This window comes from Acinonyx jubatus, chromosome A1, assembly GCF_027475565.1.
Source record: "Acinonyx jubatus isolate Ajub_Pintada_27869175 chromosome A1, VMU_Ajub_asm_v1.0, whole genome shotgun sequence".
In the NCBI taxonomy this organism is placed as follows: domain Eukaryota; kingdom Metazoa; phylum Chordata; class Mammalia; order Carnivora; family Felidae; genus Acinonyx; species Acinonyx jubatus.
Window position 1 is genome coordinate 76,857,361 of NC_069380.1, and position 72,089 is coordinate 76,929,449.

The 72,089-nt window shown below is 40.7% G+C and overlaps 1 long non-coding RNA gene across 1 annotated transcript; it reads left to right on the forward strand.

Annotated features, from left to right (window-relative positions):
- The first annotated feature begins 28,530 nt into the window (after window positions 1-28,530).
- LOC128316140 (uncharacterized) lies at window positions 28,531-41,532 on the forward strand. Its single transcript, XR_008299758.1, has 3 exons — window positions 28,531-28,658; window positions 40,133-40,420; window positions 41,458-41,532. It is a non-coding gene; the product is annotated as an uncharacterized LOC128316140 (long non-coding RNA).
- Window positions 41,533-72,089: the final 30,557 nt, after the last annotated feature.

The following is a 72,089-nucleotide window of genomic DNA, read 5'->3' on the forward strand; positions in this document are numbered from 1 at the left end:
AGAATTTTGCAACTCAACACCAGAAGACAAACAACCCCATTAAAAAATGAGAAAAAAGCTTCCATAGACATTTCTCCAAAGAATGTATGCACATGTCCAACAAACACATGAAAATATTCTCAGTAGGATGGAAATAGTCAGAAAATGTGAAAAATAACAAGTATTGGCAAAGATGTGAAGAGATTGGAAGCCGCATACATTGCTGATAGGAATGTAAAGCAGTAAACCTACTATGGAAATGTTTGGTGGTTCCTCAGAATATTAAACAGTAACCATATAACCCAGCAATCTTACTCTTAGGTATATACCCAAGAGAATTCAAAACAAGCATAAAAACTTATACACGAATGTTCATAACAGCATGATTCATAATATCTAAAAAAGTGAGAACAACTCATACGTTCATAATGTGATGAGTAGATACACAAAAAGTGTAACCATACAACAAAATATTTGAACATAAAAATGAAATACTGATACATGCTTCAACATGGATGAGTCTTAAAAACAATATCCCCAGGGAAAGAAGCCAGGCACATATTGTGTGTCTCCACTATTATGAAATTTCTGTAATAGGGAAGTCCACACAGACAGAAAACAGATATCGTAGTTGCCAAGGGCTAAGGGCAGGGCAGGAAATGGGGTGTGGCTGCTTAATGAGTAAATGGTCTTTTTGCATAGTGATGGAAATATCATGAAATTAGATAGTGTTGATAGTTGCACAACATTTTTAGTGTCCTGAAGGCCATTCAGTTGTACACTTCAAAATGGCTTGAGTGGCAAATTCTATGTTATATGAATTTTATCTCCAATTTGAAAAAAAAAGTTCACAGTGCAATGGAAATACTCAATATAGGTCCTGACAGATTATATTAATGATTTCTCAATCAATTAAATACTGATTTGAGGTTATTTCTTATATCATCTAAAGCTTTATTTCCTTCCACTTACCACAATTATTTTTGGAACATTAATGTAAACATAATATACATTAGTATTAATATGTGTAATTGCCTTGTCTTCTTTTGCCTACTTGAATAATCACTCAAATGTTAGCAGATAACTTCAGTGATGAATAAATTTTTTGTAACCTCAGTTGGTCATGTTTTTTACTGAAATCTCTTTGGCAGACATATTTTTTAAAAGAATAAATATTTTTTAAAAGACATATTTTTTAAAAGAATAAATAATGTGGCAAGAAGTCTACATCCTGAAATCTGTACCTTGTTTTCTGTACTGTTGACAAGGGCAAAATATTTAAGTGAATGGGTACATCTTAACTATTTAGGTGACACTGTGGAGAGACCCTGGAAAATCACTCAGCAATAAATGTGTGGAGGAAAAATAATATGAGAAGAAGACTCATTGATTTTTCAAGGAGATTACCAATGATGTAACCAGGATGTGCTAGAAGAAGCAAAATAAGAAGTAGCAGGCATCCTGGCTTCTGGGTTCCCTAAGGATGTGGAGGTTAGAGGAAACCAGTCATTCAAGAGTTATTTTATTTCTTTGTTTCATTTTTAATCATATCTAGAAAGAAATGTTTGATTTTGCAGTGGGAAAGTGTATTGAAGGACATTTTTGGGGGGAAGCGAATTCAAGAAAAAAAAATGGTGGCTAGTTGAGTTGCTTCCTCGTTTCCTGTTCATCCCTTAGATCTGGTAACAGCTACCACAGAAGAAAGAAAAGCAGACTAAAACCCAAAATGAAAGATTTGTACATTCTGTTCTTCATGTAAAGTGTATTTGTAAAACCTTAGAAATAATTTGTTTTTATGTATTTTTTTTTTTCATAATCAGGGCAACATCACTAAAACACAATCATGATGTCTCTTACAGTTGACAGTCACAGGCTGGCTGTATTTCACCCTCCGTGCTGTCTCACTGATCAGTCGTATGCCGACATGAACACTGCCACGAATATTGTTCTGCCTGTACTTAGTCTCCTTAAAATAATGTTCACCACCTAATCAAAGCCCTAGGTGAAAAAATATATCCTCTGGGAAAGAGTAGTTTGAAAATTTAGAGAGAAAAGAATCTATTTGATACAAGGCAACATACCAATAAGATGAAATACAAACAAAAAACATTACCCTATTTCTCTTTCCATTGCTTAGGTAAATTTTAGAGTGCTGGCAGATCTCTTTTCATAGTACATTAGCAGGTTAAGCATATCAGAGTAAAGATAACCAGGTATGTTCTTCTCTTTAACGCACAATTATCTGTGAAAAAAAAATACGCACTTAATGCACCTTGGGTTGAAGGACTTCTTCCCCTATATCCAGACTTTTATCTGTGTTTGAAAATGAGACAAATAAGGCAGATTTTCTAAAACAATGTCTTACTATGAATGAACACTCTTCTCTTTTTAGCTCCTTGAAATCTATTATTTCTGTTATGTAACATTTATCTAAAAATGGAAGAGATGATGTCGAGAAAAACCAGCTAATAGTGCAGCTTTGTAACATTTAGAGGGTTAATACCAACCCAGATCCTAAGCCTGTTTTAGAATATGTGAAACTAGATTTTGCACCTGGTCATCAGTTCCACAGTACCACACTGGAACAAAAAAGAGGTACCACCGCTTAACATTGTCAAATGTGATTCAGAAATACTAATTATTAGAAACACCCTTCATTGATCCTGACCGTAAATATAATATGCATTGCAAACAGGTCCTAACTGCACCTAATGCTGCTCATGTAAGAAAAGCAAAAACATTCATTTTGTAGCTAATATTAAAGCAGCTGACATCAAAATAAATCTAAAGGATAATTTAAACAAGACAGATTGGATTTGATTAGTGAATTGAAGCAAATCAATCCTTACGTACACATGTGGATGGCTAGGTTATAACTTCTAAGATATTCCCCTGATAAGGGATATTTCTCTCTTTCTCCAATGGTTGGCTATTTACTGGCAAGTGAACTCAGAGGGCCAGATGGCCAAAGCCATACGAGATCATTAGACAGTTCCTGTTAAGATTTTGGACGACAATTAACAGGAGCCCAGCAGGAGTCCCCCACTGTTGACCCCTAAAGGGTGGCTAACCAGCAGCATATGTGTTTATTTATACCAGCAGGCCCTTTTAATTAACAGCTCTGAGGTGTGTACTTTGTGGAATTTACTACAGTGTATTAGGAAACAGTCCTGACAAGACCCAGTTATAAAGCACAAGTCATATTAAAATTGAAGGCAGAAGATGACAGAACGTCAAGAGGTCTAGTCACAGTACAGATGGATCAAATATTTATAGGATCCCCCAAAAAAGTCCTCTAGCTAGTTCCAAGGGTTGCCAAGAGTTGGTCCTGTCTTCACTCCCCTACCCCAATCTGGACAGGTTTACTGATACTCACAATGTTGTTTGCAAATACTGAGTCCATAATATTCTCTTCCCTGCATCTTGCAACTAAACCTGTTATCAACCTCGATGCAGATATCATTGCAGGTATTAGATGGGCCTCATGATCTATGCAAAACATACTCTAGGCTGTAGGGCACTGAGGATTTGACAGGAATATTGCTTCTTTAGCCAAAACGCACTTATAATTAATGCCTTTTCAATGATTGGGGAAGGTGTACATATTCAAAACCAAGAGACTACAATTTTTTCTTTTTTTGTTTTAACCTATTTATTCTTTAAGCACATGAGATGTTATGGTTGAAGACTGATAAAGAAATAGAAACACCATCTTCAACATCAAATTTGCTCCTGTGTGAGTCACTGGATTATGATTATGTCATAAACAGTGTGGCCCTCTGTCAAGAACTCCATCAATCTTGATCAAATGAATTTGTGAGAAGTGTTGGACTTAACCTCAAGGTCTCCAAAGGTAAAAGTAACCAGAAATATTAATGATACAAACACACTAACATAAGCCAATGTTGGGATTATTCATTTTATTTTGGAATGTTTGCTTAATTCCATCCTCAGTAAAATAATTTTTATTATAAAAGTACCTCTGAAAATCATATTGATATCTTTGTATAACTATCTTTGCTCTTTGAATATGCATTTCATTCCCACATTTTTCTTTTTTCTTTTTTTTTTATTTTTTAACATTTATTCATTTTTGAGAGACAGAGCATGAGTGGGGAAGGGCAGAGAGAGGGAGACACAGAATCTGAAGCAGGCTCCAGGCTCCGAGCTGTCAGCACAGAGCCCGACACAGGGCTTGGACCCACAAACCCCGAGATCATGACCTGAGCTGAAGTCAGCTGCCTAACCGACTGAGCCACCCAGGTGCCCCACAAAAGTACCTTTTAAGCAAACTTTATCCACTGGATTGAAGTACTGTTTGTGAAATGGGTGGTAATTCCTCTTGATTCCTGCTTAAATTTGGGGCTCAGTTTACACTTTTCCCTTTTGTTCCCTTACTAACGAATGTGCTAACACAAAGGACGCACCCAGGTCTAAGAAAGAGGACAGCAGTCACATCTGCCTCCATTGTTAGAGTAGGCTTTTCTAGTCTTCAATTACAACTCACCCATTTTTCCTATGTGAAGCTAGCAGAATTTTGTGGGTGCTATAATGTATGGGACAGGTTGTCTATGACAACCTTCATTTTTGTCTTGGTTACAGAATGAATGGTACATTATCATCAGCCCTTGCGTTGATTTTTATCTGAGTACCTAGGCTTCAGTGATTGCCAATATGGCTATTAATCACAGGCTCACTCAAGCTAATATGATACTGCTGTTTTGCTGATGACTGCTCTTTGAGTTTTAGCATTTCTTATACTTAAAAGCCTTGCAAAAAATGAAGAAAGTAATGCTAAAACACATCATTTTCTACTAGAATTTTGTTGAACAAAAATGTACTGTGTATATATATATATATATATATACACATATATATATGTGCAAAATATAAAGTAGAAAACCGAACCAATTATTTAGATAACAAAGGCAAAGCAATGCTGTAGCCACATAATTGAAATACTACGACAGTTGACCTGCGAACAACTCTAGGGTTGGGGCTGCCGAATTGAATAGGCAATTCTATGAACTGAGGCTTGCCTGTACCACTATGAAGGTGGTTTCCTGTCCTTGACTTATTCTTTATGTAGCACCCCAAAGTCACTTCACTGGTTTTTAAAATTGATACCTGATAGTACAATTTCAAGAACAGACACCATCTCACTATCATCACTAACATTGGTACAGCGAATTTCTTTCAAAGATGGAGGAAGTGAATTCCAAGAACCCAGGATGAAAGTGTTTTCCTAATATCTGTCTTTGCACAGTTGGAAATCAGAGTGTAACTTTTGACTCCCCCAAAACTTAACTACTGTTAACCTACCATCTACCAGAAGCTTTGCCAATAACATGCATAAATAGTTGATAAACATATATTATGTGTGTCATATGTATTATATGCTGTATTTTTACAATAAAGTAAGCTGGAAGAAAGAAAATGTTATTAAGAAAAGCATAAGGAAGAGAACATACAAAAACAGTACTAAACTGCATTTATCGAAAAAATCCACGTGTCAGTGGACTCACACAGATCAAACCCAAGTTGTCCAAGGGTCAGCTCTATTTTAAACTATTCAAAACTAGTAAAACATTAATTTGCATTTTATTAACATTCTATAGAATATTTCATGGTTTTCTTCATAACATGATGTTTGAATCTTGCCCACACTAAATTTCCTAGAGACATCAGCAAACCTGGATTTATTTTATAAGGGACTTTGCTCAGAAGGAATCAAAAACAATATGTTATTATTGAAAATACACACCAAATTATTCTAGTTTGTAAACATGCATGTTACTTTTGTTAAATCTTAGTGAGGTCCAGCTATGTTTCAAAATCAGGGAAAAAAATGGGGCTCCTGGGTGGCTCAGTCAGTTAAGCATCCAACTTCTGCTCAGGTCATGATCTCACAGTCTGTGGGTTCAAGCTCCACGTCAGGCTCTGTGCTGATAGCTCAGAGCCTGGAGCCTGCTTCGGATTCTGTCTCCCTCTCTCTCTGCCCCTATCCTGCTCATGCTCTGTCTCTTTCTGTCTCTCAGAAATAAATGTTAAAAAAATTTGTTAAATCAGGAAAAAATAAAAAGATAATTTTCTATAATTAACTAGTGATCAAGTTAGAAGCTTTAATTAATATTTGAAAATATTCAATTTGGAATTTAAGACGTCACTGCTGTAGTAGAAAGCATTTTAGAAATGTTATGTATGACTGTAAATTCAGTTACGGGTTAAATTGTGTCCCCCACCCCCAAAAATCTTTGCAGTCCAAAATTCCACTACCTCAGAATGTGACCTTGTTTGGAAACAGGGTCTTATAAATATAATTAATTACATTATAACTGTACTGGAGTAGAGTGGGTCTCCCTAATCTAATATGACTGTGTCCTTATAAGAAGCCAGCCATGTGAAGAAATGAATCTATAGGCAAAGGAGTGTCAAAGATGGCTTGCAGACCACCAGAAGGGATAAGAATGCATTCTCCCCTACAGGTTTCAAAGGCAGCATGGACCTGTGGACCTTGATTTTAGACCTCCCACTGCTGGAGATGTTAAACAATACATTTCTGTTGTGCCAGGCCACTCAGTTTATGATACTTTGTCATACCAGTCCTAGGAAACTAATACAAGGTCTTTCACAAATGATTGGTAAACACCAAATTGAAGACCCTCTCTGATACGGTAAAGGAGGTAAATTGAGAGAAATAACAATGTGTCTAAGTATTTCACCCAATCTCAGCAACCGATCACTGATGATTTAACACTTCTTGTTCATACCTTTTTTTTTTTATTTTTTTAAATGTTTATTTTTGAGAGAGAGAGAGAGAGAGACAGAGCACAAGTAGGGGAGGGGCAGAGAGGGAGGGAGACACAGAATCCGAAGCAGGCTCCAGGCTCTGAGCTGTCAGCACAGAGCCTGATGCAGGGCTCAAACCCACAAACCACAAGATCATGACCTGAGCCGAAGCTGGACACTTAACTGACTGAGCCTCCCAGGTCCCTTCATGCCTTCTTATGTAAAGTCAAGTCACATGGATACATCCATATAAATGCCTTTGTGGTTCATATTGAAAGGCCAAACTACAGCCTTTCTCCAGTAGGTCTTTTGAAAATTAAGTGCTCTTAATTAAAGCCTGTTTAGGTGCTCAGCGAGTCTCTCCGTTTTAGAACAGAAGCACCTAACTATTGACAGTGAAAAGAGCAAAAGTGAAAACAAAGGGAGGAATGCAGTGACCTGAGCCGCCAAAGGCAGGAGGACTCCTGGGCTAGGTTGCAGAATGAATGCAATTATTCCATGAACAAGGGCATTCCAGAGGGAGAAAATGTGGGCCAGGTCGAGAGGCCTCAATGCTCACTTGGCGCTTCAGTCACGTTCCCTGCACTCGTCGAGATTAGAGTCAGGCTCCAGGCTGACTTCGGGCTTTCATCCCTTGTAGCATCAAACGGTGGCTTTGTCAGGGAATGTAAAATAGCAACGCATTGATTAACTCGGTGTTTCTGCAAAAAATAATGGAAAGGAATTACAAACTGCAGGGCACTTGGCTAGTCGGTAGGAGTAGAGCAGACCCCTCTTGGAGATCAGCGAAAGGTTCGCTTGCCTTTAACCTCCCTCCCCTGGGTCTCCACCATAAGCATCCCGCCCCAGGGTGCCACACGGTTAATCAGTCGACTCACTTTCCTGCTGACAAGAGTGCAAGCAAGAGTTTTCTCTCTCTCAGCCCTGAGGCGGCCACGGTTACTCGGGTGATGTGCGTGCGCGCGCGCGCGCGCGCGCGCGCGTGTGTGTGTGTGTGTGTGTGTGTGTGTGTGTGTGTGTGTGTTAGTGAAAGGGTTGTGGAGGACTTAGAACTGCAGATTCCTCCAGAAGGAGTGAAAGATGGAGTGGGTCAGGAGATGAAAAAAGATAGAAAAAGAAAGCATCGTCTCGTATGAGGCTGGGAGAAAATACGTTTTTACTTCCTCAGAAATACATGCTCCCTGGTACAGGTTTCATTCATTTGTAAGAAGCTTTCGCTAGCCTTCGTGCAATTCTACAGCCACTAAACCGTCATTAGCAGATGACAGCAGCCTGCTCTCACAAGTGCGTTTAATATAGCATAATTTATGGATTTCAGTTTCAAAATAAGCACCATTTAGCCTGTCTGGCACCTCTTCCTCCTTCGTCTTCTCCATCACCAAGTGTCAACTGTGAGCAGAGTGGCCTCCAGCAACGAGACGTCTGCACAGCCTTTCTTCCCTTCTGGCTCAGGGTACCCGCTGGGGGTACACCACTCCCAGAGCTGCCTGGGAAGCAAATCCAGTGCGGGCTGAGTCCCACAGGACGGCTTTGCCACGTCCTCAGAGAAGGACTGCTTACCACCTTGCACTACTATCTGCTGAGAATTAAGCAAATGGAGCAAAATGATGATTCTGAGTTAGAAGTTTGCACGAATGATCTCGGCTGTTTGCACCCACAATAAGGCGCGCATTTTCATCCCTCGATGAGAGGAAACGCTTCAGCAGAGGAGGTCACTTAGAGCAGAAATGATACGCTGCAGGGCCAACTTTCCTCGGATACTGTTGTCTTTCTGCGGCACTGGCTGCCTAGTTTGCTGGGCCCAGTGCAAAATAAAAAGGTGGGACCCCTTGAATATCAAGATGACAGCAGCAGGCCATTATACCAAGTGTGGGCCCTTACTAACCGCGTTTATATTTATTTAATCACTACCGCACCTAGTATTTCCACTCCCCAGTGAGCCCTTCTCTTTTTTACCTTTGGATGGACAGACTCTTCTCCCCATCATTCACAGTCTTTCTTGAAAGTGAGAAAATAAACGTTAAGTACAGTTTTAATTGATTCGCTATTGACAAATTATCAGATTGTTCCAAGGCAGTCAGGATATCTAAAAGGAATTCACAATTCTGTGCTTCAAAAGAGGACATAAACGACTTGAAAACTGATCATTATTTTTAGGCATCATTTGACATATACTAATAATAATGTAAACAGTAATCCAGGTGCCCTTATGTGGCATAATTCTTAACGTTATTTTTCACCGACTTAACCATTCTGATGTCAGTACTGCTGAGTAGAGAAATGATCTCCCCAATTATTAGAAATCTCAAAAACAAGGGATGTGAAATTTCACAGACCAGATGTGTTCCAATAGGTCGGTCCCCTTTGTGCTAATTGATGTGCAGATATGGGCTGCTTTACTATTTCCTGCTAGAAGCCCAATCACATAATTTGTTCCATTCAGAACTTATTGACTTTGATTTCTTCATTGAGACAGAACAATTAATATCCAAATTGATTAATCTGACATGCATATATTACTTTTCTTAGCAGCTTCATTGATAACAAATCCATCAAAAATCAGTTATAAAATGCTTCCATCCCACAAATAACATTCCTCATACCCATTCATAGTAAACTCCATTCCAGCCCTCAGCCCCAAGCCACCACTAATCTATTTTCTGTCTCTTTAAATTTCTTCTGCACATTTCACATAAATAGAATCATACAATATGCATTATCTTGTATATGGCTTCTTTTACTTAGCATAATGTTTTGAGAGTCATCCATGGTACAGAGTGTCAGTAGTTTGTTTTCTGAAGAAGACTAATCCATTGTATAAATGTACCGCATTTGTCTATTCATTCCCAGTTGATGAACATTTAGGTTATTTCCAGTTTGGGGTATTAGAAATAATGCTGCTGTGAACGTTCACATGTAAGTCTTAATGTGGACTTAGTTTTATTTTCTCTTGGCTAAATAGCTAGCAGTGGAGATACTGGCTCATACAGTAGTTTTATGTTTATCTTCTTGAGAAATTGCTGAAAGATTTTCCAAAGTGTCCCATTTGACATTCCCACAAGAAGTGCATGAGGGTGTTCATTTCTCCGCATCCCTGCCAACACTTGTTTGGGGCTGTCATTTAATACAGCCATTTTTGTAAGTGTGCAACTGTATCTCATTGTGGTTTTAATTTGCCTCTCCCTAATAATAAATGATTTTGAACATCTTTTTCATGTGCTTACTAGCCATTCATATACCTTATTCTGTATGCCTGTTCATATCTCTTCATCTATTTCTTTTATCAGTTTGTTTGTCTTATTGAGTTGTAATTGTGCCTGGTAAATTGTGGCTCTAAGTCCTTTATCAGATAAGTGTTCTATTCACTCTGAATCTATTGCTTATCTTCTCATTTTCTTAATAGTGATTTTATTTAATGACTTTATTTCTTTCAGAGAAGTTTTATGTTTACAGCAAAATTAAGAAGAAGGTGGAAAGATATCCCACATACACCCTGCCCCTACACATGCACAACCTCCACATTATCAATATCCCGCACCAGGTAGTACATTTGTTACAATGGATAAACCTGCCTGAACACATCATAATCACCCAGCCCAGAATTTACAGCAGGGTTCACTTTTGGTGGTGTGCATTTTATGGCTTGTATAATGGCATGTGTCTACCATTATAATATCATATGGAGTGTTTTTACTGTCCTAAGAATCTTTTGTGTTCTCCGTACTCATCCCTCCCTTTCCCCTCACCAGGCTGGCAACCACTGGCGTTTTTACTGGTCCCATAGTTTTGCCTTTTCCAGAATGGTCTATGGTTGGAATCACATGGTATGTGGCCTTTTCAGCCTCACTTCTTTCACTTAGGAATATACGTTTGAGATTCCTCCACATCTTTTCATGGCTTGATAGCTCATTTGTTTTTAGGGCTAAGTAGTATTCCCTTGTGTGGATATACCACTGTTGATCAGTTCACCTACTGAAGGACATCTTGGTTGTTTCCAAATTTGAATCCAATTTGAATCCAATTGGTTGAATCCAATTCTGAATAAAGCTGCTATGATCATTCATGTGCAAGTTTTTGTCTGGACATAAGTTTCCAAATCCTTTGGGTATAAATACCAAGGAGTGTGAGTCCAAGATCATATGTTTAGTTTTGTAAGAAACCACCAGACGTCACCCAAAGTAGCTGCACCATTTCTCATTCCCACCAGCAGGAAGTGAGGATTTCCGTTGCTGGGCATCCTTTCCAGCATTTGATATTGTCACTGTTAGGAATTGTGGCCATTCTAGTGGATGTGTATTAATGGTGATTTTTGGTGAAGTTCAGTGGATCTTTTTTTGTTCTTTAATGGACTGTATTTTTAGTGCCACATCTGAGAAATATTTGCCTAACCCAAGGTCTCAGGGATTTTCTCCTACGATTTCTCCTGCAAGTTTCATTGTTTTAGTTATTTCCTTTAGGTCTATGATCCATTTTGAGTTAATTTTGTGGGTGCCATGAGGTATAGGTCTAAGTTCATCTTTTTGCTTATGGTTATCCAATTGTCCCAGCATTATTTGTTGAATAGAGTGTCCTTTTCTCAATTAATATTCTTGCCACCTTTGTCACGAATAGAACGATAAATACAATTATTTTTTCGGCACTCTTAATTCTGTCTCATTTGCCCACTTGTCTATCTTTACTTTCTTGGTAAATGGAGCTTTCTACCAAGTTCTGGAATTGGTAAGTGAAAAGGCCCCCAAGTTTACCTTTTCCCAGAGTGTTTTGTCTATTATATGTGTTTTGCATCTCCATATAATTTTTTTTATTTGCTTGTCTATTTCCATTTTTAAAATGCTGCATCTTTGATAGTGAGTAAATTGAAAGTACAGATCAAATTCGGGGAGAATTACCATCTTAACAATATGGAGGCTCTCAACCCATGAGTGTGCAGTGTATCTCTGTTTGTTTATACTTTCTTTAATTTCTCTTAGCAAAGTTTTGTAATTTTTTGGTTTATAAGTCTTCGCTTCTTTTCCTTAAACTTACTATAAGTATTGTTAATGCTGTTTTGAATGGATCTTTATTCTCAATTTCATTTTTAGATTGGTCTTCACTTGTAAGCACATATTTATTTTCATAATATCTGAGACAAGCTGAGCAAAAGGTCCTGACTGCATTTACTAGAGGAGAGGAGAGAAAAAAACTCAAAAAAAATCCCAGGTTCATCTCCACATGAATGCATGTGCCATACATGTATGTTTTTCAAATAAAAATCCTGTATTTCTTTTTTCTTACCTTTTTGAACAATAAATACTCATTGTGGAAAATATGGCTATAAGACAAGAGTCACTGGAGGCTGCAGTCACGGGGAGCTGAGTCACATCTGCCTCAACCTGAGCTCTCTGGTCCCATGTCTCCGTACACCTACACAGCCGAGATTGTGGCACCCACTGATTCCCAGGCTCCTTTTTTGCCGTTCTTTGTGCAGAGTATTTTCTTAACTAGCTGAAGAGTTCGGTGGTGAAGCACCAGGCACAGAAGTGAGACACAGTTGCTTATACTCTAAGTACCCCCATGTCCTCCCTTGTAAATGGGGGTGACAGAACCCTTGCTCATTTCCTCCTTAGATTTCCCCCACTTCCCTCTCTTTCTTCCTTCCTTCCTTCCCCTTGGGTTCCACCTCCTTCCTACGTCCGTGTCAGGCTCTCTGAAGTAACTGCCCATGGACAGGACATCATCTCAGAACCTCATGCAGCGTCCTCATCCCGCCTCTGATTTGGGGACAGCATTCCAGGGACCAGTGCTCCCTCCACAGAGTCCCTCTCTAAACCCCCCAAAGCGCCTCCCGGTTTCCCCTCTCTTGACCCCATATTAGGCCCTGGGTGCAGTTTGGGGCCGCCTACCCTTAGAGTGCTGGGTAAGTGCACAGTTCCCCAACCTCAGTGACTCCAGCATCCCGCCTCCCCCTGTGTTTTCCTCTCAGCCTCCACTTTTCCACGCGTGTGCAATGTTGTGTTGCAGCTGTGGTCTCTTTCGCTCACTGATAGGCAGATACGGGCTCCTCTACTGTTGCACCGGGCTGAAGGGCCAGGCACAGTCATGCTTCCATGGATTGTAAAACTTCCACGAAGACACAAAGCCGTGCAGGGAAAGCTGGCCTCATGGATCATGGGTTGTCTACAGTTTTGCTGCCCCCCCCCTCCCCGTACTAATTGTCATTCACCTAGGACAGCCCTGTTCCCACAGGCCACCAAGGCAGAGAAGGACCCCTGCTTCCTTCCCCACCCCAAAACTCTCTCATGCCGCGAAGCCCTGCTAAGGGCATTGGACTTCCCCAGCCCCTATGAAGTTCTGAAAAGTGACAGCAGGGTACTTCCAAAAGCACCTGTATTTGTGATACCTGGAATTCAGCACTATTACTGGGATCATCGTAAGCACTTCCCTTTTCCTGTGGCTCTTGAGTTTTCAGACATAACCGAACCTGTACAATGATGGAGATTCTACTGTGGTTAAAACAATCAGATGATTAAAGCATAGTAGTGTGACCCTTAATACACACACAAAAATAAGTCAGTTTGACTTATTTTTCTTTGTGTTTTATCAAGGCGGCGCTGTGTGTCAGCACTAAATTAAAGTCAGAAATCCTAACACTTTGCCAGGTACTAATTACATGCCCTCGAGGAAGGCGCTTTATTTCAGGGTGGGGGAGGGGAGGGCTCCAATTTCCCTAACTGTACAAAGAAGGAAGAGGTTGTTTTACTCGACCTCTATGGTCCCACCAGGGCAGTAATCTACAGCTACAAGAAATGTGCGTGCTTGTGCAAGCTTTGTACAAACCTAAGCTGAAATTGTCTCCCTTCTGAAAAAAAAAAAATTATTTTGTTTCTTTAGTCCACGTGGAGTTCTGTAACCATGGATAAAGATAATATTATCACAGTATTTTGTGATTGTTACACATTCAAAAGAGTTTATACAATGCAATGGTAAAAGTTAACTCAAAAACTAAACTGATACAAAATCTTAAAATAGATCATTTGTACTGGAGAAACCCGGGGTACTTGTGGTAATGCTGGGGCTTGACCAGTGTGGAATATTGGTCCTTGATTTTGTGTTTGGAGAGCGGATTTAAGGATTTGTGCCATAATTTCTCCATCTAGAATAATTGCTAGTTATTTCTCAAAGCTCTATATGTTTCGTGATTTAAACGATGTTCGAACTCAAATGACAATAACTCATCAAGGACAAAATGTCATAACACCACTTAAAGTAAAAATAAGGGCTTAGTTCACTCAGAAAGCTAAAAATTGTTCAATGAAAGGGTTGAAAATAAATGGTCTTCGGTGACATAAAGCTTGACTCTCAGTCCCCTGAGACTGAACAGTGGACATTTATGCCATAGTTCTGCATAATAAATAGAAAACAGAACTTAGTGAGAAAAAAAAATCCTTGCTCACTGGGAATAAACCACCATATTCCTGATGCTTGTCACGGCCAGCCATTTTTGACGACCTAATTTGGCCATTTTGGAGTGGCTCTCATTCTGCAGCTCATGAATTAAGAGCTGTTATTAAGCGTTTCCCTTAAAACCCTCACACCCACCTTTTACATTTGCTGGCTTTAACTGTTGATTTGCCTGGCAGTAATTCAAAGAGGGCAGCATCGGTGTTGTGACACTACTTAGTTCTCTAGAACAGCTCTGTGGTCATTTTTAAAGAGATCACGAGTACCGGAACCTAATTCCATAAGGTCTGAAAACAACTTCGTGATGGGTGGTAAACACAACACCAGTGGGAAGAGTAGAAACATCTTCTAAGTCCATGTAGCATTAACAGCAGGCTGTTGAATGTTCTTTCCCACATGCAAGTGGTTCCATCAACAATATGTTGCCAACCGAGGAGGAGGATATACCCAGCAAAACCAGAGGTAGGTATGGCAGGGTAATGCCTGGAACTTGAGTCTAGAATGTTTAGGACTGCTGTCAACCCTCCCCCACTCCTACCTTCTACCCCCACATAATGCAACAAAGCAAGACTTTTTGAAAGCATGACTTAAGAGAACTGCCTTATTTCAAGTTTCTATGAACTTAAGATATCGTTTCCAGGTCCCTTCTGGCTCCACATCCCTGGTTTTATGAAAGAGTTGTGTTGGGTTGCCATTGCTGGCCAATGGATGTCTGATGCTTGCAGTCACAGGGCCCTGCAGTCAGGAGAGCCCTGTGCTTCGTGCAATACTCTGTTGTATCATTTTAACGTTTCTGGTGGTTTTTGAGCAAAGGGCCCACACTGGGTCTTACAAATGTTGTAGCCAATCCTGGCATATTTGAATCAAAAGTTTTATTTGTTTTTTACTTTTTTTTGTATCAGAAGTTTTAGATCAAATTCTATGTGTGATCTGGAAAAGTAACACTAAGCTTCCTTATGAATATAATAGATGAGTATGAGTCTATTCAACCAAAGGATTTCAATGCAGCATGGCTTTAAAGAGGTGGGCAGCACTACTAAGATTATATAAGAGAACAAAAGCGGCTAACTTCTTTGAAGAAAAATAACTATAAATAATAAAAATGAAAAGGGGCACCTGGGGGGCTCAGTCGGTTAAGCATTCGACTTCAGCTCAGGTCATGATCTCACGGTTTGTGGGTTCAAGCCCCACATCAGGCTTTGTGCTGACGGCTCAGAGCCTGGAGCCTGCTTCGAATTCTGTGCCTCCCTCCCTCTCTGTCCCTCCCCCGCTTGCACCTGATCTCTCTCTGTCTCTCAAAAATAAATAAACATTAAAAAAAAATAAAAAACAAATGAAAAGATGAGTCCAAAAAGCTACTTTCAGACCAATCCCTTTATAAATAGGAAACAAAAATCCTAACTGTTAGCACATAGAATCCAGCAAAAGCTTTAAAAGAATAACAGAACGTGACTAAATTTGGGTGAATCCAAAACATACAAGTTTTCTTTTTTTCTTTTTTCTTTTTTTTTAGAATTAAGAAATGTATTAATTCATGCATCATGTTTGCAGATCTAAAGTGAAAAATAAAAGATCTCCATTAGTCCTGGAAGAACATTTTAAGATCCAAAATCTGTTCTTGATAAAAATGCACATTGATAAAGCTGAAAATGTGTATTGATAATATCGAGGTAGACTGACATGTTTTTAGTACAATGTAAACAAAAGCAACAGCACTGGCTTTAGTTGTGAGCACTACAGGCCCCAGAAGAAGGCTCACTGTATACTATTTAATGCTGTCCATACCCGGGGAACCCAATGCTTTATATTTAAGTAAAATAGTGACATTTTCTCCTATTTATTTCATTAAAATTGGGCTCTTTATATTTCCTATCATTCCTAGAATCATCTTAGAAAATCATATATTTCCACTAAAGTATTTCACCCGGATTAAAACATAGATCAGTAACAGTTTTAAGAATGTCATCCTAGGGAAACCTGGCTGCCTCAGTCAGTAAAGCAGGCGACTCTTGATTGCGGGGTTGTGAGTTCGAGCCCCATGTCGGGTGCAGAGATGACTTAAACATAAAACCTTTTTAAAAAAAAAAAAAGTTATTCTATTCTGATTCTTTTTTTTTTTTTTTTTGCACATAGTAAACTTAATCTGCAGCAAATAAGGAAATCATGGGAAATAATGTCCAAAGCCGTGACTTTTATGATTCTTTTAAATTATTTCCTCTTGCTATCTTTTTTTTTAATGTTTATTTATTTTTTTGAGATAGAGAGAGACAGAGCATGAACGGGGCAGGGTCAGAGAGAGAGGGAGACACAGAATCTGAAGCAGGCTCCAGGCTCTGAGCTGTCAGCACAGAGCCCGACGCAGGGCTCCAACTCACGGACCGTGAGATCAAGACCTGAGCCGAAGTCGGATGCTCAACCGACTGAGCCACCCAGGCGTCCCTTGCTATCTTTTTTTTACTTCATTCTTTTCCAAAATTTTCAAAATTCAAAATTTTGACTCTCTTCTTTTACATTAGACAGAAATTTATATATTTTGCATATTAACTTTTTTAAGTCAGCTTTTGGGTTTATTTACTACTCTCTTCAATCTCTATTTTCTATCTCATTAGATTTTTGCCTTCATGCATTCATGTATTAAGATCTCCTTTGTTTTCCTGTATTGCTCATTCTCTAATCAACATAGCAAATCAACATTGGTCCTTTAACTCTGCCTTTGATGTGAAAAATACCATTTTCTTTCTACTACTTGGCAAGGACCCACTGAAGTCACCCTAATGTAGTCTGCAAATATTTTCACTACAGAACATCTCACTACTCTGTTGTATTGATGAAGTCACGCTAATTGAACCTGATGAGCAGGTGGTGGCAAAACACTAAAATGCCTTTACCAGCAGGAACGTGTGGCACAGGGTGTGGGATACACCCCCTGAAAATTCAGAAGCCCATCGCTCTGAATGTGACAAGGATCTGGAATGTGTGCCTACCCTTCTGAAGTGGGAGATAAAATGCTATACATTGCACTCAAATGTGGCACAGTATATATGTCAGTCCTTTTTACCTCTGTAGTCAGCATGTAGTATATTTTGGGGGCTGGCTTGATCTATGTGCTACGTGTCCCATTGAATAGCTATTTTGAGTGAGGCCCAGGACAAGAGAAGATAGAGACTTTCCGTCAGGTCCAGGCTGCTGGAGCTTCTCTAGCATGTGGGCCTTAAAAGCTAGAATACCCGATGGTAATTGAGGCGTTTGGGGGAGATGGACTTGCTTCTGGAAGTCTCCAATAATACCAACACAGACTTCTCAACGTCTAGAGAAAAGTTCCTGCCATTGCACATATAACGATGCTCCATTAAGGAAACTGCTCCTGGCTTCTCCTGAGACCCAGCAGAGACTGAATGCATGTCTCTTCAGACTTTACATAACCACTGCCCATCATGAATGGATGGCATCTGACCCCAACACCTGAAGACTGGGCGTGCTCAACAGCCATCCCTAATCATGCGGAAATGGTTTGTAAGAGATCGGGTGTGATTCAGTCCGGAAGGTCCAAATAAGTCCGCGTGAGCCGGTGGCTTGGATGCAGACCAGTGTCCGCAGGAGGAATGAAAACAGGGGCCTGTGCAGAAGCCACACCCAATGGACAGCGGACTGCCACTTGGTTAGCCTTGTCAGGAAAGCAGCAGAAAGGCAGTGATGGGGCCGACCTTCCCCGTGGACAGAAAGTCTAGCTGCCTATGTGGTTGCTCACTTTGTGTGGGTTGAGAGAGGTAAGAGTAAGTTGCCTCGTGAAATATCTGATGTGAGGAAGAGAAAAACATGAAAAGTCACAGAAACTACAAACAGAACCGATTTTATTGTAATTAGCCATTTAATATCCAGTGAATCACGCAAAACTTGTGTGTGTCCCGCTTACATCCGAATCCATGAAGAAATATTACATCTAAGTTCTATAAATGAACAGAATCTACGTGTTTAAAGTTCCACTTTGGCAAAGGCTGCTCTTTGACTGAATTCTATTTCAAAAATTTGAAGAACGGATTGCCGGAAATGTTAGAGAGTGCAGTCTCGATTCGACTTCTTCTAAGGTCTTAATTCAGGGACCAGTGAACGACTACATTTTCCATCTAAGTGAAATCCCTTTCACAATAACAATATCAACAAAGCTTAAATTAGGCAGAGATGACAACAGAGAGAGTGTGCTCACAAGCTGGGGAGGGGCAGAGAGAGAGAGGGAGACACAAAATCCGAAGCAGGCTCCCAGCTCTGAGCTGTCAGCACAGAGCCCAACGCAGGGCTCGAACTCGTGAACTGTGAGATCATGACCTGAGCCAGAGTCAGACACTTAAGTCAGACACTTAACCAACTGAGCCACACAGGCACCCCAGGACTCTTTATCAGTACACTACCAAGCCTGACTTTTTTCATGTTAAAAATTTTTTTAAGGAAATGAGAGAGTGTTAGAAATAAAAAATGTTTTAATTGACTATTTCCCTTTAAATTAAGTATTCTTCCCATTTTAGAAAGTGGAAAGAGTGGGCTGACACTGGTTCGCAAGTGCTCAGGATCATACCTGGAATATGGCTCAGTTGGAATGCAAACTCAAATTTCTAATCATGCAAAGTCCATGATCTTAATTTTTTAATTTATTTTTAAATGTCATATATAAAATTCATAAATATATTTATAAAATGTCATAAGTATATATGCGACTGTATTTGACTTGTATATAACACATATACACACATGCAGTTAAAAATAATATTAAATAGTATACTGCTGTCTCCCGTGCAGTTTAAGAAATTGAAAATGAGCAGTGTTTTTGGTGCCTCCTGAATTCTTCTCTCTTCCATTACTTGTCACCCAGATGTAACCCCTGATCTCAGTTTCATGTTAGCCATTTCTGTGTTTTCTTTTGTAATTTACTGTCTATTCAATCTCTAAGGTATATATCATTCACTTTGATCTGCTTTATAAAATTGTTTTCATGCTTATTTGTTTATTTGGAGACGCGGGGGGAGGGGCAGAGAGACAGGGAGAGAGGGAATCCCAAGGAGGTTTCCTGCTGCCAGCGCAGAGCCCAATGCAGGGCTTGGACTCACGAACCATGAGATCATGACCTGAGCCCAAATCCAGAGTCTGATGCTTAACCAGCTGAGCCACCCAGGCACCCCTTTTGATCTGCTCTTAAGTAACAGAAATACTGTGTCTATTTTCATTGCTATATTGTACTCCGCGGTCTGAGGACATAATTTGTCCATTTTCCATTTGTGAACAATTGAGTTGTTTGCTTTTTTTTTTCTCTCTAAACCATGCAGTCCACGCTGTCCTGCACATGTCTGACAGAGGGAGAAGTTGGGGGGCGGTGGGAGGCGCAAAAGCAGGCGGCCGCTGGCCTGTGTTGCAAGCCTCAGCTTCCTTTGGACTCTGCCCCCCAGGTTGGTAAGTGCCGGCCGACAGGAAGCTGCTATCCACAATCCTAAAAGCGGGATCTCAATGTTGTCTCAGTTGTTGAATGCGCACCCCCCCCAACTCTGGGCATCAGGATATTGGCTACCTGCACCTCCCCCCGCCCCCCCCCCCCCCCCCGGATTTCTTTCCAGGGCCCTGGGACTCCTCTTGTATTCTATCCTGCCATATCCCCTACTTCCGTACCGTCACAAATAGAACTTCTGCTTTCTAGGAGAATTCTAAGGGCACACAGCAGTGGGCGTGGTTGTGGATACAAAACACTGAGAAATGGGAAAAATGGGTGTGTTTAGCCACATGACAAATGGGCTTGCACGATGGATTGTTTTGCTCTAAAATCCTGTTTTTCGCAGCAGAGACTTTTTATTTGCATTCCTCTTGTAACATTACTCATCTTCTCTGCAGGCAAATGAACCGCCTGGGGCCACGAGGCTTCAAGTTGTGCATTTGTAAGGATGTTTCACAGAGACACATGAATACCTCTCAGGATTTTCTCTGTTGAAAAACTCAGACTGAAAATGTGCTGCGGGTCAGCATTAGGTGAGCCGAGTTCATTTTCAAGGTGAGAGGGAAATAACGGTGGGATTTTAAAGCAATGGATCCAGTTTGGAATGAACACTAAGACACAGGAGCCAACTGTTTACAGCTTAGGCGCTGAGATGCCTGCAGGCCATAGATGGATGCGAGAAGCTCTAAAACAGGGTTCATCAAAACCGAGTCGAGATTATCACTTCAGAGTCTTGACATGAGCTTTTTTTTTTTTTTTAAGTGAAACCGTGGGCACCTACCTACCCATTGGGAATATCCTAAATCCAGGAGTTTGGAGCGGCTCAAGATTCTGCATTTTAAGAAATGGAAGTTCTCCAGATGATTGGAATGAATGGCTTAGTTAAAGGAGAAAGTTCACAGCCTACAGGAAGCACAGAGGCACTGCACGCACACTCTTCTCCATTGCACCCCTCTTCCTAAAATTACCACTTGCACAGAGGAGGGTCGCTTTGCAGGCACTAAGGAAAAACGTCCTCGCGGATCCTCATGAAAGAATTTTAGCTCTGCCAACATGGTGACGACAGTTGCCATTGTTGTGTGGTGCGTTTGCAGTTGAGAGAATTGGACTGCAAGAGTTCCAAGAGGGGAAAATAACACTGTTTCTTGACATATGAAATGACAGATGTCAGCTAAACTCACAGCGGTCATTGCACGATATGTGTTCGGTCCCATCATCCGGCCGTGTGCCTTCAACGTACCAAGCGCATCACACGAGAACTGGGGAGAAAAGGAAACCACTTGTGAAACACCGGCCAGGTTTTTTTATTCTAGAGACGCTCTTTGTCACTTCTATGCAGTGTGCCAATGAACAGAAAAACATCTGAGGGTTCTAAATGACTCTGTTTCGTGAGCCAGTGTTTGATGACCTCTCCTTTTTGCCAGCTGACTAGTACAGCTCTGTCCTGTGCCCCAGCTACCGATGGGGACGTGGCTGAGCAAACGGCCAAGTGCTCAAAGTGTAAAATCAACCCGGGGTTTCAAAGGCTTAGTATAAAATAACAATGTAGAGTATTTCAATAACTTGCATACTAACTACTTACTGACATAATGACGTTTTGGATATTTGGGGTTAAACAAAACATATTGCTGAAGTTATTAATTACTCCAATTACTCAAATTCACCTGTTTCCATTCACATTTTATTTTTATTTATTTTTTCAAGTTTTTTTAAAACTATATTTACTTATTTATTTTTGAGAGAGAGAGAGAGGCAGAGAGAGAGTGAGAGAAAAATCCCAAACTGACTCTGCCCTGTCAGCATAGAGCCAGACACGGGGCTTGATCCCACGAACCGCGAGATCATGACCTGAGCTGAAACCAAGAGTTGAATGCTTAACAGACTGAGCTGCTTAGGCGCCCTACATTCACTTTAAAAAAAATTCTTTTGAATGCTTATTTACTCTTTAGAGGGACAGGGAGAAAGAGACAGAACGAGAGCACGGGAGGGGCAGGGAGAGAGGGGGACACAGAATCCAAAGCAGGCTCCAGGGTCTGAGCTGTCAGCACAGAGCCCGACACGGGGCTCGAACTGACAGACTGAGAGATCATGACCTGGGCCTAAGTCGGACCCTCAACCGACTAGCCACCCAGGCACTCCAAACCTACATTCACTTTTTGAATATGGCAATCGGAAAGTTTTAAATTACCCATGTGACTCTCACAAACTGCCTTGTATTTATTTCTATTGGAAGTACTTCTCTAGTGTGTTAATTCTCCTAATCACGATTACTTAAATAAAATTATGCTTTTACTCAGATGTGTGAAATAAATCTTTATGTAAACAACAGAAAGCCTGACTGGCACTTAAATAAAGCAATTAAGCAATAAGCTGCAAGAAAAAATCATATCTTGGTGTTTTGAAAGAGAAATGTGCATTAAAATTCGATCTGGATAATTTAAATATTCCCTGGCTTTCGAAAGCATGAATTTTGTTTTAAATTGTCTTAATGTCTTCACACATATCTAGGCATATATAATTGCATGTGGCTGCGTGAAGTATCACCCCTATTTCTTTTTAAGTGGCTTTATGCTCAACTGTCCCTTTTCCTATATCACAATCTCCAAGCTGACCTCCACATGTTAGCCAGGGGAGTGGCCTGGCACAGAATCTTCCTCCTTTTCTGTGCTCACATACTCACGCATGCATATGCATAAACTGACGTGTATATTGCGTGTATGTGCATACATGTATCGCTTCTCATTTTGCTTTGCTAAAAACGGGTTCATCCCGTGTACATTTTTTCTCAATTGTTCTTTTTACACTCAGAGCTCCTTGTGGGCACCACTCCAAGTCAACTTGTGATGTTTTAACTTATTTTCAATGGCTGGAGAATATTTCAAGATGTGAGCACAATGGGATGTATTCAGCCGCTTCTCTTCTGATGGGCACTCTTTGATTTTAGGTTTTGCTTTTGTGTCTTTTCCTTTCTTGTTTGGGGGGAGGGGACATCACATGCAAGGCCTTCATAAACACCTGCACACTTTTGTCATTTGTTCTTGGACTTTTATTTCTGCGGGAGAGTTTGCCAGAGTTGATAGCACTGTCAAGAGATTTATACGTGGCACATACATGTTATGTATGTAGTAAGTAAATATTATTTTGCATTTAAAAATGATGCATTGAGAGGCACCTAGCTTAAGTCGGTTAAGCGTCCCGCTTCGGCTCAGGTCATGATCTCGCGGTGTGTGAGTTCGAGCCCCGCGTCGAGCTCTATGATGACAGCTCGGAGCCTGGAGCCTGCTTTGGATTCTGTGTCTCCCCCTCTCTCTGCCCCTCCCCTGCTCATGCTCTGTCTCTGTCTCTGTGTCTCAAAAATAAATAAACGTTAAAATGTTTTAAATAAAAATGAAAATAAATAAATAAAAATGATACATTGATGCATAGTTCTCTGGGAACGGTGAGAACAAATTGATCCCAGGCAGAGGGAATATTCTTGTTCTTCTCAAGTTTCGCCAGCGTGGTGCCCGCCTCCCAGATCACTGCTGCCTGCACTCCTTGCGAACGGGGACATTGTTTTGTGTTGGCCAGTTGGACATTTGCATTTGCTCTTGTATAAACTGACAATTTGAAACAGCACTCTCCAATAAAATTTTCAGATGCCAGAAATATCTTTTGAAATGCAGCAACGTGCCTGAGAAACAGAATTTTTAATTTTTTTAATTTTAATCATTTTATTTATTTATGTTTAATTTTTTTTTAATGTTTATTTATTTTTGAGACAGAGAGAGACAGAGCATGAACGGGGGACGGTCAGAGAGAGAGAGGGAGACACAGAATCCGAAGCAGGCTCCAGGCTCCGAGCTGTCAGCACAGAGCCTGACTCGGGGCTCGAACCCACGAACACTGCCAGAGATCATGACCTGAGCCTCAGTCTGGCTCTCCACCGACTGAGCCACCTAGGTGCCCAAATTTTAATCAACTTAAATGTAAATGGCCACCAATGGCCACCGGCTCTCATAGTGAGCCTTGCAGACTTGGATTCTTATCTAACTTTTTATCCACTTTTTTTCTTTAATTTGTTCGTTTGTTACTATCAAAGAGGACTTTCCATATTATAAAAATTAACACCTTATCATCTGTGTTACATTTCTTTACATTTAGCTTTTGATTACTTATTCTATTTTATGTTTTGAAAGGGGTTGGAGGAATAGGCATAAGGCATGTATGCAAATGACATACATTAATATGTCTTCTTTTTAAATGTTTCCCAATAAAACTTGATATGCATTTATGCTTTACGAAAGTTTCACAAATAGAGTGAGAGAAGAGAGAGTATCTTGCACAGTGCTTTACTGTTTCTCCTTAAACATATAAAGTATATTCTAAACTGTTGCACTTTTTATATTTGAATATTTAGTGCTTAATCCATGCCATAGCTTTGTTATTCATTCATTAGAATATGTTGTATGCCAAAAGCAACCTGTGGTTTTATTGTTCTACAGATTAAGCCACTGTATACGCTAGAAGCTCATGTGAACCAGATTGCTAAGTACTGAATCGAGGTTAAATGGTATTAAAAAAAAAAAAAGATAACTTCAAACTTACATAATTGACTAGAAACCTTTACTGTGGGAGTGTAACAAATGGCTGGGAGCATATAAGAGAAAAGCAGAGTAGATTCTGGTTTAATCTCTCTTTTTTAACATACAGCAAATTTATGTGTGTCAGTCAGTTAAGGAGAAGTTGTATTTTTATTGCATACAGGCAATAAAAATAGGACAGTTGTAGTTTTTTTCACACCAAGAAAATTGTGAATGCTTTCACATATGTTACCAAGATTTTACTTGTGCAGAGACACAATATTGCAAATTTTCTTTGAGGTTATAATGCACTGTTGATTCAACAGACATTCTACTTATACCATTTCATAAGAATAATTTGTCTTCATTTATTTCGAGTTAAAGGATTGACAGCTCACTTTTCACCATTGTCTCAACGTTAAAAATTTTGTATTTACAAAATAAATAACAATATTCTATTAATTAATAATGTATTGTAAAATAAATAATGACACCTGCTTATTGAAGAAAGTATAGAAAACCTGAACAAATCATAGGGTAAGAACTAACAACTAAAAAGTATAGGAAAAACATGAAGAATGAAATAAAACCCAACTCTCGTCAAATTAGAGATACGTTTTATTTATTGAAGTGACACTGTGTAAACCATTCAAAAAGGATTAATGAAGAATTATGTAACATATCAGCAACATAGTTTTAGTTTGCTACATGGTATTTCATCCTATGCCATCATCCGCAGGTGGCAAATTAGAGGTTCTACTCACGGAAACAGGGCAGGATTACTCCAGTATGTTCAACTTGAGGGCTAGGTATCCTAGAGCAAAATGGATTTCAAACCAATGAGGTCAAAGTGCCATTCACTTAGAGAATCTGGTTTCTTCTAGGGCTTTACTACTAAATTCCCTACTTTAAAATGTTTTAAAGTTTCCTTTTAGAATAAAACTTTAATCTCAAAAACGTTTCTGTGTATCTGTCAGAGACTCTAAGTTTCAAGGCCCCGCATTTACACAAGTTCCTTCCAAGTCCCGATACCTGTGTTTTTATTTCTAACTCTGGGTGTGCTCTCTCCCCCTTATCGTTGGCTATCCAAATTATATAAATTTCAGGTCCCATGAAACTTGGATGCAACCCTCGTGTCAGTTAAGTATGTTGTCATCACCAACTTTTTATCTTACAGCACAATGTTATGGATCCAAAGTATATTGCAAAGTATAAAGATATCAATCTTCTCTGATATAAGCTGTATAAAGCATGTCAAGTTGCTACCTTCTAGAATTCTCTGTAAACGTAATTAGATTCTCTTCTTTGGCCCCCACCCGCCATTTCCCCCCTCAACACTCTATTGGTAAATAACAAAGCAACTGTCCCAGGCATCTGACTCCATGGCCTCTTTGCCTGTTTTTCACGTTAGCAGACTTAGTGCTCCCGTAGTGGTGTAGTGGTCCACGGTTTTTAGATTGATACATGACAGATGCAGGTATCAAGCAAAGATGTTAGCAAACAGAATGGAAGTTCCCATGCAAAGAAAATCCACAATGGAGGGAAGTTTCCTAAGGAGTAAGTGGACTGGAAGTCCATATTTGGCTTTGTTCTTCCCTAAATGCAATCTCGAGAATCTTGTAGTTGGCTTTCGTAGATTTACCGATATGATCTCAAATTCTTTTGAAAATCAGAACACATACTGACATTTCATTTGCTACTTTATGGAAGATCAACATTTTCTAACCACATTTGTCTAATTACTGATTTTATCATCAAGGCCATCTACAGTTCTGTGCAACGTTGATGGTTTCAGCAATCCTGATTCTTTGCAATTTTGCACTCACATCTGTTTTGTCAGATGTAATATAAATTATAAATTCTTACATAGTTACTTTCAGGAAAGAGAGGCAATAGCATGTCTATTAGTGAGATTGATTCATTGTTGCCAAAGCCTTGGGGACTTAAAATGGAACTTACTAGAAAAATAGTATGTATAGAATTGACTCTTGGAGGTAGTTTGGTATGATAGAGAAAATCTACATGGTAAATAGATTTGTAAATTCTTGCTCTACTATTTACTTCTCCCTCAGAGAGTTACTTCATTTCCATGATTTCAATTTCTCATCTATAAAGTGGGAATGATGGTTTCAGCCTCCATTGGCCACTTTGTCTTTACTCCTTCCTTGACAACCAAGTAAGGAAGTCACTCTATTATCTTCAGCATCATTTCCTTGGATCTGTTCTATTTTTATGGTGCTATGCCTTTGAATTATAGTGGACCACTCCCCAAATCTCTATAGTCTATGGATATTCCTCCTTCCCATGAAACTGCCACCCTCTCTAACTCACACGGATTCTCTTCCCTGTTTGTCCATGAGTATTCAAGAAGACATACTCATGGTAACCTTGTTAAGTGCCTAGCATTTATTAAATTCAATAATAATAACAATAATAATACTATGTGATCAATATTTGCTAGTATTTCAGTAGATATTTCCTCAAAGGAGTTGGGTTAAAACCCACATATTATGTCCCGATTTGAAGAGCAAATGTTTTAGGATTGTATTGAAATCACAGATTCTCTTTCCTTTCCAGAAATTATCATAGTTCTGGTAAGACATGAAAATGGTGGTTTCATCTGAACTACACTCTACCTTCCTTCCACACTATGTTTTACCAAATATAGAAACCAATCAAGGGCATCTGGGGGGCTCAGTTGGTTAAGCATCTGACTCCTGATTTGGGCTCAGGTCATGATCCCACAGTTCCTGAGTTTGAGCCCAACATCGGGCTCCGCACTGACAGTGGTGAGCCTTCTTGGGATTCTATGTCTCCCTCTCTCTCTGCCCTTCTCTCTCTCTCTTTCAAAAATATATAAATAAACATTAAAAAAAAGAAACCAATAATACTGCAAAAAAAGGCAAAAGTAGTCCCAACCTATCACTAACTGCCAGATGTTAAGACAACTCTTCACTCTAAATGTCCTTTATTCTAAGAGAGAGAAAAGTATTGTTGTCTAGAAAGTGCATAATAAATGTAAATACCGTAAATATTTGATTTTAAATATCCTTTCCTCAAGGGAAATTTTAAGCAAAAAGGAGAAAAGTAGATGACAAAGCCAAATATTACATTTAAATGCATTGTTGGGTTTATATGGAAAAAGACCTACAACAAAAATCTATTTACCCATGCCATTCTTGATGCTCATGTATGCCTAGATGTTATAAGCAAGTCCCACTCTTGTATTCGTTTTTCATTCATTTATTACTTACAGGCATCTATGCTGTGTGATGCATAATGCTTCTCAGTTTATTTAATAAATCACATAATCCACTTGAGAGATCAGGAAATATGTTTTTTTTTAATCTGTAATTCATCTGTATTGGTTTTCCCAATGTACTTGATTCTTCCCTCTATTTAATGATCCCATGTGGCCTCACTTTTGCCCCTAGACCAGAGCTCATTCTCATGAATGAATAAGTGATATCAACCTAGTTTGTAAGGTACAGCCACTTTTCTACATTATTGTGAGACAAGTTTTAAAAAAGGAACGTGAAGCGGGGTGGCACCTGGGTGGCTCAGTTGGTTAAACATCCAACTTCAGTTCAGGTCATGATCTCGTGGTTCACGGGTTTGAGCCCTTCGTCAGGCTCTGTGGTGACAGCTCAGAGCCTAGAACCTGCTTCAGATTCTGTGTCTCCCCCTCTCTCTGCCACTCCACCACTCACACTGTGTCTCCCTCTCTCTGTCAAAAATAAATAACGTTGAAAAAAATGTGAAGAGATTTCCAGGGAACAGACTCTCCATGGCTAACCATAGAGAGGAGGCCACATTCAAAAGGGCAGCAGGCGGGGGGCAGGGGGCAGGGTGGTGGTGGTGAGGGAAAAGAGCCTATGAAGTAAAAGATACTTGTGGCAATTAGGAATGGCCATTTTATGGGTTTGTTCATCTATCCAAACAACAGATAAGCAAGATACTGTAATATGGAAGAGTTTGTGCTTTAAATTTAGATGCGGTCAAAATCTTGGCTTTCTCTGTAACTTAAATTTGACCCAGAGCAAGTTCACTCCTCTAATTTGCCTCATTTGAAAAATAACTCAGGGTGTGGGTGGTGTTGTGAGAAAAGATATGGATGTTTTCCCAGAAGATCTTACTGGAACTTGGACCTGAACAGAAAGCAAGCTTCAGAAGTGGATTTGCCACTGTCTAGTCTTTGAGAACTCGAGACCTACCTAGATAGACACGTCAACATTCCAGGGTGGGGTGGCCCAGGACCACGGCGACATCATTATGTCCTTGAACACTGGAGAAACCAGGCTTGTCACTTTCTCAGGAGGTTTATTTCCACCCCAAAGGGTTAGAGGAAGATGGTTCAAAGCAGACTCTACGAAGGGAGAGGGAGCAGTGGTCTGTCCCCTTCCCAGTCTACTCAGGTAACGTTGGTTTTCCTCTGTTCCTTGCCTAAACCAGACTCCTGGGGGCGGGGGGGGGGGGGTTAGGTAGGACATTTGCCCTGGCTCTCCTCATGATGGTCCAAGGATAAGAACTAGGAGAAGGAACCACCTTGCTGTGTGCTCTGGGGTGAGGAATAAACCTCTCTCTGATCCAAAACCCCTGTGGGCACACTTACAACAAATTAATACAGAAGAATGGTAAAAACGTAACAGTTTATAGTGAATTTTCAATATTCTTATACGTGAAAATGCTTATCACAATACTTGGTGCATCCTAAGTACTCAGTTTTTGTTAGCTACAATCACAACCTGCTTCTAGAGTGAAAAGTAATTTTCTAGGCACTGACTCATGGCGCATCCACAGGATAGATAGGAAATGACAGGGTTCTTTAAAGTTGTCCACACACTTTATATAATTTCGGAACAAAGCACTCATGAGAACTCCCAGAAGAAAGTCTATATTTCATCCATCTCTGTATGCTTGCATTTACAAGTCTGACTGCTTCTTGGTGAAACTGTATGTAGCGTGGGCCATTGAATTACCAGTGTTAATATTTACACATATGGGAAACTTGATACCAAATTAACTTAATTTCAAACTTCCATGCTCCAGTTGTTTTTATCGATATCGTAACACAGCAATAATTGTACTGCCAGTTTCTTAGGATGTAGCTCGAACCATTAAAATACAAAAGAAAAACACGGGATGTCAGTGCACAGCTGTTGTTTAAACAGAGCAAGAAACCACATTGGCAATCAGAACATTTTAACATCTAAAAATGGTTCTAAGATAAATTTAAACACTCCTTTAAATACTCTATGCCTTTGAAAGTGATGAAAGATAAACAAAAGAAGAATTAAAAGAACATGAGGTCTGAATATAGACAATCACAGGGACATACACACACGCAAAAGCCTCCATTTTCATTCGTAAATAAAATATTCAGTGAAGTTTTAAGCATATAAAGTGAAATAAAACTCAATCTGCTGTTCTACAACTAAATTTCTTTTAAGTTTATTTATTATTTTTGAGAGAGGGAGAGTGCACATGAGCTGGGGAAGGGCAGAGACATAGGGAGAGAGAGAATCCCAAGCAGGCTCTGAGTTGTCAGTGCAGAGCCCAACACGGGGCTCGAACTCACGAACCGCAAGGTCATGACCTGAGCAGAAACCAAGAGTCGGACGCTCAACCGACTGAGCCACCCAGGCGCCCCTATGATTTCAATTTTAAGTAATCTCTACACCCAACGTGGGGCTCAAACCCACAACCCTGAGATCAAGAGTTTCAAACTCTACCGACTGAGCCACCCAGGCGCCCCTATTCAGGTCTACTTTGGAACCATGGAAGTTACTGTGTTTCTCTTGAGCACTGATGGTGTGAGGGGAATGTTGTAGGATTGCTTCCGGCCTGTCCTTCCTGACACACCCCTCAGCCTCTCCTCCGTTGTCTCACCGCCTTCCCAGGGCTCCACCTGGAGCAATGAACACACACTCTCGGATCCCACACACCTTTCTGTTCATTCTTGCCTCCCCATCTCAAGGCTTCTTCCTATCTCCCCCAGGTCTGCACACCGCCCACTGGCCTCTGATTCTCCTTCTTCCATCAACCCCAAGGACCATTAAGCAGGTCGTGGGAGGTATGCTGAGGAAAATGTGCAATGTTCTCTAAAAGCTATAGATAGGCACCTTTTTCTTGCTTTCTCCTGTTTCGAACTTTCCTCCAGGAAAAGAACATGATACTTTATTTGACTGAATACTGAAAGGACCAAGAAGTAGAAATAAATGCCAGGAAGGATCATGACACCAGAGAAATCTGACATGATCTAACAAACCTCAGCATGCTGCCTGATGCGAGGAGGCAGCTTTCAGAATATGACATGAGAAAGGTTGCTAGCATTCCCAGGGGGCAGTTTGTGAAACAGAAGAAGTTGATCCCCATGGTTTAAAGAGGAGTTAAGTCAATATTTAATGTGTGGTGTTTCAAAACTATCTCAATGCCTGATTAATAGTATTAATAATTAGTAACTGATCATTACAATAATGTATTAATATTGATTCGTTAACTGTGACAGATATATAATACTAATGAAAGATGTCAGTAGTAAATGAAACAGTATATGACACATGGGAACTCAGCATTTCTTTGCAACTGTTAAACAATTTTTTTATTAATTTCTTTTTTTTTTTTTAAAGAGAGAGAGATTGAGAGAGAGAGAGACGGAGAGTGAGCAGGAAACAGTAGAGAGAGAAGGAGACACAGAATCCGAAGCAGGTTCCAGACTCTGAGCTGTCAGCACAGAGCCCAACGCAGAGCTCGAACTCAGGAACTCAAACTCGAACTCGAGATTGTGACCTGAGCTGAAATCTGACCCTTAATCAGCTGAACCACCCAGGTGCCCCATAACTTTTTTTTAAACTCAAAACAATTCTTGGGAACCTGAGTGGCTCAGTTGGTTAAGTGTCTCACTCTTGATTTCGGCTCAGGTCATGATCTCACGAACAGAGGGTTGAGCGTGTGACCTGCTTGGGATTCTCTCTCTCTCTCTCTCTCTCTCTCTCTCTTTCTCTCTTTCTCTCTCTCCCTCTCCCCCTATCCCCTGCTTGCACTTGGTCTCTCTCTAAAAAAAGTAATGAAATATGTAAAGGCAAGAAAAATCCCATTGCTTATTGTGTTTATATTGGTCTACACATATGCTTTTTTCCTTTTTTCACATGAATTAAATTAGGGGCTTTGCAGTATGAACAGCAGTTAAAAGAAGTATCCTCATAGAAAACTGAGCCTCTCAAATTATATATCACACATCAGATTCCTGCTACAACCCTGGCCCCCTCGTGCTCTCCCCTTGAAGCGTTTCTACTTTTCTTGTGATACCTTCCCAGAAGCATTCATTTATTTTCCTGGTCTCCTAAAATCACTAGAGTTTTAGATTTGTGAATTAAACATAACTGATCTTTCTTTACAGAAGACATAAAACCATGTGAAAGCATTCTGCCGTGATTTATACACCAGACTCTACTAGGATCAAATCCTGGGGAGCAAATGAATTATGCCATTTATTTCAGAGTCTCTAAGTGACTTCATCAGTGGGTGTTTTCCCTTAATTTAATAAACTAAAAGAAAACTGGGTATTTTTTATTTTTTATTTATTTTTAAATTTTTTTTTACATTTATTTATTTTTGAGAAACAGAGTGAGACAAAGCATGAGCAAGGGAGGGGCAGAGAGAGAAGGAGACACAGAATCCGAAGCAGGCTCCAGGCTCTGAGCTGTCAGCACAGAGCCCGATGTGGGGCTTAAACCCACAAACTGTGAGATCATGACCTGAGCTGAAGTCGGACGCTCAACTGACTGAGCCACTCAGGTGCCCCTGAAAACTGGGTATTTTTTAATGTATTTTCAGAGTTGTGTGCTTTAGGGAAACTTGAAAATAAAATCGTTGCACACATTTTGGTTTTACTGAGGAAAATAAATCCCGTTAGCTTCATTCCTCTTCAATTCTGAAAATTGTTGTTTGATTATCCACCAGTTTCTCTTATTAATAGGATAAGCAATAAATTCAACCTCATTATTATTCTAAAGGATTTCCAAGATTAACCACAAATGTTACAAATCTGTATTACTTTAAAAGGCCTATTGATACAACAAACAGAAAACTTGACATTGCAAATTCCTACTGCTGTCAGCTTCACAGCATTTGTTTTCCAGGAGGGTTATTTTCAGGGAGCATTTCATGATGCAGAATCTTTAGTTGTTTAGAAATATTTGGCATGTCCAACATTGACTGATGCTAACTAAAGAAAGGAAGAAGAGGGAGAATGAATAAATCAATGAACTATCAGAAACAGTGGCTGGAGATCTGGTGGTTCTTCAACCACACATTCAAGAGTTTAAAAAAGAACTTATCAAGATTTCCACTTCAGGTCAAGATGGAGTAACCATTTTCTACACTCTGAACAGCAGGCGGAAAAGGACATTAACCCCAAGAAACCGGTAACAAGTAAACAAGTCCTCTGATTCCCTGAGATGACTGTTTTGAGAGCATGTCCAGGCTAGGTCTGGGGTTCAGAGAATACCAAATAAGAAAAGGCAGTGAGAGAGAATTCCAGAGATCAGCAGAGGGACCCCTCCAGCAGCCAGCTGATCAACAAATGCAGGTGACATAAGACATGTGGTCAGTGGGAAAACCACAGAAAAGTCTAGCAGAAATAGGGCCCTGTTCTTGCCCAGGGCTCTGAGCAGTATCTACTCACACCGGCCAGACTGGTGAGCTCATGATTTGTGGGGCTGCGGGCACAGCGTGCAGAGGGTCTTGCCTCAGGACTGGCAGCAGGTGGTCCTAGACTCGCCACTTCTCCGGTCCTGCCTAACACGTCTCAAAAACAACATCTGGAAGGATGAAACTGTTTCCAGCTAACTCTGTCCTAGAACGCAGAGCAGTAATGCTTTTAGGGATATAATATTATTCACCACCGAGTAAGGTAAAATTCACAGTGTCTGGGATCCAATAAGAAATTACCAGGGATGATGGGGCCCCTGGGGGGCTCAGTGGGTTGAGCGTCTGACTTCAGCTCAGGTCATGATCTCACAGTTCGTGAGTTCAAGCCCCGGCATTGGGCTCTGTGCTGACAGCTCAGAGCCTGGAGCCTGCTTCCCATTCTGTGTCTCCCTCTGTCTCTGCCCCTCCCCCGCTCAGAACCCTGCACTCCCCAATCTCCCAGCGCCTGGCGACCATTCTACTTTTTCTCTATGAATTTGACAGTTACGTAAGTCCTTTGTGTACATGTAATCATACAACATTTGTCCTGTTAGTGTCTGGCTTATTTCACTTGGTGTAGAGTCTTCAAGGTATCGATACTACAGCAGTCACAATCTCACGCTTCTCTGATTTCAAGAGTAGAATTCAGTGATTCATCGCTTACATGTAACACCCAGTGCTCATCCCAACAAGTGCCCTCCTTAATGCCCACCACCTATTTAGCCCATCTCCTACCCACCTCCCCTCTGGTAACCCTCAGTTTGTTCTCTGCATTTAAGAGTGTCTTATGGTTCACCTCCATTCATTTCTAAGGCTGAATAATGTTCCATTATTTGTCCATACATTTCGTTTATCGGTCCATCTGTTGACAGACATTGGGATTGTTTCTCCCCTCCTGGGGCCATAAATATCTGTTCTAGTCCCAGCTTGCAATTCTTTTAGACATATTCCGGAAGTGGAAATGCATACGGTAATTCTGTATTCAATTTTTTGAGAACTATCTTGTTTTCCACAGTGTCTGCACCATTTTACATTCCCACTAGCAAGGCCAAGGTTTAGGGGTTCTCCACATCCTAACCAACCCTTCTCCTTACCCATCTATTTGATATCTTTTCAATAAATGATATTAGAGCAATTTAATATCCATATGCAAACAAACTTAGTTATATCTAGCCTCGCTCTTTCCTTAAGGTGATGTTTTTTTCCAGGAGTCTAGAAAATCTGAGATAGATTCCTATATGAAATATAGATGGAAATTTTTTTTCTTTTTGCCAAAGGTATGATATGATATATGAAAGGCAGCTCACTTGGTTAAGGTAGGATTATGCATGCCTGAGAAAGAATACTTGGATACCTACTTCCTCAATGTGACAATGGGATTGTGAGGTATCTTAGCTCATTCAAAAATGAGGGAGTCAGATGATAATTTTTTAATTTATTTTTATTTATTTTATTTACTTTTTTCATACAATAATTTTTGAAAATCGATGATACAGTAAAGTCAGCACTAGCAGGTAAATTATTCTAGTGAGATATGGATTCTCTGCTACTTGGGAAGATTACCTAGAAGGCAATTAAGAACCTCTGTTAATCCATTGTGAAGAACTCTAAGCCCAGCTGATAGTTTTAACACAGAAAGCTGAAATCTGGTTTTGCATTACTAAATATTTATACAGTTTCACAAGCTTTTTATTCCTTATGAGTAAGAGCCAATTTGGGCAAAATTTTAAGACATTTTATTTCTTCTTTTCAGATTCATTGTTTACAGTTATTATAAATGAAAAAAAAATTTAATTTCCTTCCTGCCCACCTTCTATAACATTTCCTATCCATACGTTTGTGTCTGTCTCTCTTCTCTTTTATTCTGAGGAAATCATACTTCATGACAAATATTTTTTTCTCTTTGGAGAAACAAAAGCTCACTTTAACAGCTTGCATACACAGCTGAATGTCTGTCACTGTAACTCCCAGTATAGTCTCAACAATCTATATTCATTAAACTTTTAGCCAAAGTAACTCACTTATATTTCACAAAATAAAACTGGAAGTTTTATCTTGAGAACTGTGTGTATAATATGCTATCATTTGACAGATTATCAAAATGTTGGACAGCTGTTGCACAACTTTCTACACCCTTGGATGCTACATTTGCCCCATGTTTAGCGACATGACTCTTGATATTGGCTCAGGTCATGATCGCACAGTTGGGAGATTGAGCTCCGCATCGGGCTCTCTGCCTCCGACAGCACTGAGCCTGCTTGGGATTCTCTCTCTCCCTTCTCTCTCCTCTCCCCTGTGCACGTGCTCTTTCTCTCTCAATAAATAAATAAATAGCAACAGTATACAAATACCAAATAATCTTTAATAGTCAAAATTTTATTTATTTTTTAAAGTTTATTATTTATTATTCTGAAAGAGACAGAGGGCAGAAGGGGCAGGGAGAGAGGGAGAGAGAGAGAATCCCAAGCAGGCTCCACACTGTCAGCACAGAGCCCAAAGTAGGGCTCAAACTCACAAACCACAAGTCATGACCTGAGCCAAAACCGAGTTGGCCACTTAACCAACTGAGCCACCCAGGTGCCCCAATAGTCAAAGTTTTAGTACTCACCCGTACTTAGAATTTATTTAGATATACAAAGATTATTCATCAATCTATCTCCATGTATTGTAAAACCAAGTTTGTAAGTTATCTTTAAAATTATGTTTAAGCTGACATACTACAAAACATAATTACTGTGGATATTAAAGAGTTGCCAACATAATGATTCAATGTAGTTAAATAAAATAAATGAATTTTTGTAATTGTATATATTACATAGGTATATTGTTAGCTTATTTGACCAGTAAACACATAAGAAAAGTTTAGGAAGTTCATATTAGTAGAGGTTTTTTTTCTTCATGAGAAAACAAACCCAGAGCTTAGTTTTAAAATCAATATACAGCTGCATTATACTTCATATGAATAAATCAAAGATGTTTCTCTTTCATAAGCAAAAATTATTAAGCTGGTCTTATTTAGTAAAAAGATTTACACTAATTATTTGTCTTATGTTCCATTATTTAATGTTTTTATTTGCTTTTGAGAGACAGAGAGAGACAGAGTGGGAGCAGGGGAGGGGAAGAGAGAGAGGGAGACACAGAATCCCAAGCAGGCTCTAGGCTCTGAGCTGTCGGCACAGAGCCCAACATGGGGCTCAAACTCCTGAACCGTGAGATCGTGACCTGAGCTGAAGTCAGACACTCAACTGACTGAGCACCCAGGTGCCCCAGTTTGTCTTAGATTCTTAACATATATCTGAACCAGCAGGGTTTTTTTTCTTCAAAGTCTAGCACATGTACAGAATCATAAGTTTCTCATTTTTGGTGAAATTTGAAATTACTAGATTTTTGAAAACTCTTAAAAATTTGTATAAGCCAGTCAAAGAGAGCATCTTTGATTCAAAAGATGTTACATCATATTTATTCATGTCCTCTGGAGTTAGGAAAATAGTTCACACTCCTATGGGACTATTTCTTAAACACGGACAGGCAGGGCCACAGATCCATGAAGAGTGTATAACCTTACTGTCCAACCTGAACTAGCAGTGAAAAGAAATAGACAGAAAGACAATGACACCAGATCAAAAGAGCTATTCATTCCCCTTCTGACTGGACACAAACATCTTAATGGACCTAATCAAAGTCACAATTAGACAAAACCCAAAAGACTGACAAACTGAATTCTCTACCTTCTCTCACCCAGCAGAAAGTAGCTGTCCAAATTCTGCCCGGTAGGGATCACCAAATACCCAGACCTTTGAATCAAATTCCCACGAATGCTACCACTGAAGGGAAATGACTTACTGTCCATGCACAAGACAGAAACAAAACATCCAAGGAGAGGGAAGCAGGGAGTTCAGTTTAACTGCTGCCTGGAACGCACTCCAAGATGGGAGCAAAGGGGCACTTGGACTTCAACTGCCCATGAGGTGTTTTCCCAAACAGCACGGTTCACTTTGCTCCAGTTGGGTTTCCTGGTGAAACTTCCAAAACTTTCAATGTCTCATTTTCAAATATGCTTTTTAAATGAAATTTATAAAAGTAAGATGAATATATACCAAACATTTGTTTAATCCATCAATTAAAGGGACTGGTTAAGATATTATACCCAGTTCAAAAAGCCCTTAGGAAGGGCCGCTTGGATGGCTCAGTTGGTTAAACGTCTGACTCCAGCTCAGGTCATGATCTCGAAATTCATGAGTTCGAGCCCTGCGTCAGGCTCTGTGCCGATAGCTCGGAGCCTGGAGCCTGCTTGGGATTCTGCATCTCCCTCTCTCTCTGCCCTTCCCCTGCTCGTGCTCTGTCTCTCTGTCTCTCTCTTAAAAATAAACAAACATTAAAAAAAAACAAAAAAAAACAAAGCCCTGAAGAAGGCAGAGGAAATTGGCAATCATAGGGTAAGAGTGTTGGGTTAATATATAAAACTGACTAATGTCAAAAGAGCCATATATACAAAAACTTCTAGCTTATCTCTGGAGAAAAGTCAATTGCATCTCTACCAGACAAAAATCTACAAGTTAAAATGTCACCTTACTTAAATCTTTGAATTACCCCACCCCTTCCAGACTTTCCTCCATTCCACACCCACACACAGCAAAATCTACCCTATGTCTCGGCGACACATTTCTGCTCTTCCTGGACATCCTGTTCTACTACAGTGATGCCTACACATGGAATGGGGAAGCAAGAGACCTAAGTTCAAGTCTTAGATTCACTACCAACTAATCTTACGATCCTTGGCAAACTATTTTCCCTTTAAACTCCAATATCCTTCTTTACAACATGAAGATGACAATACGATATATTGATATGATATTGATATACGATGTGATAAACAAAAGGGTAAAACGCACAATGGCTGTCTTTCCGACATGGCGCTATCTCCCAGATTCTGCGTGGCCCACTTCCCATCGCTGTCTTTCTCAGGGAGGTTGGCTATGGGTTCCCCACTAGAAATTTCTGAGATGATGGAAATGTGGTAGCCTCACACTCGAGTGGCCGTTGAGCATTTGAAATGTGGGTAGGACAAAAGAGAAACGGAGTCCTTAAAAGTAATTTCACTTTAACTTGTGTAAATGTAAACAGTCTCCTGTGGCTAGTGGGTTGTGTGGAGTAGAGTGTGGTGCAACAACAGCAGTTCAGAGCAAGAAGTTGTAACCTCTTGGCTGTTGGGCTACATAGTTAATTCTTGATGATCAGAGTTGAAGACCGGACATAGGAATTAGGCTACCCGAACTACCTAGTTGACTATATATTAAGTGCAAGCTCAGTACGATCCCTTTCACTTCCTGAATAATATTTTTTAAAACGCAAAGCCTCGGGGCGCCTGGGTGGCGCAGTCCGTTAAGCGTCCGACTTCAGCCAGGTCACGATCTCGCGGTCCGTGAGTTCGAGCCCCGCGTCAGGCTCTGGGCTTGATGGCTCAGAGCCTGGAGCCTGGTTCCGATTCTGTGTCTCCCTCTCTCTCTGCCCCTCCCCCGTTCATGCTCTGTCTCTCTCTGTCCCAAATAAATAAATAAACGTTGAAAAAAAAATAAATAAATAAAACGCAAAGCCTCAAGCCTAGCTCTAAATTTAGAGAGGGGGTGCCCCTGGTTCCTGGAATTTCATGCATTCAAAAAAAGTGTCCATAATTTTGATATTATCTGCGGTTTTTTGTTTTGTTTTGCTTTGGGGGGTTTGTTTTTGTTTGGGTTTTTTTTGTTTTTGTTTTTTGGGGGGTTTGTGTTTTTGTGCTTGTTGTTGTTGTTGTTGTTGTTGTTTGTTTGTTTTGTTTAGCTCCTTCACCTGAATGCCTTTTAAAAGCTGTTTAGTTCCAGGGCGCCTGGGTGGCTTAGTCAGTTAAGCATCCAACTGCTGATTTCTGCTCAGGTCATGATCTCAAGGTCTCAACTCTGCTCTGACAGCACGGAGCCTGCTTGGGATCCTCTCTCTCTGACTCTCTCTTTCTCTTTCTCAAAATAAATAAATAAACTTAAAAAAAAAAAAAAGAAATAGAACTGTTTAGGTGCACAATAACTTAAATTCTTTGGACGTTCTGTGTTTGGACATTGCTCCTGGGCAGCTGTCTGGTACTGAATTGCCTGAGCCGCTGAGGGTGTCTAATCTGCATGATATACACAACATTATTTAATAGACTTTGCCGACCGCCCCGCTAAAACCTCACCAGTGCATGCGGTAATAGTACGAATGCAAAAGAGAAGCCACTGACTGACAAGTATGGCAGAAAATGTCTTGGTTTTCAGAAGGAGCCTTTATTTCAAATACTCTGATTTCCCACAAAGAACATAGGAACGTCAGATCAGATATTTTAAATCTTGATTCTTGGTTGGAGAAAATAGAAACCCCTTCTCCATAGGTGTTAAATGCGCGTAGGTTAATTTACCACATGCGTGTGTTAATTTACCCTATTAATTAGTAGGTTATAATATTTAAAAATTCACGTATCCCAGTCATTTACGTATAAAAATGGAATGTGGAAGCTCAAATTACCAAATTTAAATTCCAGGGCAACAGGTGGCCTTTTCGCAAACCTAAGAGTCTTAATAACAACAGAAAAAGTCAGTTTCCTGCCCATGTGAGAAACTGTTACATCACGTACATACTAGTCTATACTATGTTCCCTTAAAGTGGGGCCATGTTCATTTCTTTATTTCACCATCTATCGGCTGGGAGCCCACCAGGCGGTCCAGACCCCAGGCGCTCAGGATACTACAAAGGACACAACAATATTGATTCTTACTCCTAAGAAACTCACTTTTTTTTCAACGTTTTAAAAAGTAAATGCCTGGAGTAGGGTAGATGATCATGCTACGTTAGAAACTACCTACAGAGCCTGCTTGCAAACTGTAGCTGAGGAAACGTTAGCCAGTCTGCATCAGCGTGAGAACCTAAAGATACTCACGTAGCTGCATACTCCACCTCCGCTAACAGCACGGACAAGAACTCGAATAATCCACAAATATTTATTAAAATGTTCCTTGGGGTTATCTTTGAAACTCTGATGGTCCCTCAAACTCACAAAAGTCGTGATTGTTTCGTTTTCTCAGATAATTCAAACACAAAACATTTTCAGATTTTCAGGATTTCAGTTTCTGCCATTTATTATTACCCATTAAAATGTTTCTCTCTTTTACTCTTCTTATCTTGTGCTTAAAAGTAATAGGCGTGTCTGCCAATCCAGCATTTCAGCCTTGGAGGGAGCAGTGGCTGCTTTCTTCTAAAATGAAATGAGAAAAGAGACAAAAGAACTAAGAAAGCTGAAACGATAAAGGTTCAAAACATAGCGATCAAATATGACCTTTCCGGAGACTAATGCTACAAACAATTTTGCAAATATACCACGTGGGAGAAAAACAAATAGCGATGAAAATGTGCGCTGCCCTCTCTTATTTTATAAACATCAGCACGCAAAATGTATACATTCATCATGCTGGCTGAATACCAGGTAACAGTAGTGATTTATTTTTCTTGGGGGATTAAAAATTATTACCTGGAACTTCATACTGAAAGTGTTAAAATATACACATATTTTAGTCTTCAGTTAATTCTATGATAAACCAAAAGTCTTCATATTCTCCCCCAATATTGTTAGATGTACTCTCATCCAAATCAAAACTATAAAATTGCTGGCAAAGAAGAAAGCTGGAATGTTTTGTCATTACATAAGGAAGCTGATATCCCTAAGTCACTGGTAGGCACCAAGGAAGCAGAAAAATGCTTCTCTATCTATTCTAAATTCCTGGCAACTGTATAAAAATAGAATTCTATGTTTTGCCTCTGCATTAAGAGTACATATCAATTACTTGTGGAGGGAAAACCAGACAACCTTCTCATGGTAAACTTGGGAAAATAACAAAAAGAATAAAGGAGAAATTAACACGACTCTTATTTCACTATCCAGAAGGAACAACTCATTATATTTTTGGAGTCTGTCTAGGTTATGTGTGAGGGGTAGGGTGTGGGTGGGGCGATGTTTGTCTTTGTAACTTGCTTTTACCAAACTGGAAACAGAGGTTATGTGCAGTTGAAAATATTAATTTTAGTAACACATTCTGAATTATTTTCCAAGTCCTTAAATATCCTTCAGAAACATGATTAATGTCTTCATAATAACCTATTATATAACTATACCATTGTTTAATTAATTAATCTCAATGTTTCACATATAGGATGTGAAACCTCACGAGGTTTTATTATTATAAACAATACAATCTTAAATATCTATTATCAAACGTTCCTACAAATGAGCTTACTCGTGAAATAATGTGAACTTAAAAAATACTATTTTCCTTCATTAAAATTAATATTCAATATACCTCCTTGTACAATATAAGTCAAGGGCACAGAAAGCAGAATTAAAATAATCGGAATGATTCATAATCCTAGCCTGTCCTCAGTTTTTCAGTTTATATGTCCTGTGCATTTTTTGAAAAGTGGGATCCAACTTTACCTACATTGCAAATGGTTTTATTTTTGTTCCAGAGTCTTCCTGCCAAACTGCTTTTTCAAAAGATTGCACCTATGTACGTTTTTCACAACCATTGTTATTTTCTTAGCTAAAATAAATCTGTTTGTATTATAATCTCAGACTTTGCTCATTTTAGAAACATTTAAAAATGCATATAAGCCAATTATGGAGCATTTTAAAGTAAGCGTCATCCCACTCCAAGGACATGGTCATTGTTAATATCCTGGTCTCCCCCCTTCCGGGCAGGGGAGGAAGTTGGTGCCCGGGAGGACCCCGGTCAGCCCGTGGAGGTACACATCCTGGCAGCGGTGGCACCTGCCTGTTTGTGCCTTCCTTTCCTTGCCGGGGACATGGGGAGCACGACAGTGTCTAAGTCGCTGAGCTGTTTCGAGGCTAGAGTGAGTAGTAGATGTGGCACGCTTAAAACCTCTGAAGGCCCAGAACAATGCTGCAACCCCACGCGCGTTCAGGAGAAGCAGGGAGCCTTCCTCGTGAGCTTACCAGCCCACATCAATAGCAGCCTTACTTAGGAAGGCTGAGTACCCCAGGGGGCAGGAGCGCCTTCTCTGGGGCTCCTCAGGGCTCTGGGAATTGTCCAGTCACGCTACACAACAGTAACAACTCCTCTCTCAGCCTCATGGGGTTTCAGCAACACAGACACAGCTGAGTCCTCAGGCAAGGACTTAAACCCTAATAAACTTGTAGCCCCCAGTCTCTGTGTACCCGCACCCCCCATGCCTTCCTGCCTCCAGCTGCGGGTGCTCCCAAATCATCCCTGCTCCTCGGCCCAGTGAGCCCACCGTGGGCTGCTTGGTGGCCAGTCCTGCACTGGGTCCGGAATGTGCCTTCGGCCACAAAGTCAGGCAGGGCACCGAGGAGCTTCCCTCATCTGTCTCCTGTCTGCCTCTCTTCTCGTGTCTGGAAAATGTTTGTTTAACATCTTGTCCAGTTTTTCAGTTGTTTACAGTGAGAGAGCAGATCTGCTACCACTGTGGAATGAAATGGAAATCTCACACAGCTCTGGGCACTTTAAAAAAAAATCATCCAGGGCTCCTGGGTGGCTCAGCCGGTTGAGCGTCTGACTTCAGCTCAGGTCATGATCTCACGGCCTGTGAGTTCCAGCCCCGAATCCAGCTCTGTGCTGACAGCTCAGAGCCTGGAGCCTTCTTCGGATTCAGTGTCTCCCTCTCTCTCTGCCCCTCCCCACTCATGCTTTGTCTCTCTTTCAAAAATAAATAAATGTTAAAAAATATCATCCAAGAACCCACTACAAATAACTTTTAACACCAGCCAACATTCATCATATTATCATTTTTATGCCTGACTAATAGCCCAGTTCATGGGGGTTTAGGGTTTCATCTCTCTTAAAACACACATATCATATTATAACAACATTTAGTATATTTATCACCAGTGCAAAGTTAATTATTCCTCAAATTCAGTCATGGCCCCAACTCTATCACTTAAAGCCTAAATTATAGTTAGTTACTACCTGCAACTCTTATGCAAATTAATAAGGGGAAAGGAAACAGGAAAATATCAATATATAGATGACAGGTAGATAATGAAGATAGATGATAGATGACAGATAAATGGTAGGCACCCCCCCACACACACACACACACTCACAGGAGGAGATAATAAGCAAGAACACGGTCCACACACGAACATGCATATATCAAACAAATGAGAGACAAATGACCCACCAAACCACAGCTCTCACTTCTATAACTGAGCATCTCCAACCTCTTTCTTCCATTAGCCATGCCAGCTGGCCTTTGCCCCTTCCTGGAACCTTAGCTAGCAGGTGTCTTTAACTAACGTAAGACTGGAACTTTCAGTGTTTCCTAAACGCTCCGAGGCCCGAGCTCGATTTGATTGCTGTAGTTTTCCATTCCCCGTCAGTGCGTGACGTGATAGGTTAAGAGATGTTCCGGAGAATCCCTGAATCCAGGACAGGCTCCCCCTGCCCACATTGTGCAATAGCGACCAAGACCTCCTGAGTTCTTCTACCCTGAGGAATACAGATTTCATAGACTCCTGTTTTGTTCTTTGTCCACCACTCCTTTTGGAGAGAGGACGAGAGCTCTTCATTTGTATAAAGGACACTTTCATCCCATTAGGTGAAAAAACGCAAGTGTTATGGCTGCTTTGGGGTCGCACGTGCGTGTGGACGTTGGTGCGCGGCGGCTGAGCGCCCAGCCCAGGGGGCTCCTGTGCCTGCTGCAAGGTTCTTCCTCCCTCCCTCCCAGCCACCCCTGCGCTCTGCTCGGACGCTAGAGCTAAGTGCCAGCTAGCTCTCCCTTAGCTCATGCCTACAGGGGAGAAGGTGTGGCAGGAGGAGGTGGGTTTGATGGTTGGGTTTGCCCTTCCAGCCTCTCCACCAGTAATGTCCCTTCCCTTTGGCAGCAGTTGTGGGTTCCAATGACAGCTGGCTCTATTTCCATTTTCCTCACCCCAGAACCACTTCATCACACCTTCCAGAAGCGGTAGCACCAGCCCAGGGGCAGGCACCTTCAACCCCTCAGACGTTCGGGCCCTTGTGTGAGATCCTGTGGTCCCAATAGCTGTCCACCAGCGCCTCTTCCTTCGATGTTGGGGTCCCAGCTCAGCAAAGGCTTTTCCAGGTTCAGGATGTGGTGGCGAGCCACCTCCCTGCTGGGAGTCCAGGTCTGTGTCCACAGCCCGCCTCAGGTGAGGGTGCACTTTCTGCAACCCCCCAACTGCTGCTCCTTTCATCAGTAGCTCGTAGGCATAATTCACGGTGGCTCTGCCCCACTTCCTCTCTGTTTTCCCGTCTTCCAATACGTGTTTAACCAATATCCTGTATTAAATTCTCTCAGGTTAAAAAAAAAAAAAACAAAAACTGTTGGGGTTTCTGTTTTCCCCGACTTGATCCTGTCTGATACAGGTGTCAAACTTCCTAATTTGAAAGCCTATTAGTAAAAACAGTCTGTGAACATCAATGTATCGCAGTTATACTAAATTTTCCTTATTTTCACTAAACAGGCTTCCTAGGTTGTCCCCCCCTCCCCATAGTCTCTTAGGAAACAAAACTAGGTCCTAGACACTCTCTATTCATTGGGCAATTATGTTAGTAGTGATTATAAAGATCAGCAGGCAAACTTTTCCTCGGCTTATGGACAGCAGATAAATAATTAACTTTTTTTCTCACACCAAATAATTTTTTTAATGTTTATTTATTTTGAAAGAGAGAGACAGACAGAACATGAGCAGGGGAGGGGCACAGAGGGAGGGAGACACAGAATCAGAAGCAGGATGCAGGATCCAGGCTCTGAGCTGTCAGCCCAGAGCCTGACGTGGCTTGAACCCACGAACCACGAGATCATGATCTGAGCTGAAGTCGGACGCTTAAGCGACGGAGCCACCCAAGTGCCCCAAGTGTTTGTTATTTAATGTTATTGAATTTTGAGGCACTTATAACAGAGAAAATTTATAAAGGAAGTATATACAACAAGGAAAAGTCCAGTGGTCGTTTCTGATACTGAAATGAATAAAAAAAATATGTAAGACATGTCACTTAACAATGCACAAATTTTCAACCAAACAATCCCCGTTCCTTACCTTATGGGTTTTTTTAAAACAGTTTTGTAGTGAGTTTTACAGTCTTATGATCATGTAGTGTTGGAGTTCTTGAAAACCCACCAACTGACTTCCCTCTTGCACCTTTAGAGGTTTGGTTTTGAAATCATGGCCCATGTAACAGGTTATAGTTACAAAAACAAGGATGGGGAAACCCACAAGGGATCCACAAGATTCTAAAAAACTCCATCACCCAGGGCATGAAGAAAAGACCATCTCAAGCTTCTCCGGGACTTACACCCTTCTATGAGGCTGTGGGTGAGCAGAAGGAAGAACCGGTATGTCCGTGAACCCCTTCTCTATGTTGAGAACACTCCCTGCCTCAGTTTTTGTGGGGGCGGTGGGGGGAAGTCGTATATCCCCTGGACCCACTGTCACCGTGGCCTTCTGTCAGCACCCCAGCAAGGACCTGGGAGGGAAACCCTCCCGCCCAGGTGTAGCAAACAGGTGCCAAAGTGGCAAAGACTGGCTCCTGGGAACTGGGATAATCGGTAAAAACATGTACCAGAGGGCTTCTTGGATCACCTGCTCTGATATGATCAACTGATCAATTTTCTATCTTACCTTATATTCACATTTTAATTATTTTCCCCAAATACTGTGCTTTAGCTTTTTCCTCTGCTCACTTTTCATCGGTAACAACAAATTCCCGTTTCCTCACCTATCAGATAGAAAGAGCTGGAATAAGTATTATGAATTTTATGGCTTGGGCAATAACAGAAAACATTCTAAAGGAATGTGGGTTTCTTTAAGTTTATTTATTTATTTGGAGAGAGAGAAAGAGAGTGGGGAGGGGGGCGCAGAGAGAGAGAGGGAAAGAGAGAATCCCAAACAGGCTGACAGCTGTGAGAGCAGAGCCAAATTCCGGGCTCGAACTTGCGAACCGTGAGATCATGACCTGAGCTGAAGCTAGGCACTTGACTGACTGAGTCACCAGGTGCCTTGAGAGCAATCTGTTTTAAAGAAGATGTGGTAGGGGCGCCTGGGTGGCTCAGTTGGTTGAGTGTCTGATTTTGTCTCAGGTCATGATCTCACGGTCCATGGGTTTGAACCCCGTGTCTGGCTCTGTGCTGACAGCTAGGAGCCTGCTTGGGATTCTGTGTTTCCCTCTCTCTCTGCCCCTCCTCCACACTCATGTGCGCTCTCTCTCTCTCTCAAAAGTAAAATAAAATAAAACCATAATTTTTTTAAAAAAGATGTGAGATATATATATAATGGAATAATAGTGGGCAGTGAAAAAGAATGAAATCTTGCTATTTGCAACAATGTGGATGGAATTAGAGGGTATTAGGCTAAGTGAAATAAGTCCATCAGAGAAAGACAGATATCATATGACTTCACTCATTTGTGGAATTTGAGAAACTCGACAGATGAATGTAGGCAAAGGGAGGGAAAAATAAGATAAACACAGAGAAGGACACAAACCTTAAGAGACTCTTAAATACAGACTCTTAAAACAAACTGAGGGTTGCTGGAGGGGCCGTGAGTGGGGGATGGGCTAAATGGGGGATGGGCATTGAGGGCCCCTCTTGGGGTCAGGACTGGGTGTTATATGTAAGCAGTGAATCACTGGGTTCTACTCCTGAAGTCAAGACTACACTGTATGTTAACTAACTTGAGTTTAATTTAAAAGGAAAAAGAAAAAAGTGAAATTAGCTGTAAGGGGCTCCTGGGTGGCTCAGTTGGTTGAGCATTAGACTCGTGATTTCGGCTCAGGTCATGATACCCGGGTTGTGGGATAGAGCCCCGTGCTGAGCATGGACACTTCTTGAGATTCTCTCTCTCCCCCACTGCCCCTCTCCTCTGCTCGTGCTCTCAATACATAAATAAGTAAATAAATAGGCGTTGGCTCAGTCAGTTGAGAGTCTAACTTGGGCTCAGCTGATGATCTCACAGTTCGTGAGTTTGAGTCCCGCATCAGGCTCACTGCTTTCAGCACAGAGCCCGCTCCAGATCCTCTGCCCCCCCCCCGCCCCCACCCCATCCCTGCTCATGCTCTCTCTCTCTCAAAAATAAACAAACATTAAATGAATGAATGAATGAATGATAAAATATAAAATTACCTATAAGATACTGGATTTAAACTTTACGAAAATAAACCCTAGGGAAAGGTTTTTACGTGTTTCACTACCCAGAAAGTCCTAGAGCCCGAGTCATTGTAACCACGTCCTCTTGCCTAAATTCAGTATGCAACTTGGGCCCCCAAATACACAGCATTCATTTTACTTTTCAAAATACAGCCACGTATCATCTCCCTAGGGTCTCAAGACATGACACGTACCTTTCAGGATGGGTCACATGAGTGAGGCAGAAACCTAGGAGCCATTCTTTCGGTCAGGACAACAGCTCGGCAAGTTGAGGGAAAACGTATTTACCAGACGGGGAGCTGCTCTCAGATTTGCAGACTCCCTAATTTATCTTTCTTCTTCCAGGGCCAATCTGTTAGCCTTTCATTCTCACCGCGACAGTAATAAGAGTATCCCTGGGAAAGCACAGGGCTGGCTTCAGCTAGTTTCCTGCCCGAAGAAGTGACTGGAAGTGACAGCGTGGACAGCTCGTTTTCTCACGTCTCCCCTGTGCTCGGGGTAGGACCCGGCTGCCAGTGTGTTTCCTGACACACATGTCCCTTTGAGAGCAGGGTGTCTGTCCCACGTTGCCCACGAATGAGCAGATGGCGGGCAGGTGGATGGCCCCAAAAGTCCTCTCTCTGTTTTCTTGGATTGATACTGTTTACAGTTTCCTTTTGTCCTCTTAAGCCCTTCTTCCCAGCTGTAGGCAAATAGCTCGCTCCGTCCTACACCAGCCCTGCCAGAATCTGTCATGAAAATTTAGAGAAATACAGAATTTCTGTGTTATGAAACCACAGTGCGCTGTGGCCACTCTCCGTCCACCCCCCCCCCCACCCCAGCGTGCTATTGCCCGACAGTTTCACCAGGCCTCTTCTGACACGTGTGAACCTGCAAGGGGAAACTTCTGTCCTCTGAAAAGCTGTTGACTTTCTCCTAGACAGAGCTCAGAAGTGTTCTACAAATTAAAAACCAAACATCTTCTTCCTTAGAACCCAATACATTTATTACTATACTAACCATTTGTTTTTCTTATGTTTATTTATTATTTTTGAGGGAGAGAGAGAGAGAGAACATGAACGGGGAGGGGACAGAGAGAGGGGGACAGAGGATCCAAAGCAGTCTTTGCATTGACAGCAGAGAGCCCAATTCGGGGCTCTACCCCACAAACCACAAGATCATGATCTCGCCGAAGTTGGATGCTTAACCGATTGAGCCACCCAGGCGCTCCCTGTACTAGCCAAATATAATCACACAAAAATCACTTTGCTACTTAATATAACATCTAAGCCCCGGTGTATGAGAAGTGGTACATGTGTTACTAAACGACACCCATCAGTGTCCTGGGGCCGAGGGGGGTGAAGCTCAATCTTAGGGTGTCACCGTTTTGAACTAATTTCAATAATGTGACCAAAATACAGATAGGGCTTCTTGATATCAACTCGATTAGAAACCAAGAGGCTAATGTTCAGTATCATCTGGCTAAAACATCCCCGTTCTAAATGCCGCATGAGGCGACACATTCTCATCATCACTCTGTACCTACTTTGTATTGTGCTAAGGTGATTATTTGTGCTATTTCTATGCATATTGCTAAATCAATCGTAACAATATGAACGGCGAGAGACAAGAGCCAGTACCCTGATATTCAAAAGAGAATGCAATGAGTATTATCCATTTTCATAAAAATACTAGGGCACGTGCCAAGCAGTATTTCTGAACATTTTATGTTAATACAATGCCTGCTTATATCTTCCTAAATACCAATTCATAATTTAAATATTTTTAAGTAATGTCAGATTAATGAAATATTTCTTCATGGCATATTATATAGAAATAAGACATACAAGAAAAGTATTCGCATCAGCTTTCATTTCAGAAACTCCAAAATAATCATTTTTCTGAAACAAACCAACTGCAAAGTCATTTTCAAGGGTTTCAGTAATAATAATAATTATTATTATCCTGCCGAATGGATACATTACATTGTCTGTATAGAAAATGCTCAAATGAATTTTTTTCCTATTGTATCTTTATTTAAATGAAGGTCCAATAAAGAAAATGCCATGGCCTTAATAGGAGATTTTCTCAATTTCAAAAACATATCTTCAAACATACAAAAATGCTGGTGAAAATAGGATTAGTGTTCTTAATAACAATCGCGTGCTTAATGAATATCTGTGTGACCGAGTCTTGGTACGACTTTCCTCCCGTCTCCTCCCGAGACGTACATCAAATTGCACACATCAATCAAAGGAAACCAGAAGCATCTCTATCTTTATTCAAAGAGAGAGGAGAGTGGAATGCATACTTGCTGCTGAGAAGTATCCAAATCTTCTCTTACCTTGGGAGCCCAGCCCGCCATCTTCCCGGGGTTGGCATCTGCCCCAAATACTCTGCTTCTACACTCATCCCTCAAACCTACAAACTCTTCCACTTTCCCTAGTCACTACTCAAACCTCCTGTTAGCCATTCTACCTTCTTTTGTAAATTCTCTCTGTAGACTCCCACCTTGCTCCTCCACATCTGCACAGAGCCACCCTTTGTGAGCCAGACGCAAGAGAATACACCTTATTTGTATGTTTCCTATAATATGAATGTATTGACAGTTTTGACTACACATCACACAAACATGAGTTGCTTTTTTCATACTACTTCCTTCTCCCCCAAATAAGTCACCCACTCCTCAGATGACGAGGTCCACACGCACACACATAATCAGAGAACAACACTGAGCTGATTTTTGATAGCATCAACCACAGGAATTCTCAACTGCGATGGTATTGAACCCAAAGGGCATTTGGAAATCTCTGTGTCTCTCTTTTTTGGTGGCATCATTGGCTCAAGATTGCAGCTGGCGTCTGGTGGCTCCACAGGTACAAAGAATCATTGTACCCAAATGCCAGTCATGCCCCACTAAGCAACACTGAGTCAGAATGATCAACGTGGCATCCTTTGGAACTTTCTGCCATAGCACTAGAAGGGATTAGACAGGGCACTTGGTTGTTTGCATTTGAGCAAGAATAAACATAATCTTCCAAAATCAGGGAGGCTGGAAGAGAAATCAATGAGAGGATTGGAAGTCGAGAAACCTCTTTAAGAATGTGGAGCAGATGCAGGGTCGGAGAGGACCCAGCAGGGGGCCATCTGCTGATGTCCAGGGGGGTGGGATCCCCAAGAAGAGAAGGGAAGGCACTGACACCCCACCCCCAAGCTGATCCAACTAATATTGCTTATCTGGGGGTGGGGGCTCATGCAGCTCATGGGCTCATGTAGCCCATGCAGCTACATCCCTCTCGTACAAGCTGCTAAAAAGACTGAAAATCGTAATTTCAGCAAATATCTGCACCCCCATGTTCACTGCAGCATTATTCACAATAGACAAGATTTGGAAGCAACCTAATTGTTTGCAGACAGATGAATGAATGGATAAAGGTATGGGGGATGTAGATATGCACAACGGAATATTATTCAGCCACAAGAAAGGAGGAAATTGCCACTTGCCACAACAGGAATAAAAACAGAGGACATTTTGTAAGTGAAATCAGCCAGAGAAAGTTGAATATTGTACGATGTCACTTATATGTGGAATCTAAAAAAAAAAAAGGAGTCAAACTTGTGAACACAGAGTAGGATGCTGATTACCAGAGCATTTGCCAAATCAGGAAATTTGTGATAAAGGTTTTTTTTTCTTAAGTTTATTTATTTATTTTGAGAGGGAGAAAACAGGGGAGGAGCAGAGAGAGAAAGGGAAACAGGGAATCCCAAGCAGGCTCCACGCTGTCAGTGCATAGCCTGACACGGGCTCAAACTCACAAACCATGAGATCATGATCTGAGCCCAAGTCAGATGCTTAACCGACTGAGCCACCCAGGTGTCCCTGTGATAAAGATATTTTAGGTTCACGGTGTGCTAGGGTCAGATGAACCCAGGACTCATGAAGTAAGCAATCTAATAGGAGATTCTTCTCCCATAAATTGGGACCCCAAACAGCTACTTCCTCAGGGTAGACATAAATAGAAATTACTATTCCTCATTACAACCCCTGTCACACCCAGGAGTACAAGAGAAATCACCACCTGAGGCTGTGCAAAGGGGGGACAATTACATCTCAGAACACAAGACGACAAGGTGCTCTTCTGCGGGTTTACATTCTAGAGCCCTCCTGAACAAAGCCTAGAATCCTATGTGATTCGCCCTGGCCCTCCTGTCCCCCAGGTGCCAGGCAGACACACATGAAAACCCTCTCTGAAAACTACATTCTCATTCCTGGCCCCTGTTTGGGGGCCACAAAGAAATGTCAAAGAAAACACGCAACCTAGCCACGGAATAAGCGTAAAGAAAGGAGACTCCACAGGCGAAGCCTCATGATTTAACAGAGAAAGTTAAGGAAACAAGACATTTGATCTATCAGAGGGAAACTATGAAATAGCTGTGTTCTATATGCTTCGTGGACTTTACAAAAGGTTTGAAAATATATGGACAAAGAAAGTATGAAGAATTAAGAAGCAGATTTGAAAAACCTGGGAACTGGGATGAGCTAGAAGAAGAAAAGAGGAGACGTGACCTCATAACAAAGCACCAAAAACTGGGTGGCGAAACCGACCAAAGTTTATTGTCTCACAGTTCTGGAGACCAGATGTCTGAAACCAAGGTGCTGGCAGGGCTGTGCTCTTGCTGACGGCTCTGGGACAGGATTCTTCTGGCTTCTGCTTTCCGTTGTTAGATGGTGATCCTTGTCACTCCTTGGCTTCTAGATGTGTGACTCCAGTAAGAAGGCTGTCCTCCCTTCGTGTTGTCGTTCCTCTCTGTATGTCGGATGCGTCCAAATGTTCCCCTTTCTGTAAAGACACCTGTCATGCTAGATTAGGGCTCATTTTAACCTATAACTTAGGGCTCTCATTTTAACTTTCTCATCTCTGTAAAGAGATTTCCAAATAAGGTCGCATTCTGACATTCTGGGGGTTATAACTTTACCACATCTTTTGGAGAGGACATAACTCATAACACCAAGTCTCTGCTTTTTTTTTTTATCTTTAACAGTAATTTTAAAATAAAAACCCTATGTATTTTAAAATTACATTTTAAATTATTTTAGCTATTATTGGAAGGTCAATCATTTTTTTACGAAAATTTTTTAACGTTTATTCAATTTTGAGAAAGAGAGACAGAGCATGAGTGGGGGAGGGGCAGAGAGAGAGGGAGACCCTGAATCCGAAGAAGGCTCCAGGCTCCGAGCTGTCAGCACAGAGCCCGACGTGGGGCTCCAACTCATGAACCGTGAGATCATGACCTAAGCTAAAGTCAGCCGCTTAACCCACTAAGCCACCCAGGCGCCCCCTGCTTTTGTCTTTTAAAAGTTTATTTATTTTGAGAGAAAAAGAGAAAGCATGAGCAGTGGAGGGGCAGAGAGAGAGGGAGAGAGAGAGAATCTTAAGCAGGCTCTGTGTTGTCAGTGCAGAGACTGACGTGGGGCTCAATCCCATGAACCATGTGATCATGACCTGAGCCGAAATCAAGAGTTGAACGCTTAACTGACCGAGCCACCCAGGCACCCCATTTTTAAGTGAATCAGAATCCAAAAGTTTTGAAATATCCTTTTATCCTGGTAAAATGAAACCCAAAAGTTACAAAAGCAAAATTATGGTCCAAGTATTCCAATATCATAGCAGAGGAAGACTTGGCAGGGAGGAGCTATATCTGGCAGTATAAGAAACAATTCATCTTTACAATGGATGATTACATTGACAAAAATAAAAGATTATTTTAACAAGGCCCTGGGTTTTATATGCACGCATGAAATAATGCTGTTCAACAATAAACAGGAATTAAAACAAAACAGATTTAAAAAAAGAGAGTTCATGCACTGGAGAGTGGATCTGAATAAATTATCCAGAATACAGAACAGATGGACAAAGAGATAGAAAATATAAAGGAGAGGTTAGGCCAAAACACTCACCTGAAACCTAAAATCGAAGGCTGAGGAAATTCCGTGATCTTAAATAAAAAAGTGAGGGAGGTAGGAGACATGGGAGAAGGAGAGAGAACACCAAAAACATATCAAACCAGAATTCTGGAAGAGGTTAAAAAAATGGGTCACTGGAAATATTTGAAGAGATAAAAAACTAAGAATTTTCCAGGTCTCTGAAAAAAAATAAACCCACAGTTTCTGGAAACCAGTGAATTCTTAAACACATTTTATATGCTGTCAAGTCGAATATTTCTCCTTCACCAAAAATGAATGGTTTATTTTATTCTACTTCCATTTTCTAAGCTGAAATGGCATTTCTTGGTTTTATCTAAGACTGTAAATGTTATCATTTTGACAACAACACAAATGAATTTTTAAAAGATTATTAATCTTTAGCATTCAATTTTTCCATCATATTAGACAATTTTATTTCCTTTAAAAATTTCTTTAATGTTTATTTTTGAGAGAGAGACAGAGTGTGAGCGGGGGGAGGGCAGAGAGAGGAAGACAGAGAATCCGAAGCAGGTTCCAGGCTCTGAGCTGTCCGCACAAAGCCCAACGTGGAGCTCGAACTCACGAACCGTGAGATCATGACCTGAGCCGAAGTCGGACTCTCAACTGACTAAGCCACCCGGGAGCCCCTAGATAGCTTTGATTTTTATATGATTTCAGGTAATGGCTGGCCTGTTACTGGTATGCACGTTCATATGTGCATTTTCTACTATTTTAATATATACTTACATAATATGCCTCATTTCTCAGTGGCTCAGACTTCAGATAATATTTTCGGGAACTGCACAGAGGAGCTCAGGGTAATGAGCTAAATATCTGTGAGGGGTATGGATGTCCTGGCCCAAACGTTTGTACTGGTTCAGCGTTCGTAGACACCACGGCGTTATTTTTCTGGTTTGTTAAATAACTTGAAGAAGCACACTGTCACTTTATTTGCACTATTTTATAAATAACTTTAAGTTTTCTTTTTAAAACCATGAATGCCAGTAAAGTAGTCACCTGATTACGACCAGGTGCACCTCTTCACATTATGTAACCTTCAACCTTGGCAACCCTTCCTCTTACAGAATCAGATACTCTTCTATTCATCCACAGACCCTTTTTTCTCTATTTGATTACATCTTTTCCTTCAGTTGTTCCATTCTTCCTTATGTATTACAAGGGGTATGTCATTTATTCAGTATTTTATACCCTATCCTAGCCCACTTACCTCTCTCCTCTCTGTGATTGGTTCACAGATGTGTTAAGCCACTAATTCAATTTCTGTTATATAAAACCTGTTTTTTAAAACATCGTGTCTGTCTTCTTTTTCAAAAAACCTTTGCTAACATTTTCCACTCCAACTATTTTCAATTTTGCTTTTACTGTCTCTAGAGTGACCTGTACTTTTATCCTAGATAATTTTTTTTTTTTTACTGAGAACACGAAGACACTCTACTATAATTCTGGTTTCGCAAAAAAATCTGTTTCAGAAATGTGTATTTTTCCTGTGTTCTTGGCATATGCTTTCATCTCCTTTTGTGGCAATAATTTTCTGTATATCCCAACTGAATTTGTCTCTGCTAACAATGCAAAAAGAAATCTATTTTGACAGTTGACTCTCCTGCCCTGCTCCCTAGAGTGTCCTTCCGGGCAACAGTAGCAATAGAGAGACAGGCCGAGCCCAGAGTACGTTTGTGCTCATCTCTCTGTGAAGCAAGACGAACGACCAGCCTGAGCAGTGCCCAAGGCGGTCTCAAGAAATCTTCAAGTTCAGTATATTCCTGTTTACCTGCCCTGCCGACCACTTCCCCATTACTTCAGGGATTTTCCTTGGTATGAATTTCCCCAAATTGGACCTTAATTCCTTCCTCTTGTGGTTGCAGAAACATAAAAACTGCATAATGCATTCCTTTTTATGATCACTGTATCATTCTTTTATCTAGAAGTGTCTTGCTGGGGCACCTGGGTGGCTCAGTCAGTTGAGTGTCCAACTCTTGGTTTTGGCTCAGGTCATGATCTCACAGTTTGTGAGTTTGAGTCCCGTGTCAGGCTCTGCAGAGCCTACTTGGGATTCTCTCTCTCTCTCTCTCTCTCTCTCTCTCTCTCTCTCTCTCTCTTTGCCTCTCCCTGCTAACTCTCCCTTATCTCTCTCTCAAAAAATAAATAAACATTAAAAATAGATAAATGAATAAAAGTATCTTGCTGAATGAGCCTTGTTATACACTTCTTTTTAAAAAAAATTTTCTTTAATGTTTATTTATTATTGAGAGACAGAGAGACACAGAGCATGAGCAGGGGAGGGGCTGAGAGATAGGGAGACACAGAATCTGAAGCACGCTCCAGCACAGAGCCTGACGCAGGGCTTGAACTCATGACCTGAGCCGAAGTCAGACGCTTAACCGACTGAGTCACCCAGGTGCCCCATGAAAACATCAAAATGAATACAGGAAGGAATCACAATCTGTGAAGTGCTGAAATCTGCATTTATGTCCTGGGAAGGAGCAAACCAGAAGTCTGGGGAGAGGAGCAGAGAGAGAGGGAAAGAGAATCCCAATCCGGCTCTGTGCTGCCAGTGCAGAGCCTGATGCAGGGCTCAGTCTCACGAAACTGAATGATCGGGACCTGAGCCGAAACCAAGAGTCAGACACTTAACCGACTGAGCCACCCAGGCGCCCCCTGAATTTCTTTCCATCCATCTTTCTTTTGAAGTTGTGACATCATCTTTGCGTTCTAAAATATTGAATGGCATGCAAACAATGTTAGTTAACAGCCATATATGTTGGTTGTATCATAGCAGCTGCCATCTAAATCATTGCTCCCCTATTTACATACAAATGGCTGGTTTTGAAAATACAAGTGTGTTGGTAGAAAGCAAAACACGTGTATCCATACACACATAGTGAAAGACTTGGGCTTGCTTATGTCATTTCCTTGAGAGCCAACAAGAGGGCAGGTGGCCTGAACTTACTCCCGATGGCCTACAGCACAGGGAATAGTGTCAGACTGTCTTCCAATCTGCTGTGTGATTCTATTTTCTTATCTCAAACCAGACTGTTCTTACATGTGTTTGCTTCCTAGTGCTGTGCAGACACACAAACACAAAAATATAAAGGCAATGAGGTAAAACATGATGGTGAGTATAATGTATTTTTAGGTATCTGTGTATGGAGTTCTGGAAGAGGTTATAACCAGGTTAATCTAGACCCTTATAATAAACTTTCTCTTTCAATAAACGTTGACAGTCTTGTCGTATCTCCAATGCACATTTCTGTGCATAAGAAGTATTTGTTTGATGAATGCTGCAAGAAGTAGGCCGAAGATAAACTAAATCACAGAGACCAGCTCATCTGACACAGTATTATGTTTTTGTTTTTTCCCCCCCAAGGAAAACTTTACAAAAATAGTTAAGTCTTGGGACAGCTGGGTGGCTAGTCGGTTGAGCATCTGACTTGGTTGGGCTCAGGTGATGATCTCCTGATTCACGGCTTCGAGCCCCACATCGGGCTCTGTGCTGACAGCTCAGAGCCTGGAGCCTGCTTCGGATTCTGTGTCTCCCTCTCTTTCTGCCCCTCCCCCTCTCACGTTCTGTTTCTCTCTCTCTCAAAAATAAATAAACGTTAAAAAAGTACTAAGTCTTTTTGCAAGATGTTTTTCAGTTGAAACCAAAGATTGCAAGGCTTTACATTTGCACCCAATTTTAGAGCATGTCAGGTCAAGCAGATATGCTTTCACATGAGACTCGAGAAACTTGTGCTGGCCTTTCATATCCATCTCTCTCTCTTTAACACAATTAAAAAGCCTCTTTCTTTCTTCACAGCAATCAGAACATGACATATTACCTGGTGTTCCAAAGGTAGCCCGTGGGGATCCTTAGCATGTCTCTACAAGGCTCTTGGGAATTCTGCACAAATGTTGGAAAAACGCGTGCTGGCAAACTCATTAAAAAGGAGGAAAACAGATGGTTCCTTGGCTTGAATGTATGCAGGCAATTTCACATGTTCAGGACAAGTTCAATTAAATAAACATTTCTGTAGTGTTTTTAACGAACAAAGAACTGTCTGGCCATTTTCTGTTTTAGCAAAAGTAATTGGGTTCATTCCACTTCCCACCCCCCTCTTGTCCCATCACCCCTGGTGAGAATATTTGGCTTTTTCCATGAGAAGATATCAACCTTGAAATAGGTTTACTCTACTCTGTCATCATGTCTTTTTTTTTTTATGCTAATTTATTCACTTTGACAGAGAGAAGGAGCCTACACATGTGCGAGTGGGGGAGGGGCAGAGAGAGAGGGAGAGAGAATCCCAAGCAGGTTCCACCCTCAGCGTGAAGCCCAATGCAGGGCTTGACCCTACAACATGGGGATTATAACCCGAGCCGAAATCGAGAGCTGGGCGCTTAACCCACTGAGCTACCCAGGCACCCCACGTCATAATGTCTTGAATTTTTGTCTTTGACATGGGGAGGCCACAGAGCATGGTGGTTAAGAGTTTCCACTCTGGGGTGGACAGGGAAAGCTCAGGTCCTAGGACGATTAACCATTTGTGTCTTGGTTTTCTTTATTGTTCAGTATGAGGTACAATGACAGCATTGACTTTGTGAACCTTTTGTGAGAAGATGGTATTTGGTAACCAGCGCCTGGTACTTCAGACGCACCCAATCCAACCACCATGTCTTTATAACGCTTATGTGTTTGGGCCTACAGGCACAGACCAAAGCCAGCCCCCACCCCACACCCCGGGGTGTGTTGCTCTGTAATAATGTGGCTTCGAATAAAGGGAACACGAGGGAACCTCATCTATTTGAGTCATTCCCTTGAACGGTTCTTCACTCTGAGACCCAGTGTCTTGTCTCTAACGGCAAGCAAAGGTGTCCAACAAAACAGTGGGGTGTTAATAGGTTGAACTTTGCCACTGGGAAGGAGCTGCTTAAGATTACTTATCACACTGGGGCCTGGATACATCTTCTGCCTCAATCCATAGTAATATTATTTGGAGGGAGAAAACTAATAGAGCCAATAACTCATCCATTGTGAATAGAGCGATGTTTCATATAGTTGTGTTTGTCCTATGCTCACACATTATTATCAGTGACAAGTTTGTGAGTGTATATTAGAAAGTACAGATGCAGTGACTGCTGTATCCACAACGATAAGCCACTCTTCCCAATTTTTCATACATCAAAATTACAGAGAATCATCCCCCAAAACTAGATCCTTCCGACCAAGTGACTGAAACCACCCTGTCTGTCACAGGCTAATTAGAAGGATAAGGAGGCTGTTCCCTATTATGATCAAAGGGGTAGCTCTTTGTAGTCCTTTCCCTACATCAGGGTTAGAGACAAGTTTTTTTAGCGGCCCAGTCGAAAGAAAGAAAGAAAGAAAGAAAGAAAGAGAAAAGAAAAACCAGGTCAAAAGAGACTTTTCTATTATCTGGAGTAATTACAGTGGAAGTTTTATAGTTCATGTTTCCATTTCCTAAAGAATGAGGAGGATTTAGAGCAGCTGATAAGTGAAAAGCACATTGATTTTATATAGTACATCAAGGCCATTAAACATGAAGCCCCTTTCCAGGCCTTGATTTCATCTTTGGTACTTACTTTTTTGAAATGGAAACATATAACCATGAATTCTAGCTTCACTATAGCGAAAGAAGAGTTACACTGGAAAATTTCTGCTGAAATGTTTAAGCCCCAAATACCTTTTAACCATTATCGTGCCTACCAGAATTCTAGGTACTGTAGCCAAAAACTCTGATGGGTATGACCCATAGTCCCCTCACACTGTTCCCTGCACACAAGGACCAGAATGATACAAAGAATTTATGTTGCACAGAAACAAGAAAGGAAAAAGGAGTCTGTCTATGCCTTATGAGGTAGTCCAAAGTTGAACTGTTTTCATTGCTAGTAATGTGTCTAAAATTCAAATCTGCTCCAAAATTCAGTTTTAAAACTCTGCTGATAAAATAAACCATGACATACCAACTTTCACATGCATGCACAACATTACAGAAAGGAGATAATGATCTTCACATCATACACCCCCATATTTGCAGTGCTTTCTAGTTTTTAAAATACTCTCAATCATAATGTGATAGAAAAGGGCATTTCTTGGAACAGCTTATAACTTATAACTAGGCCATTAAACTATTTTATTAAAATTATGTAAAACTAACCTCTCCATAGACATAGCTAGAAATACAGGAACAAAAATCAATATAATGGTGCAGTCACTGAAATCAATACTTAGATTTGTCTGTAATTTTAAAATCCAGGTTGGTGAATCATTTTTTTTCTTTTGGACTATTAAAATATACCCTCTGGTGCAGGAGAAGTGTGGATCCTATCCTAGTCGGCTTATCTTGAGCTCCATCAAATAAACTGGGACACAGCAACAGCATAGCCCTTCCCAAAAGTTCCCATTATTTCAGATACACTTTCCCATCTTCAAGAAGTTTTCAAAAACATCTTCTTTGAATGTTGTTCCTATTTTAAAACTTCCTTTCTTATTATTTGAAAACTATTCTCATGATTTTTCTTCAAATTTTGCATACTTCTAAATTGTTTACAAAGGCAAAGCTATGCTTGGGTTTTCTGCCACCGGAGAAAAATAATGAATGTTAAGGCAGATTTACATTCTCATGAAAGTAAAATTGACACATTCTACACTGACTGGTACTATTGATTCTGAAATCAAGAGTTTCTGACATATATTGTCATTCTTTAGAAGGTCCCTCAGTTGGAACAAAAGCTTCAATGGCATCAGGAAGTTTTAAATTTCCTTCAGTGTCTTAGAAATTTGCAATGATTTTAAACTAATATTGGAAATTTCTTATTTTTTATAACTAATACATATTCTTAGTTAAAATAATTTTAAATTATTAAATTTCAGAGATTGAAGTGAAACTATAAAATTACACCCACCCCCCCACCCCCCAAAATAAAGCCCTTGGATTTTCTTGTTGTTGCTGCCCATTGAAGGAGTCAAGTTGAGTTGATTCATGGAAAACAGAATTAAAGTAAAAGGAAAAGTCATGTGAGGAGATCACTTTTCTTAAAAAAAGAAAATAGGTAAACTGCCTTTGTAGATTTCAAAATACTTGCTGAGATTGCAAGTTTCACATATTTTGATGATCTTTTATTAGGTATGCACACAGGAAGTGTTGTTACATCTTCTTGAAGAATAGACTGCTTTATCATCATGTAATGTCCTTCTGTTGATCTTTGACAATTTTCTTTGTTCTGAAGTATTCTAATCTGAAATTAATACAGCGACTCCAGTCTTCTTTGATTTGTGTTAGCATGGTATCTTTCTCCAACCCTTTACTTGCAACTGATTTTTGCCTTTAAATTTTAAATGGGTTTCTTGTAGACAACATATTGTTAGGTCATAGTTGTTTGTTTATAATCCACTCTGACAATCTCTGCCTTTTCACTGGTGTCTTTGGGCTATTGACATTTATTTTTTTTTTAATGTTTATTTATTTTTGAGAAAGAGAGAGAGAGAGAGAGAGAGACCAGAAGCAGGGGAGGGGCAGAGAGAGAAGGAGACACAGAATCCCAAGCAGGCTCCAAGCTCCGAGCTGTCAACACAGAGCCTGATGTGGGACTCGAACTCACGGACCATGAGGTCATGACCTCAGCTGAAGAAGAGGCTTAACTGAGCCACCCAGGCACCCCTGGGCTATTGACATTTAAATTGACTCTTGATATGTTTAGATTGATATCTACCCTGTATATGACATACTACATCTGTCCAGTGGGTTTTCCAGATCTGCAAATGCAGGGTCCCCCAGAGTGTAGCCCCCAGGTCTCTCATTTGTGCTAGCTCCCCCTCACCTACAGCATTTGGTCAAAGTTACCATGTAAGTGAATTCTTACCAGCTTGTGGATCCAACCCGCTCTGTGCAGGTAAACTGATCTCACCTCTGATTCTCTACATTTACTGTTTCTCCAGAGTTGGAGGTGGTCATTCTCACTGTGACCTGAGTTCTTGGCCTGGCCCATGAAAGGTTGGGGGTTTTTTTTGTTTTTTATTTTTTTCTTTTTGTTAGTTTTTTTTTGTTGTAAGGACAGGACTTCCCAAGATCTTTACATGTAGGGCTGAAACAACAAATCCTGCAATAATGTTTAACATTCAAATAATCAGTGTAACTCACCACATTAAGAAAATGATGGAAATAATTACCTAAGGATGTAGAAAAAGTATTGGGCAAAATTGAACAAACTTCCTTATAATTTTTTTTTACTTTTAAGGAGAGATTCTACTTAAGTAGAGATTCTATTCCTTTTAAGCTTTTTCATATTTAATCTTTCCCAGGTCAAGATATTTTTGATAATGATCACCCCACCATATCTCCTATCAGCAGGATATGCCATGACATTTCCTCATTTTTTAACACATACATTGACACTTAGCCAGCTGAGCTCTTGATATGAAGTTTTTCTAAGCTGCTCTCTTTCTCTATTCACTTTCATTTTAATATTCCATAATCAACAACAACAGAATCCTTCCATCCTTAAGCGAAAATCTTTAAGTAAATCTCTCATAAAATCTATATTGCAATGACAAAGACAGAATGGATTATATTACTCTTAGACATATTAAAGAATATGTAATTTTGAATTAAATTATCCACATATTTAAAAAATGTGTTGTTTTCCTTGGGACTCTATGTTTCAATTTTCAGTTACTAATATCAAGGACTGAAAACATTTCCTAACAGATTGCACTGAAATGTTCATAGATTTGTAATCAAAGACTGCTGATGTTCCTTTAAATAAAGATAATATAATGATGATGTGGACAAAATAACTAAACATTCTTTTTTAATGTTTATTTATTTATTTTTGAGACAGAGAGAAAGCAGGGGAGAGAGAATCCCAAGCAGGCTCAGCACTCTTAAGTGCAGAGCCCGACGTGGGGCTCAAACTCACAAACCGTGAGATCATGACCTGAGCCGAAACCAAGAGTCGGATATTTAACTGACTGAGGCACCCAGGTGCCCCAACCGCCAAACATTCTTAAATTAATTTAAAATATTTCCTTTTTCCTGAATTCAATGTTAAAACCCATTGTTTTCTGAGTCAATATGATAGTGTCACCCTTTAAAAATTAGAAAAATAAGGGGTGCCTGGCTGGCTCAGTCAGGACAGCCATCTGACCCTCAATCTCAGGGTTTTGAGTTCAAGTCCCACAATGGGTGTAGAGATTACTCAAATAAATAAAACTTTTTAAAAAATTAGAAAGATAAAACTGAAAAGGTATTCAATGGAGAGTTGGTAAAAGGAATACATATTATATTCCTACCAGGTTGCTAGAAAAGACTATAAAATTTAGATTCTATAGAAGAAACCACAATGGGAAAAAGGAAAAAAAGTTTGATACATAGATTTTTAAAATAATTACACAGGAAACAGCTATATATAAATATATCCTTAGTAAAAAGAAAAACGCTATGAAGAAAACTGGAGGCTTAACTACATAGGAAGATTTTCTGAATTCATAAGAAATGCTAATATAACTTCAGAAGATTAATTCGTAAAATTCATAATATATGATTTATATAAATGTAAAAACAATAAGTAAATGAATATATACATAAATATTCAACTTCATGTAAATTATAATTGAATTGAAATAAAACTTTTGACATATTGACAAGGCATTTATAAAGGTTTAAATGCCTAATGCCTGAAAATGTTAGTGACTCTGGTTGTCTTGGATGTTACTAAAACATGTTATAAACTCATATTGTTGACTTGAAATGCGAAGTCTGTACACAGTAAGAAACATTACAATTTTCATGCTGTTAATAATCCTATATTCTCTGATCAATCCAAAAGAAGCATTATCAAATATAAAAGATGCCTATATGCAGAAAGATTTTTATAGTATTTTGAATATAATTAAACTCAGAAACAAAATGATTGCTCAGTAATATGAAATAGTAAAGGAAATTAGTCAGTAGGATGTTATATAAAATAATTTCAAATAAGAAGTTAAGATGGTTAAGAAGATACAATCATGGTACAACAATACTCAAAATGTTTACATAAGACCAAATCAATAAAAAACATATTTGTCCTATAATTAAAAACATATTAACAATTTTGTGCAAGGGTAATCAAATTATGAGTGTCTTTGTTTTCTATTTTGTCGCATTTCAAAATTGTGTTAAAATCATAATAAAATTTTTATATAAAAGCAAACCAAAATTAGCTCTTATTATACATTTATGAGTTAAAGCAGAGGTAATATATGTAAGAGTCATTATTGTTGCCAAAAATTTCACTATTTAAGATTTCTCTAAATAAGACTATTCAGCAATGGAACTAGATAAAATGAGAAATCTAATTACCAGAACCTTTAGAAGGGGGGGAAAAAAAAGAATCTTCCTTCTCTTCCTGTAAACTTGTGAATTTTGTTCCTAATGTTTCCATGTGAACTTATTTTTATAAATGTGCTAAATAAATGCAGAGTTAAAATAAACCATCTAAGGCTTTGCTTTAGAAAAATAGAATTTCACATCACTGATCTCTCTCAAAGTGCATGCATGGTTACTAATGTCTACTCAATGAACCTATACAACAGAGAGAGAGAGAGAGAGAGAGAGAGAGAGAGAGGAGGGACGAGAGGAAGAGAAGGACAGAGTAGTGATTTACCAGTTTATTACATTTTTAAATGTCTTCAGTGAAGAGTCTCTATAGTTCTCTAAAAATGATGCAGAACCGTAAAATCTGTTGATATGTTTTATTCTATATTCATTCATAAATATTTATACTATTCAAGACTACAATTTTTTCACTATTTCCAAGCTACATGAAAGATTTTATTATGTAAATATTGTTAAATAATATAGAACCTTCAAGATGCAAAAGTATTGTAATGTTTTATTACAATTATAAATGTTAAACAATATCAAAATAATGCTCTTTCCACTCAATTGGTTCATAAACCAAATAAGAGTGTAGATGATAAAGATATCTATAGAAATATTCCTTCTTTCTTTCTTTTAAGTTTTTTAACGTTTTTATTCATTTTTTTGAGAGACAGAGACTGTGAGCTGGGGAGGCGCAGAGAGAGAGAGAGAAAGACACAGAATCCGAAGCAGGCTCCAGGCTCTGAGCTGTCAGCACAGAGCCCGATGTGGGGCTCAAACCCACCAACTGTGAGATCATGACCTGGGTTGAAGTGGGACGCTTAACCGACTGAGCCAGCCAGGTCCCCCAAAATATTCCTTCTTTCTCATGTGAATGAGTATCTAAGACAGTATCACAAATACTTGCTTCTGGGATAATTCTTAAATCTATTCATGATGGGTGATGATGGGTGAAAAGAAGTTTCTTCCAAGAGAGAAGGATAATACCTGAGTTATGGAAAGATAGAAAGACAAGGTACGGAGATCTGAGTAGGGAACTAAGTATTCTCGTAAAGGGAAAATAGGGTTGGTGACATGAGGAAAGTCCATTAGAGGCGAAGGTGATGAGTTCCATGATTCACTGAGTGTTTTCTGATAAACAAATATCAAGTGTTTGAGTGTCAAGGTCACATACAGCAGGTAACAATGTTCTTTAATAATCACACTGCACTTCAGCAGTAGATAACAAGAAATGTGGAAATTAGAAGATATTATTTATGAAGACATGCTATTGTGCTCCTAAAGTTCCTTTTTCAAGGGACAATGCTGAAATATACAAGAATGTCCCCAAACTCTCAACAGACGTTGCGCTCAGTTCTTTCTGAGCAAATGTCTGCGGAGGGTGATGGCGCATATACTTTATGGGGTGTGTGTGGGTGGGTGGGTGTTTCTTTAGGATATAAACTCCGACGGGAGAGGCATTTTACTTTCTTTTTACAAACCTGTCACAGTGGCTTCTTAAAATAGCTTGTGTGTAAAATTTGTCTGCAGAAGAATACGTGATTCCAAAAGAACAACAGTCAGAAACACCCGGTAGCACTTGGGTTGCGCGCCGGATCCTAGAGAAGACCCGGAAGAGGCTCACTTCCACGGTTAAGCGCAAGCGGCCTCACTGTGATCCCAGAGAAGGTCTGCGAGAGGAGGGCCCCGGGGCTCATCCGGGCAAGCCAGCAGGCCCCCGCAACCCCTCTGCCAGCCTTTCAGTTGTTGGCCTCCTGGCTGCCTGAGAGAGAGAGAGAGAGAGAGAGAGAGAGAGAGAAAGGGCCACGCCCCGCGGGCAAGGCGACTCCCCTTCTAATGCAGAGTGTTGGGCCTGGCCATCAGTAAGTTCTGAGTAAGTATTTGTTGGATGTAATTAACTACCTGCCTAGGTGTTGCACCGTGGACTCGCGCTCCAGAGTCTGAATTGAATTCACCTTTTCTTCCCGAAGCCTGTTTCTACACCCACTTATCCTGTCTTCATCTTATTATCCTCCCAGACACAGGAGCAAGGGATTTCTAAGTCAAATTTATTTCTTGCTTGCCTTGATTCACTCATAAATAATTCATTAATTCTACAAATATTGCTGCTAGGAACTAAAATAAGTGCTGGTGACACAGAGTCAAACAAACCACAGCCTCTGCTTTCAAAGATAATTGTGTCTGGTGAGAAAGAGAGACAAGTAAATCAAGATCCGGAGGCCAGCGCGCGAGGCACAATGGCGGGACGAAGAAGGAGGGTTCACTTGGCGGAGGCCGAGGGGCCAGGGGCGTGTTCTGGGTGAGGGAGGCATAATGTGGAAGGAAGGATGGTGGCAGCTGGGAGCGATGGGGAGAGGGCTGGGGTGGGGGGTGGGGGGTGTGTGTGCAAATGCAGTGGTGGGGGCACAGAGTGCCAGAGTGGACAGTGCGGAGGCCAAGGTTCAGGGAGTAGGACTAGGGCTGGAGAGGCAGGGAGGCCAGCCTTGCCATCCAAATGCCCTTTGGGTGGGTGTCAAGGTGTGTGTTTGGCAGGAAGGTCATTTTGCCTTAATCCTTGAAAGCTCTGGGGCGTGGTTGAGGGATTTCACACAGGTCTCAACACTGTGTGTGTATTGCATGTCTGTGTGTCTGTGTGTGTCTCGTGTGTGTACATGTGTGTGTTAGGATAAAGAGTATATTTCCCATTATGCCACAGGCACCTGGTGAAAGATCTTGTCAATGGTTTGGTAGGTTTCTACATGTTTTCAGCAGTTTTCTAGAAGTTGTGAACTAGCTCAAAATGGAAATAACAAGGTTACGTGTGCACTTGGTTATAGACGCTGAGGAGCCGGAAGCAAACAGGAACTGTACCCTGGGGAACTCACAATCCTTGGGTAATAAAAACACCCAGGAGACACTGGGGGAAATGCAGGCATACAGATGCGGTGCAGGGATGGGCGAGATAAAGCTCGCTGCCTGAGGCCTCCTGTCACTGGGCCCGGGGCTCCTGGGGACCAAGTTCCTTCTCCACACACACAAACTCCCCTTTGATAACTTACTTGAGAACCGCCTGTATGATCGACTATAGGCTCCTTTGTGAGTGGTGAATTCTCCTCTCCCGAAATCGTCCATTTAGATGAAAACTCAGGGTTTTATTTTTTTTAAGGTTTATTTATTTATTTATTTATTTAGAGAGAGAGAGAGAGAGAAGGGAGGGGCAGGGAGAGGGAGAACCCCAAGCTGGCTCCGCACTGTCTGTGCAGAGCCTGACATGGGGCTGAAACTCACGAACCCGTGAGATCATGACCTGAGCCAAAGTCAGATGCTTTAACTGACTGAGCCAACCAGGAGCCCCGAAAACTTGTTTTTATGAAAACATTCCAAACTTGACAAAAATGTCTAGAGACATCAATGACACAAGTGTATTTTGATGCTTCTTAGAGATGAAAAGTCATAATTCAATACTGTTTTAAAAAGAAGCTTTTATTACTACGGTTATAACAGCATCTGTACCTGTTAGGAAGATGTGGTCTGTGTGTGTGTGTGTGTGTGTGTGTGCCTGTTGTGGATGTGGATGAAAGAGATGTTTGCAAGAATTGTTTAAAACCAGTGCTCAGGAGGTTGTCTGTGTGGTTGGGGCGGCAAAGAGTTGACTAGGGCTTCTAAACATGAAAGAAGAGACCAATCAGAGGACATAGTTAAAAAAAAAAAAAGGCAATTAAGGGGATTAGCACATTGAAATCTCCCCCCACGGTCCTGGGCGATGTGTGTGCTTACTGATACTGTGCAGTGGGGCTGGGCGCTGGGCCGAGGGGCGTCCTCCTCCATTACCTCATTTCATAGGGTGAAGCAGTTAGAAAAGCAATACAAGAAAACTAAGTGCTGCTTTCAAATATGTAAAAGGCCTGTTGCGCGTTACAAGGAGTAAACAAGTATTGGGGATGCTGGGGAATTAGATTCCAGTGTCAAAAAAGGAAGAGCTACCTAACATCATGACAGACAAAGATAATAAAGTCTCATAGGGGTGCCTGGGTGGCTCAGTCAGTTGAGCGTCCGACTTCGGCTCAGGTCATGATCTCACGGTTTGTGGGTTCGAGCCCTGTGTCGGGCTCTGTGATGCCAGCTCAGAGCCTGGAGCCTGCTTAGGATTCTGTGTCTCCCTCTCTCTCTGCCCCTCCCCCTGGTCGTGCGCGTGCGGGCGCTCGCTTTCTCTCAAAATAAATAAGCATTAAAAAAAAATCTTAAATAATAAAGCCATACCAAAAAAAAAAAAAACCCCACAACAAAATGTCTACAATTTTTGCAATTTTTAAAAAAGGTTGTGAGTCTGACATCTGATTTTGAAACATAAATATACGTTTTCTTGTAGAAAAATCTTGATATGTAAAATGCAATTATTTGGAGACTTAATATATATAATATACTGTCTGGGACCAGGTAAAGCTGCCCCAAAATGTGCCACAGTTGTGGGAATCAATAATATTGCTTATTTTGAGTTGAAGCTACTTGAGGAACAGCCCATGCAAGGCCACGCAGGCCCTCCTCTGCACCTTGAAAGCAAGGAACAAATCTCCCACAGGAAAAATAACCTACCTCTGCTAAGAAATAAGACATTGTTATCGCTACAGACAGGGCCTTTGAAGTCAAGAAAGCTGTAGAAATAAACCTTGTTAGTTTTTTTACTCATCTACTACCTCAGCCCAAATACTGCCTAGAATTCCTTATTAATTAAAGCTCTCAAACACCTGTTTTTCTTATCCTGTAAATTCGTCACAAATTTATCATCTCTTGGTCTAAAATGTGTAAACAGTGCCTGCCTCGGTCCTTTCTTTGGGTCTCAGTTTCATTATGAGTATTTAGTGCATATGAAATAAAATGTTTTTTTCTTTCTCCTGTTTTAAAAAAAACTTTTTTTTACATTTATTTATTTTTGAGAAACAGAGTGAAACAAAGCGTGAGCAGGGGAGGGGCAGAGAGAGACAGAGACACAGAATCCGAAGCAGGCTCCAGGCTCTGAGCAAGCGGTCAGCACAGAGCCTGATGTGGGGCTCGAACCCATGGACCGTGAGATCATGACCTGAGCCGAAGTTGGCCGCTCAACCGACTGAGCCACCCAGGTGCCCCTCTTTCTCCTGTTAATGTGTCTCATGTAACTTGAATTCTCAGTCCAACTGGAAGACCTCGATGGCAGAAGAGTTCTCCCTCCCCGGCCATTCAAATTATAATCGGATTATCATGTGGAAAGACTCAGTAAATCTGGAGGAGGCCCCATCATTGGTTTTTTAATAAAACTCCATGGGTAGGTCTGATGTGCATCAGTGATTGAGAGTATCTGGCCTACAAGATGCTACATTTGTAAGCAGAGTTAGGAGGCTCCCCCAAAAGAAAGACAAGACACGGCTTTCCTGACATAAGTCATTCTAGGTCTCCGACTTTCTTGTGAAAGAATATCAGAGCAAAGAGCCACCATGGCCCAGGAGATGGCCTATCACATCAAGGACAAGTCGGTGGTAAAACCTCCAGTGCTGGTTCAAAAGTGAGGATTGACCTGACTCACATTCTTGGATTGTCTCCGCAGGTTCTGAATCTCTGAGTACTCAGGTTCCGGACCAATGGGGCCAGAGAATGGTGCTGACCTTGGCAGCCTTCAAGACTTTGACCTGAACTCTGCCACCTAAAGGTGACCTTTGCCCAATTCCTTGCTGAATCTCTCACTGTGTGAGCCCTTTCATGAATATGCATGCACCCTTAGCTTAAACTTCCCAGTTTTGTTGTTGTCCGGGGAGATACTATTTTGGGAAAGATCCCCTGTGTTCTTCCTACTTGTTGCAAGTAAAACCCTACCTTGTCCTATTCTTTGGGTTGGTTGTGTTTTGGGGTTCAATGCCCAACCAAAAGGCGAATCCAGTTTTAGGTAACAGACTCAAATTAAGTACTCAAGGTTATGGCTAAGTAAGAATTTTAAATAATAACTAAACATACGACCGATAACTGATATCACTTAATATCATCAGGAAAAAAAAAACCCACAACACAACTCTAATAAGTAAAAACCTCTTGCAGACAGTGCAGGTACTGATAAGTATCTAGAAACTTCCTACAAAGTATGCAATTTCTGGAATATTTACAGTAATGACATTTTTTTCTCTGTGAGGCTCCGTCAGCATCTCTTTCGATCTGACGAGTGTTCCCATGCAACTATAATAGTAACATATTAAATAAACCTAATGATTTCCAGCTCATCTCTTTTTATAGATGAGTGAACAAATCTTTGTGATTATCCAGGGCCCCTCTGGGAAACCTCGAGCTACTTTTAGGTTTAAAAGATATCCTGAAAATTGTAATTTTTCTATATTTAAGATCCAATGTGGGGATGCAAAAATCAAAACAGTTGTCACAGAAAATGTGGACATTTGATTAAGACAGGAATATGGGTGCCTTGAGAGGTACCACCTGCTTAACTATTTAATCAAGATGGCAATAAAGCATTTAAAATAAACCCTGCCATTTCATCCATAACAAAAAGATGCCTCAGAGTGACACAGAGCTGAAAAAGGATATCAGTCACATTTTAGAAGAAGAAAAAAGCAAGACAAACTGAGAATTGATGACTTTCTTGAGCCCATCAGAGAACAGGGCCACAAGGCAGACAATGCTTCTGAATTCTGGAGAGACCCAGAAGGCTGCAGAAAGAAATAGAACCTACGCATTTGCTTGGGGGCAGACATGTCTGGGTGCAATATGGATCTGCTAGGAAGTTTAAGTAGAATTATTTAAGAAGGTGCTAAAAGCTGAATGTAGGCTCTCCTGTGAGTGTGAAACCCCTGGAGGACCCTGGCATAGAGGGGCTGTCACATCCCTAAGAGCCTTTGCTCCAGGACACATCCACCAGGATCTGAAGCAAAATCAGAAAGAATCCACTTCTCCTCTTGGCTACCCCCCTTGAAAATCCACTTTCCTCACTAAAGAAGACACTGCCTGAATCTGCACAGATTGTACAGTTGGAAGAGGGGACAGAGGCCAGCACGGACTCATTCCTCCCTTACTTCCTCAATAGACAAAGGCTAATCTGCAGAAGACCAGGGACAAAATGGTAGCCTTCAGACACTGCAGCTGGGGGTGGAGAAGGGAAGGGAAAGAAGTAACAACCACAGGAGGACAAGAGGTCTTGTGAAGTCCACACACCCAACGTCTGCCCAACGCTTCCCTAAACCTGAAATCTAGTCTGAATATGATTGAAAGCCCACCTCCTTTCTACCTCTCCACTCCACAGTCATGGCAAAGAAGCCTCCAGCAAAAGTAAGGGGAGATCCCAGCAGAAGAGAAACTCTCTCAAGAGAGAAAGACAAATTGAAGACCCAACACCAACCGGGGAGATAAAAACAAGATATCACCAGAGCAGTTGAAAGTATGTGGTGTCCAAAACAGCAACACATTTCAACTCCAGTAACTAGAACAATAAAACCTTGAAATCCAGACCCAATCCTGCCTAGATGAAAGCAAGCCCCATACTGAAGGCATAGAAGAAACAGAGAAAGCGCTTGTCCTGGTATCTAGTGTCACACACAACATGTCCAGCTTTCAACACAAAACTGTGAGGTGTACGGAAAGGAAAGAGACAACAACAACAACAACAACAACACAGTCTGAAGGGTCAAAGTAACCATTATAACCCAACCCCATTAGGAAACATGTGTTGAAACTATCATACAGGGACTATAAAATAATTCTGATTAATATGTTAAAGGCTATACACAGAAAAAGTGGATACCATGCAAGATCAGAAGGTAATTGAGGCTGAGAGATGGCTACTATAAGAAACAGTCAAAGGAAAATATTAGAAATAAAAAGCACAGTGACAGAAGCTGTACAGATTGATCAGTAGACTGAACACAGCTGAGGAGATAAATGGTGAACTTGAAATGGGTCAGAACTGACCCTAACTGAAATGCAAAAGAAAAAAGAAAGAGACTAATAAAAACAGAATGGAGACACCCGACTCTGTGGGGTGATGTCAAAGGCCCTAACACACGTGTAATTGGAGTACTAGAGGAGACGAAAGAGAGAACACGATGGAAGAAATATTCGAAGAAAGAGTGGCTGAGGAGCACTTGGTGGCTCAGTTCATTGAGTGTCCAACTCTTGATTTCAGCTCAGGACATGATCTTTCAGTTTGTGGGATCGAGCCCCACGTGGGGCTCTGAGCTGACAGCCTGGAGCCTGCTTGGGATTCTCTCTCTTTGCCTCTCTCTGCCCTCTCCTCTCAAAATAAGTAAATCAACATGAAAAAAAAATTTTTAAAGAAAAAATGGCTGAGATTTTTCCAAAATTACTTACAGACACCAAGCCACAGATCTGAGAATCTTGGAAAATACCAAACATGGTAAATAACACACACACACACACACACACACACACACACACACATCACTCAACAGTATTGAACAAAAGACCTTCAAACTGTGGACTGCATTCTCAAGAGCACGATCTTCTCAGTTGGAGTGAACCAGTCCATGTGCATTTATTTTAGCTACCAGCATTTTATTTGCACATGATTTTTTCTCAGAGTCACAATTATTGTCATGAGGAGGGGATTCCTGGTTCAGAACTGAGGTAGTTAGAGTTATAAATATAGCTGCAGCCTGGGATCCATCCAA